Raw genomic sequence first — 72,089 nt, 5'->3', positions numbered from 1 at the left:
AATATAAATATAAATAATAATATGAATTATTAGGACTTAGGAACCTTTTAATTTCCAGGCTGACAAGTGCAGTCTGGGTCCAAAGGTAACCTAATGGAATTGTGTGTAAGGATTTTCCATTAGAGAAGTGAGGCCTGGTCAAACCTGGTATGATTCACTGGAAACAAAACTATGATTTGTTTGTATTCACATTCTGGTTGGAAAAAAATCCATTTTCTGTCACTGTGAGCTCTTCAACTAATCTAAAAGCTACGCAGAACTCAATATGCTTCATAACCTGGGATTTCTTTAGGAGCGCCTAAACAAAGTAGGATGCCATGAAATATCTTTTTTCATCTGTGCTGTTTGTAGGAAACTAAATCCATGTGGATATCAGTAGAATTCGGTGGCTGTCACTTCAGACACAGAATGGATTTTATCTTCTGGGCGTGTTTATTCTGTGTAGTAAAGAGGTTGATTCAGAAGGTCCAGGAACCTAGCTCCAGAGACTTGTTCTTGGCCATGCATTCTTTCTGAGGTCTCCTTGGAAGAAAAGCATATTTGATACCTTTCAAATATCAGTATCTTTATAGGAGAGCTCAAATACTGTAAATATCATAATAAAATTCAACTCTATTTATGGTAAAAAGCTGACCTCTCTAAGTTTCTATTTAGATTTTAATGTTCTCATGTATTTCATATCCCCTGAAATGTGTTTTCCCCACCTGCTGTTTCCAGACCAATAAATTCACAGTCAGAGACCCTCAGCTGCACCACAAGGCCTCTATTCTTTCACAGATTCCCAGTGAAATCCTTGGGCTCCTGATGGGGGAAGGACCCTGGTCTCTGATCCTGTGGCACCAACCAGCATTGCGTTGGAAGTCAGTGCCTTTGAGCTGCACAGGTGAAGAAAATGTCACAGCAGTTCCCACAGCCCTTTGCAAAATGGTTGGATGGAAATTATTCTGACAAAAGGTGTGTTGCCCGTACTTGGCAACATTTCCAAATGCTCACTGCATATTCAAGGAATCATCTGGATGGCTCCTGGCTCAGGCTGAAAACTGGTTTATGTGGCTCATGTGTGTTAGGCAAATCAGTTGCATGTAGACATGGAGACCCTGGTTAAAGACTGTGCAAGAAAGAATTCTTCCCAGAGAAGTCAAGGTTGACGACAGTTGTAGCAACTCTTCCTGAACAGCCAGCTGGTCCATGGAATATCAAAACATGCTGACAACAAATCTCCAAAAGCAGCATTTCTGTTTGAAGGCGGTGCATTGCACCAGAAGGGCACAAAATGCAGCAGGGATGACATCTCTTCTCACATCACCATCACCACTGCACATCAGCACAGCTCCATGTCACAGTATGGAGGGAGCTCCAGGGTGGCATTCAATTTAAGCTCCACATCTATTGGCTTTCTTCTCAGCCCCTTGTGAGCATCATTTGCTTCAGATACCAGATCTACTAATGATTTTTTTTTCCCTCCCCTTGCTCACACTTTAATTGCAGGGTATATGTAATACCCTTAGGAATAGCTATTGCCACCTGTATTATTATTTATGCTGTGAAAACGAAGCTTGTGGCAATATATTTATTAACACGGTGCCCTGGAATCACATGAGTTAACAGCTTAATCCTGTGATTGTAAACACTTTTCTCTACATGTTCAAGCACCATCCAGGTTTTTTAACTTAGCATTGGGAAACTGAGCATGAGCAGGTCATAATTTTTTGAGCAAATCTACTCTTTAGCAAAAGAAAAAATAAATCTCATAACAAAAAAGTGGTTTATCCATCTAATAGTGGCTGCCGTACTAAGCAATAATGCCTTTTGCAAAAGAAAGAGTTAAACAAAACATTTATGCAGTATAAACTTTGCTCCTTAGCATTAAAATGCACTTTATTCATACCGTAGATTTCTCTTCTAGCCACGGCTATTGTTTGTCACTAACAGCTAGCTTTTGTGAAGTTAATAAATGTGCATAATAAGGACATAAAGGTATGGAGAAGTAATACTGTAATCCTTTTGTTTGGATAATCAGTCTAATGTATGCAAATTAAACCTTATTAGTACTAGGGTTTTGTGTCTGCTTATCAAAATGTGCCATTTTCATGAAAATTGGAAGTCCATTATATAAAGTTATTATTAACAATCATTTAGGAATTATATACGGTATGCAAATTAAAGTTGATTACAACTAATTAAGGGCTTTCTTTGTTATTTGACCTTGTCTGCTTTTTATGTAAATATGTTTCTTTTGGTCTGGCATATTTTTAGACTCAGAAAAGTATATTAAGACAAGTTACATTATGTATTTTTAATATATTTTTGTATTGCATAGAAACCCCCTTGCTATTGTTTAAGAGCCTGGTTTCACTCTGGGCTGTTCTGAGTGATGATATGTAGACATGTGTGCCTTGCAGTTTTAGGATGGCTCTGTGAGATGGACCAGGAGTGGAATTGTAGGAACACACTTACAAGACCCTCCAATGGTTTAAAGAAAAAAAAAAAAACAACCCTGTGAAATATAAACAGCCTTCATGCCAGAGTAGCCTTTGTTCCACCAGTTATTGAACTGGATAAGCCTTACTTAGTTTAGTGGCTCCAGACACAGTAAGTAATAAATGATCAGTCCCTACTTGCAAGGTATATTGCAGAACTTAATCGCTTGCTTGCTTCCCCATGACCACTGATCTCAGGATAAAAGACTTTTAACACAGCCAACACAGAGAGCTGAGCAAGGGCAACCTCTGGGAACTTTTGTGTACCTGTCAAAATCCAAGAAGGTTCAACATTAAGTGAAATGAAAAAAATCTCCTGAAGAAAACTTGGGTGAGTTGAATGATATTTCTATTAAAAACAACAGCAGCATGTAATGCAATTTTGATGTGTTTTCTACCTAGACAAGAAACCTGCCATTCACCAGTGTGGAGACAGGAGATGGCATATTTTGTGGTGTGTCAGAAAGAGATGTGTAATCAATATCTTCACACCTTCCAGTGTCAGTAAAACATGCAAGAGCAAAAAAAGTCTGGGAAAGAAAAGAGATATAAGAGATGTAAGGTAGGAATATCTTAGAAGTATGTATAAAACTTGTCATCACATGTTCTCTGAGTCTAAAATATTGGGATCTGAGAAAAGATGTAAATCTCCTCCTTGGTACAAAAGGGTCAGCACAAGGGGACATTGATGCTGGAAAAAACTACTCTGCACAGGCAAGGTTATGTTTTTAAGCATAAAAGTGGGGATATGCTTCCAAACGCAGGTTTTATTCTTTCCTTTCCACATTTTTGGTATCTTGCAGTTCATGTTCACATCCAACTGGGAAAGGCAGGCATGCTGGGGCCAGACTGGGAGATGGAGTATGCACTGCATCATGGAAAGGGATGCAGGTCTATCTGCTCTCCCTTCTCCTTTCTCTTTGGATATGCTTGTGGCACAGAAAATGCTACCTTTTCACAGCTGAAGGCCGGTACTGAAAGCTCTTACTTTGTCCCTTGAAAAAGCAGAGCCTCCTGGCTAGGTGTCCAAATCCCTGGGAACCCAGTCAGCTTTAAAGGCCAGGTCTTGAATATGTGCTGCAAACGGCTGGATGGGAAGTTACAAGGTGCCGATTATTGGCATGACTTATTCAGCAACTCCTTGAGAAGATACTTGAACAATTGGAGAAGCTGGTGATTTTTTCGCTCACAGTGGGACCATGAGGTGCAATTCAGCCAGAGACTTATTACAATGAATTGTCTAGGGCTGGAGTGGGGACATTTTGCTCAGTGCTTCATTGCTGGCAGGAGCTGAAAAATGGAAAATCAGAACAGGCAAAACCCATCTCTGCTGCGTAGGGCAACGTCCAACCTCAGTCACCATCCCCTGCACTTAGCAAAGTCATGCTGGAATTGGGAATGGAGCAGCTGTCGAAGCAGCAAAGTGTGACCTGGGTAGGGAGGGAGCCCGTTCCCCTGGGAGGGAGCTGACCATGGTTTCAGAAACACTCCTGCTTAATTGGTGGCGCCAGGTGGATGTGCAAAAAGGAAGTTTTTATTTTCAACATTTTCCAGTGAAGAAAAAAAAGAAATCAAACGTAATTTTTCCTCTTCCACCTAATAAATGGTGAGTGTTTTCACCTCAGTGTTGGGAACTCAAAACTCTCTAAATAGGTGGAAATCAAAGCTAAGAAGGGGTCTCAAATTATTTTCTCTAACAGAATAAGGATGAAACCCTGATGCCATCAAAGGTAATAATTCAGGATTTCCCTCAGGGAGGTGAAAGTCATTGTCGTGTTTTTAAAATAGTTGCAATTTTCTGTCTCTAAATAGCACAGACTACAAAATGTATTGCAAGGGGAATATAAAAATAGTCAAAGTCTTCAAATCTTTTAATTCAATGAGAATGTAATATGCAATTAAAATTAATTATCTCATAATTGAACTGTAGACACTGATTATTGCATCATTTTCGTAAGAGACATGCATCTTAACTTGCATAATTTCTGGTATCATTGTGGAGTTGGCTCAGGAAAGAATCTGGGCCCAGATGTTTTCATGCCTTAGCACTCAGGGTGGATCAGTTGTGGCTGGATGTGCCTTTTCCTCCACAGAGTACTTTGAGCACCTGTGCATGGCAGAGCCCCTACCCTTGCCCTTGGTGTGCAACTGGTTAACTCCTCCCCAGCACCTCCCAGACAGTTCTGCTACCTCATTTTTTCACTCCCATTTGCCATCATAGGACCATAAAGTCATTTAGGTTGGAAAAGACGCTTAAGATCATCGAATCCAACCTTTAAGCTAACACTTCCAGGTTCACCACTAACCCTTGTCCCCATCACCACATCTACAGATCTTGTAAATGCATCCAAGGATGGTGACTCATCCACTTACCTGGGCAGTGTATTTCAGTGCTTCACAACCCTTCCCATGAGATGTTTTCCCCAATATCTAATTCAAACCTACCCTGGTGCAATGTTTAGTAATTTCCTCTTGTCACTTGTTACTTGGGAGAAGACACCAACCCTGACCTCGCCATGGCCTCCTTTCAAGGATTTGTAGACAGCAGTAAGGTCATCCCAGAGCCTCCTTTTCTCCAGGCTAAACACTCCCAGCTCCCTCAGCTGCTCCTCATCAGACCTGTGCTCCAGACCCTTCTCCAGCTCTGTTGCCCTTCTCTGGACTCGCTCCAGCACCTCAGTATTCTTCTTGTAGGGAGCTGCTCAAAAGTGAGCACAGGATTTGAGGTGCAGCTTCACCTGTGCTGACAGGGGACAATCACTGCCATCTCCAGCTTCCACTGCTCCCCATAAGTGTCCCCAGGTTACTTATCCTAACCTGGTGAGATCTGCAGAATGACACTAATTTTTCTTTTATTTTAGTTCTGTCTTCTATATATCATCTTTTGTTCTTCTGACACAAGACCCTAATGCAAGAAGCATTCCTGTTTTCTGCCTTTATGTTAAATATAATGTAAGGTGGTACCTACGTGTATTCATTTGGTGTCATAATTTAATAGTGCTAAATGTTGAGCAGGGCTTGGCTCTACTGCTGGTTATCACTATGGACTTGTGAAACCCTGAGAGGTTCAGGGCATTGAGGTAGATTTGGCTGTACCTTCACCTGATTGTGAATTCTTTAAAGAGGAGCAAAAGAATTTTAAAATCCAGACTCCATTATAATATTCAAGTATAGTAAATAACATAAAGAAATAGAGAAACATAAAGTGAATGAGAAAACAAGAATAGAGATAAAATAGATTTGTAAACCAATCTCCAATTTTTCACAATATTCTTTCAGGTGAGACCTTGTCTTCAGGCCTAGTTTCAGCCACCTCTGCGGTTTCATGGGTTGCAGCAACCTTTTCAGAGCTCCCTTAGGGCTCTGATTCCCATGACATTTTTTTTTTTCCCCTGCTGGGTCCTGACTGCTATACATGTATTTTTGTAAGATCTTTGAAAGCACCATTATACTGCCTTTAAACAGACCCACATCAGCCCCTGGGGAGCTGATAAGAGTTTGGGAATGCCTTTTCCTGGTTATGCCCTGCTAAAACCCTGTCTTCACAACACTGATTTTCATTTTGAACTGTTTGTCCTGTTCATGTGCCATGTGAATTCCCTGTCTTTTTTTTTTTTTGTAGGGAAGCATAGTTTTTTGTTAAGAAGCATAGTTCTCTTTCTGAACATTCCTGTCCCTTTTGCTGGAATTTCCTCCAGAGTGCTTGGGAAGGACACTCTTAAGCAGATTAATTAATTTTCTCAGCTATTTAAATTTTAATTTCCTTTCAAAATAATTAATATGTGATTTAGAAGAAAATAATGTTTGGATTCTCAGAATGGCATTTGAGTAAGCCGAGCATGTTTGGTCATAAGCATGTAGCTTCTACTTTGTTTTCAGCAAAGACTGATTTCTATAAACACTGCGTGTATGAGCTGTAGGTAAGACACTCTTATCTGTTTGCATGTACAGTACAAAAGATTTCATTTTCTACTGTAATGCATGATGTGATTTTGATGGCATCATTTTAATAGCCCTGATTTAATTTCCATAAAGGTACCTGAAGATAACCATAAGAGCTGAATTTTGCTCTTAACATACAGATGCCATGAGGTGAAGAATTTGTGATTTCTTCAGTTGCTCCAACTCTTAATGACTGCATTCTGCACTGGCTGGAGGCTCAGTATGGCTGTCAGCATGGAAGGCTGCTCATCTGCTGTTTCCAAACATCCTTCTTTTGTCTCACTCACTCTCAGAATTTGTCTACTGAAAATGTCCTTTTATTTTCTTGGCCTCTATATCTTGCTCTGTGCTTTTTTTTTTTTAAAAAAATTACGTTCACTTGCTGGCACTTCCTTGGCCTCTGTTTACCACTGGGAGTTGTGTGGACAGGTGCTCTGCCTTGTTCCCCGCTTAGGGGCTGGCAGGAACCTCCTCCTTCCTATTGCTGCAGGTCCTGTGTATCTCTTTCCTGTGTGTGGGCTCTGCATTTGCCATTCATTGCAGCACTGGATCAACATCTGGGGAAGCCTTGCTAGGTGCAGCAGGAATCTTTTAATAATGACATATCAAGGAAAAAAAAAAACCCTAGAGAAGTGGCTTTGCACATTTTTCATCCTGATAAATATAACTATGAAATTGCTTTACAACTTTGGACACAGTTGGAGCTTTATAATAGGTTGACAGTGAAGTAGCACCTGTAATCCTAACGTGTGCATCTATTTTCCTGATTTTACCTATGAATTCCATTTTACAATGCTAGTGGCGATAGCTCTGGGTCTGCAATAGGGGTGAGGGTTTGATTCCTTCAGCCTTTTCCCCATCCACCACATCCTTAGGTTTCTCCACACCATCTCAGCTGTACAAAACATCCTAATTTTTTCTTTCATACGGATGAGGGTGTCTTGGTTTGAAAGACAGGTGTCTGCTAATGAAGGCTTGGAATGGAAAATGCAAACCCCTTTCCTCCGAATTATTATAATTTTGAAATTAAGGGGCTCTCAGGCAAAGATACGAGGCTAGGGATACCAGTTCTTTACGAGTATGTATGAAACAAACAAACAACAACATTAACCAGAACCACAACAGGGCCCGGCACCGCTCCCGCCCGCCGCTGCTCTCCCCTCGCTGCAGTTCCCGGCACGGCCGCCAGGGGGCGCTGCTGCTCCCGGCGGGGCGGGGCGGGGCGGGGGTTCCTCCGCACCGCCAGGGGGCGCTGTGGCGCGGGCTGAGGGAGCACGCGGTGATGGCGGGTCGGCCCTGACGGAAAGGGATGGCAGAGAGGCTTTGCTGTACAAACCCCTTGGGACAGCTGGGCCCGGTATCCCGGCAGGACTTAGCGAAACAGCAAGCTGGGCAGGCAGGGGGTGTGGGACTACAGTGTAGAGAAAACCCAGAGCAGTGCCGGAGGAGCAGCAGGGACGGTACAGCAGTGGTGGCCCTGCTCTGAGCAGGGCAGGGACAGGCGAACTCAGCATCTCGGGCACACGAGCAGATGGGAATAGGTCCCTCTTTTAGTGAGGTGGGTGTTAGTAAGGTCCCAGTTCAGTGGCTGCTCTCTTGAGCAGAGGCTCACCCCACGGCAGAAGAAGCAGCTCTGGGCTGGGCTCCAGTGACAGCAGTGAATTCCCTTCCCCAAGCAGCAGCTCCGATCATCGTGCTCCGAATCTGAGAGAGATAGAGAGAGTGAGAGAGCCAGCAGCTGCCCCAGCCCTGTGCTTTACCTGCCCAATCCTCGTGTATCTCTGCCCCTTGGAGAGAAACCCTCAGATAAGAGTAGCGCAACCAGAACGTCCTTACCCCTGCGCTTGGCTAATTCTGTTTGTCTGAAATACCCAGTTCTTAGTGTTTCCTAGCAATATATGGGAAAAAATTCTATAAGTAACAAGGAACAAAAGGAAAGAAATCTAACCCCCAACAGAGGGTTTCAGATTTGTCCACATTTCATAACTGTACTTGAGGTAGCATACTTGTGTCCTTGTTAGACATAGAAATAATTTTGTAGTTCAACTTTCTCAAAGAATGCAACTGTCAAATAATTCTTCAGAGGAAAGGAAGGAAGGAAAGAAGGCTGAAGTGGGTGGAGTGTAAGTAACAATTACTGTAGGCTGATAATATTTAAAGATTCATAGGGATGTATTTCATGGACTGTACATATATATAACAAATTCGCCTACTCTGTAATCCTTCTCATTATTGACAACACAACAATCATATCTTTCCAGAATGGTAAACTGCAGAATGTTTTTCTTCTGCAAATGCTTCATCTGAGCTCAAATAACTAATGTGGAGTGTTATTACTGGGAAAAGCTGGCACGCAAATTGAGCATGTTACTGATTCAGGCATAAAACCTTCACTGAAGGAACCTTCAGCATGGGCTTTCTTTTTGAGTCTTAAGTTTTGATTTTCAGATTAAAGGAGGATGCAGACCCAAGGGGCTGCAACTCAGGGCTCAGAATGTATAGGAATTGGTCATTTACTTGTGTACTGAAATATGGCAAAGGGAAATGTAATTTGGGAACCCCTTCTACAGCTCCTGAGTTCATCTGACAAGAAGATATGGAAAGCAAGTAATATGTGCAGGATGCATGGCTGTCATTATATAAAAAAACACTACTGAAACACGTTTTAAAGTAAGGATCGCCCTACAGCAAAATTTACTTCTATTTCTACAAACTCAGGGGTAAATACACATAACTTGCTTTTACATTTAAATTAAAAATTTTTCTTGTGAAGGGAAGGAAGGAGGATAATCTAGCCATGAGAAAGAAGAATACATTTCCCCTTTCCTTCATTTGAAGTGATTCTTTAATTCAGGAGTATAGTGATGGGCTAGCAATAGAAAGCAGTTGTGAAATGCACCAATTTTTCCCAGCTTATTCTGGTGGCACAGGGTAATCTAACTTCTGAAGATGTGTCTGCTCTTCTGATCCTGGACTCCGGTTGCTTATCCAGCAAAATCAGTGTCAAATAATGTAATAAATACTTTGGTCAAAATCCAAAGGAAAGTGAGTGTCCTTTTCCTTCCCTGGGGCCTGAGGCAGCTCCCAGTCCTATTAACTGTGAAAAATTCTCACCTAGCCTTGTATTAAAACTTGTGGCTTTGGAGCAGCTCAGATATTGTCCCATACTCTTCTGCCTCTGTGCTTTTGGGATAGCACAGATTCTGTGTTGCTATCTACACCAGTATCTTGGCATCCAAGCTCTTGGCTGAGAAGGATGCAGAAGGGGGACATAGGGCTGCAGGTACAGGGTTGATGTGGCTGGTTTGTACCAGCATCATCTCCTTGGGATGCAAACCACACAGGACACACTGGTGTACTCCAGTGCCTCTCAGCTGGGCACTCTGCATGCTGGTTGGGGCTACGCAGACCCTGAGGCAGCTGTAATTTAAATTGGAGCTGCTCAGGACAGATGGTGAGAGCTCTGTGAGTGGTGTCCTGCTGGAATCCTTTCAGCCTCTTGTACTGAGCATATCCATGCAAGGGAGTGGCTCAGTAGCTTTTCATCTTTTAAAAGAAAAAACAAAGAGAAAAGTACTTCTTTTATTTTCTTTTTTCCTTTTTTGTGCCTGCTTTTTCCCCCACTTTTTTCTTTTTCTCATTTCCTGCATATGCTAGGCTTTGTATTTTCCTTTTTCCCTGTATTTCGAAGACCCTTAATAAATAAAAGATGTGAACACAAAATTGCCATTCAAATTTGATTGTCTCAAATTATGTCTAGAATGAAACAAAAAATCTACTGATCTGTGATTTTGTATGGCAAAGGCAGCTCAACGCTATTCAATCCAGTAGGGGAGATATAAAGAAAGAATATAAAAAAACCCAACCAACTAGCAAAGAAAAGAAGAGGCAGTGAAAGTGTGATAGAGAACAGCATAATACTTTAATGGTCTGAAGAGATTTTTCAACAAAACCATTACTAATACTGGGTATTCTTCTAGGTCAGTTCTTACCATCACAAAACCATTAGCTCTTTGGTAGTCACAATCTCCCCTATATCTATATCATGTCTATTCACTGCTTTTTATTTGTCTTTGTCTTCTTCTGCTTGACTGGTAACATGCAGCACCCTTGTGCTGTATACTTATTTCAAGACTGCAACAGTTATAAATATCTCCTCAGCACTGAGGGAGGCAAAGAAAAAGTGATGAGCTTTAGTAGCCAGAGTTCTGAATTGCTGCAGACAAGAGAGTCTGTCAATGAAGACTGGTGAAATAAATTTTTTGCAGGCTGTTTTTCATAGCTTTAAAGAAGAAACCTTTGGTTATTTTCATAATATCAGAGATAAAATTGTGATTAGAATTTCTGGGGCACTTGCACATGATACTTGAATAGCCATAATGTTTTCCTATGGCAACAGGGCTGTGCTTGTTACTTCCTGAATATTTAGTCTGCAGGTATGAATTTGGGTGAATATTGAGCAATAGCATTTTAGTTCTGGGTGGGGATTGGAGCATTTTGTGTTGTGCCTCCTCTTTGAAAAGGCAGAAGAGCCACTGTGGCTTTGTTGTTTTACAATGTACACTAGTGTGTAAAGAATCAGTGTGACCTGAATCAGACACTTTTTCATGCATAAATAACCATGGAATGCTCCATAAATACCCATGGAATGCTCCATAAATACCCAAGGCAAAACAATTGTTACTGGAGGTATATTTTCAGGCTTACCCACTAAGAGTTGTTCACTGTCAATAAAATGGAAGTAAATAAAAGGAAACTGCTTAAATTTGACCTAGAGTTTATTGCTTATATTTGACTTAAATCAGACACTTTTTCTGTCAGGTGCTGTGGAAGTCCCGCACATCTCATCCTTTGTCTCCAACAGCAGCAACACATTTGGTTTTTTTCTCTGTGCTTTTAAGAAATAAACACTATGTGAATTTGGTCTCCATGCACAATAAACACAATTTAAGTAAAAAGCTTAAGAAAACCTTTTTTCTCCTTTTAAACCTTGCTTCTTGCCAGTTATTCACACCGTTGTATATGTGTTTTAAAATAAAAAAAAAGTAAGATAAAATTAAAGCTTCCCACTATTATGTGGGAGTCTGAGCACTCATTCCTTTAGCACTGATGTTTTTTGAGACCTGTGCACTGGCTCATCCAGGGACATTACCAGTCCCATGGTCCTCAGTAGAGAAAGATAGATGATGGAGAATGGACCAGAAGACAGAGTTGGGTTCTAGATGTTTATGTCTTTTGCAGTAGCATTTCCAGGAGTTCACTGAGGATTTATATTTCAGAGGATAGTGGCTGACGGCCGAGGAGTTTGTCAAAGTACAAGAACACGATTGTCTGAAACAGATACATGATCACAGAAAAAAGAGTTGCATGGCCCTCATCACTCAGCTTGTGGTGTGCTGAATCCTTGTCTTAGGCCTGTGCTTTGTGGGCCCTTCTGGCAAAGCTTTTGTGGGGAATATAGAGACAACACAGTGACTCTGCAGGAGCCAATGAAAAAGCCCCTTCCAAGCAAGGAGTAAAATTTGGACTTGTTTTGGAGGTGAGAAAGTGGTCTGGTAGCACTGCTGGCAGACTGAAGGTAGGAATTAATCATGAAGTAAGAGACCCTGTGTGGCACAGAAGGATGAGCAACATGCTGAAGAACCATAAAGGCAAGAACTAACAACTTGCGGTTGATGAGTGAAGACAGATGACAACAGACGTCACAAATTCACCACTGTAATGAGAAACCAAGGAAGTTTTGTTGCCACCAGTGTCTCAAATGGTGCTAAAGCCCCGCACCTCTGTGAAGGAAGGTTTTACTTGTGTGATGGCTGAGCTCCAGGACAGGTCAGAGCAACAAGAGAAATCTGGGCTCTGCATGATGTTGCCCTGAACTGGCTTTAGAAGCTGCAGGTGTTTTCATCTGCGCAACAAGGAGAGTAAAGGCTGGAGGAAGTTTAAGAGAGTAATGATTTGCCCCACATGGGAAGCTGACAATTAAATTCCACATCACCTGTGATGTCTGATTGTGTTAAGGAGAATCCTTCCAACTCTGTCAATACAAGGAGGATCTGGATATTGATCATTTACATGGTGCATGATGGATAATCTCATTTTTGTACAGTACTCCTTATCCAAGATGCTTTGCTCAATTAAACTCTGCTCAGCAGAGACTATTCAAATCTGCTGTAAAGTTCATGCCATGACCACATTTCCTATCAATTTCTCCACCGGAATATATATTAATGGAAACATGGGGATATATTAATTGTACAATTTTGAATAAATGCAACCTTAGCAGAGTACATTTTTTATTATTATTTAATAATTATGAGTTCAGGTTTTTCTTAATTTCCTGCTGTGAGCTTTTAAAAGTCACTGCAATGCTGAAACATAAATAGAATATGTGATGCAACACTTTGCCTAGGCAAATATCAGACATTTTTACCTCAGGAAAAATATAATGAAATTTAAAAAATTCATCTGGCTCATTTGAAATTTTGCACTGTTGAAACTAAATAAGGGAAAACTCAAATCAAGATAGAACAACATTAATTAAAAAAAAATTAAACTAATATTTTCTAATACTTGAGTAGGCAAAAATTGTAAAAATCCATAGAGAGCGTGAAAATGGTAAAATTTCTTGAAAAAGGTCTTCTAAAACATGGATGAGAAAATATCCAACTTGCTCAAGTTTTTCTCAGCCATTACATTCCATAGGTAATAAAACTTGGGTGGAATGATGTTTAGACTCAGACAGTGGAAAAGCAGCAATGGAGTCCAGCGTGAGACACTAGGACAGGGTGACCTGGAACCATCCAGAACAGAGGGATCATCATTGCTTACTCTCTCATTGCTTGGCCATCAAACTCACACATTCCCTCCCTTCCCCCTCTCCTCTTTGGTTCTTTCCTATTTCCTTGTATTTCTATTTTCTATTTTCGTCTTTGTCTTCCTTTCTTAGCCACTTGCCTTGTTCTGACAATATGATTACTTAATACTTACCTGCCAAATTAACTGACTTATTTTACCAACGAGTGGATATACCATTCCCTGACACTCAGTATTTGACAGTCCCACAATCTTTTCTGTGTCCATGAGGTGCACACTGTAACAGGAAAATTCTGCTAAGTATGGTGGGCTTTCTCTACAACACGCTACAGTTATGTACCAGCATGAACCAGGACGTGTGTTGGTTTGCCCTCTCGCTTTGGCTTTTAAAGGCAATAAAATATGAACAATTAAAAAAATCGTTTACAACCCACTCATCCTCTCTCCTTTATTCCAAAAATCACACCCAACTGACCTCTTACCGAGAATGCTGTTCCATTCGGTAAGACTCTGTCTTTACACAATGAAAAGAAAAAACCCTATTCAGCTAATTGAGCAATTTGCTTAACTGGATACACTGCAAAAATGTATAGTGGAAATGCTAATGTATTAAGTATGAGTGTGTATTTGTATGCGTGGGGAAAAAGAAATGCTATATAGATGCTGTAGTTGGAATGCTGCATAAATACCCAAGGCAAAACAATTGTTACTGGAGGTATATTTTTAGGTTTACCCACTAAGAGTTGTTCATTGTCAATAAAATGGAAGCAAATAAACTGCTTAAATTTGACCTGGAGTTTATTGCTTATATTTGACCTGAATTTTGTTGTTGTTGTTGTTGAATGATACATGCAGAGCTCGGGAAATCATCTTTTTTTGCTTTTTATTAGCACAGTTTACTTGGAACCTAGCCATGGATCTGAATACTTTTGTACAGAACCCACTGAGAAACAAGGCAGGGTGGTCTGCTATGTATAATCCTTAAAATGTTTTGCAAGATAACACCCAGAGCAGGGAACACCTGTAGCACTCTGATGATGTCAGTGCAGTAGGTTGTAGCACAACAGTCACCCCAAATCTGGAAATATTTTGCAGGAGAGTGGAAAAAATGGATTTGAAATGGAATGATGAAATCACTTTGTGGGTGATTATCAGGGGCCCTTCTAAATGTGAAAGACAGTATTAAAAATCATGGAGTGGCAGCAGGCAGATGACAGAGGTTGGAGCTGCTGGCCCCTAAGGCACAATCCCTCTTGCCCTTCCCTACCTTTTGGAAACAGTCCTGAAGAAGTGCCTTCCACATTAGGTACCAAGCATGCTCATGAGCCCGGAAATGCTCAGAGGTACAGAAAACTGGGACAAGAAACAGTTTACTTACCACATCTTTGATTTCCCCTTTCCTCTAAGTGGAAGGGGGCTGAGGAACTTCCTCTGTTGTACAGGGATGTGAAGAGGACAGCTGTGGTGGTCCAAAAGTTGCTTTTTAAGAATAAGTTACTGATTCTTTTCTTAGCTTGCTTTTAGTTCCCAAATATTTCAGCAATGCAGTACCTATGTAATGTGTGTACACTGAAGAATATCCTGCCAGGGGATGAGGTATTTGAGACTCTCTTTGTGGAACCTGTAAGCCACCCACCTAAAACCATGGTTGTTTTCTAGGCAGCAAAGACGGTAACATCAGGACAATCTCACAGAAGAGTGCACTGAGAGGGTGAGCAGGTGAGTGGAATACCGAAGTGGAATTAGGAAGCAACTGAGAGACTGGGATGACATAATTGCCATTTCTTCTTCACTGCTTTTTCTTATGTCTTTGACTATTTTATTTCACATTATAAAAATGAGGTGATGGAAGCAGGTCAGCAGTGTCTGACATTTAGGTTCTCCTAAAATACAAGGCTGTACTGAGCTGCCAGTGGCACACACTATGTCTATAAGACTTGCAAGACTTTTTAAGCCTATACCTTTCTATTGCTTTTTCCTGACACAGTCCAAGACCTCCAAATGGGGTCCATCGTCTTGCACCAAGACTCTCCCATGATTCTCATAAGAGAGATGTCATCAGATAACTTTTGAGGTGCAGCCTGAGGTGGGTTCTATGAAATATAAGCCAGTGTTAAAAAGAGAAAATTCACCCAATGAGAAGCTAGCAACAATTGCATACCTCAAAGGAAGGACTGAATCTAAGAGTGAGGGAGTTTTCCTGTCCAGAATCCATTTAAAACCTAGGCAGTTCAAACCCTCTTTTATACGAAGTGGACAGTTTTTGTGCATTGTGTGGGAACTAAGAAAATAGGTTTATTTTTCTTCTTTTGCATTCTCTCTACATATACTGGCAAGTTTATGGGCAGGTATTTGAGGATAAATGGATTGCCTCTCACACAAAGGTTTTAAATAAAACCTCTCTTTTCTGACTAAAAAATAGGTTAGTCAATTTTTAATGGCTTTCTCCTTCCACTGAAGATCATCAGCTTGTATTTGATGTAAAAATGACACTATCATCATAAAAGCTCCTTCTGTTGGGATTCACTTCACCATTTAGACCAGATAGCAGTGTAAAGTCCTAATGGAGAAATAAACATTTGAGCATCTTTCCTGATACTGTAATTGCCACACTTAGGTGCTGCTGTATGTGAAAACAGAAGTACATAGAAAATTTCCTTGTTCATTCCATATGCTAGAAATTTTGCCGTCCTGCCTGCATATGTTGTTTGTTATATATATATGAGTTTGTGATGTACACCAAAGCAGAAGTTTCTTTTCTCTTTCTGTGGTGATGGAGACGCTTTGTGACACAAAGTGTAACTCCATTCCTGATGCCTCTTGGAGAGAAAAACTCACATAACCCTCTACACCCCCAAAACTCTACTGAGAGAAAAACCAAGGATAAATTGCATCAAGAAACTCTGAAGCTGTAAGTGTAGTAGAATGATGGAAGCAGAGATGAAGTCTCAGAGCTGGTGAGGTATGACAAAATTGGTATGCTGTACTCAGAACTCCTGACATCATTTCATAGGAATCACAGTCATGCCATGATCCGACATTTTTCTTCTGGCCAGCCCTGTTGAGCCTCTGCAGTCCCTTCTTGGGAAATGCTCCTGGAATGCGCTGAGACGGCTGGGAAGCTCTGACACTGACACAGGTTGCTATAATAACTGAGTCCCCAACCTCTCTGTTACCACTGTCCACCCTGCAGCGAGCAGGGAAGCTGGGGAAGTGGTTTTAGCTTGCCAGACGAGGCCCTAAAAACGAGGCTCTTTCCCTTTGCTGAGATGGCAGTTGTAGTTTTATTCCTTAGGATCCTTCAGCGTGAGATGGCAGGAGGGAAAGAGGAAGAGGTATGAGAGGCATCCCCTTTTTCAGGACAGGGGAAGGGGGTGTGGGAGATTTACACAACCAATAAGGGAACCTGGGGAAAACAAGATAAGGGAAAGAACTTACAAGTCTACATTTTTGGGGGTACATTCTTTGGACCATTTTTCCTAACTGCATTACAACAACAGGTCACTCAGGGATGGGGCCATCTCATTTTCCAGCACCCTGAATCAGAGAGCTACTTGGAGCAGCAGCTGTCATGTTGTAGCACCTCTCTGGCTGAATGTTTGGCAGTGAAAGAGTGGAAGTTTGGCTTTTGGAAGGTGGGGGTTCAAATGCTTTCTCTGTACCAGGCACATATTTATGCTAAGGAAAGAACTTGATACATCAAAGTAGGGAAAAGGGGGCTTGCTGGAAAGAAAACCCCACTGAATTACCCTGACTAAGGGCACTCACATTAGAAAGACTGGGTTTAGGAATGGACAAATTGGGGAACATATTTTGTTGACCTTTCTTCCCAGAGTAATTGAAAATTATTCAGCTCTGCTGAGTGTAACTGCCAGTAGCTTCTGCTTGATATAATTGAGTTCTCTACCCTCAATTTGTTTGCTTGTGTTTCAAGCTTTGAAAAAAGAGCACTTAACCTTTTATTGTTTATTCAGATTTATTTAGAGAAAACAAAATCTCTGTGGCTGGCTCTAACAGCTACCCACATTTTTGCTGATCTCTGGAATGAGGTGAGTGTCAATAAAAAGAAGCTCTTTTTTCCAGGATTATTACTGACAGTGTAAACAGTTTTCAATTATATTGGATGTCACTGATTATGTTAGCATGTGGAATAGATACAGCCCTGTTCCTCTCAAAGGACTCAACATGTATTTGTGCCTGTAATTATTGTGTCATCTATGTTTGGGATTTCACCCAAAACACAAAAAACTCTAAAAACATAAAAAAGTGGACATTTTAAGTGTCTTGATCTCAGAGAAAATTTCACTGCAATTGGAATCCACTGCTCAGGCATGAAACTTCCCAATACAAAGCTCAGTGCTGCTGCTGATGTGGGTGGGATTTTATTAGATCACAGATATCTAGCCTAGATTTTGCCTTTGTTGTCTTCTTTTCCACCACATATAAGAGGAGGCTTTGTACCTCTCTGCAGCTTCTTTAGAGCTCAGAGTGCTTCCTATGCAACCTGACTTCTACCCACAGAATCACAGGATCCCAGAATGGGTCAGGTTGGAAGGGAGAACAGTGAATCATCTGGTCCAACCTCCCTGCTCAAGCAGGGTCATCCCAGAGCACATGGCACAGGATTGTGACCAGTCAGTTCTGGAATATCTCCAGTGAAGGAGACTCCACAGCCTCTTCGGGCAATCTGTTCCAGCGTATGGTCACCCACACAGTATGACAAACCTATGAATGGCATAGCATGTGTGAGAGAGGCATTTTTAATGTAGGTCCATGGTGATCTGGTATTTTTTTATTTTTGAGTCTTGCTCCTTCAAGTGGGTATGGGGCAGTGCACTCCTTGCTTTAGGCTGTCAGAGAAGGCAGGGGGTAAGTCTGCAGTGCCTGGCAGGAGATTAAAGAAGGCTTACAGTATGCTGTGGGCAGGGGGCTGGGGAAGATCAGGGTAGATGTAGATGTCATGAGAAGTGTACATCGTGTCACCTGGAGAGTGAGCTGGGGTAAGAAACCAAGAGCTTTTGTTCTGCCTTAAGTGGCTCTCTCTAATTCCTCAAGGTGAGAACCTACCTAGGGAGGTGCTTGCTCTCAGGTCTCTGACACCTTGGAGTGCAGCTGGTGATTTGGGTCCACATCCCTCTGGCTGGTAATTCCCAGAAGGGGAAAACAAAGTCTTCATCACTGGATGTTGAGGTGCTGTGGAGCCATCATTGCTGGGGAAAAATCAGTGATAACCAGTGTGTGATGCCCCACCCCCAGGCGTGTTCCCTCCCTACAGACCTTCACAGAGGGTTCTGCAGCCCAGAAGCACAATCACTGCCCAGGACATAGAACACATGTCTGCTTTGGAATCCTCTGTGGCTGCAATGCAGCATCAAGTGCTTTTGCTAGCTTGTAAGTCCAATGATTCCAGGATTCATTTTTCAGTCTGTGGAAAAGGAAACATGGCAAAGGAAACAATCCATGAGAGTGTGTGGAGTGGGGTGTACAGAAGGGAAAGCTTGTGCTTTCACTTTCAGTTTCTGATTTTTCTGCCTTTAGCTTTTCTGGTTGATATGCCCTGTGGCAACCTTCATGGTCAGGCACAGCAGCTTTTGGGGCCCTGAAAAGAAAATTATGACTATCCTCAATGTCTACTTTTCAGAATAAATCTTGTCCAGAATAGTTCTATTGTTCCTCACACAGTAGAAAACAGTTTGCTTTCCATGGCTTTGGCAGAGTTGTAATAACTCTGAGGGTGTGATTTTGCCTGAAACTGTGTCTGTGAATAACCTTTCACAGGCAGTGATCCTGCGAACATTCTGGCATGTCAGTATTCTTATAGGTTTTTCCATGCATGAACGTACAGGACTGTTGGAACTGAAGGCTTAGGCATGGAGATGTTAATGTTTGCAAAGGTAGTCATTTCCCAAGTGTAATGTCAAAAACTTGTGTTCAGTCTGGATTGTTTTCTAGTGTTCTGGAAGTTTATCAAAATCTATAACTTCCTAAACAGGACTGTAAATAGTTGTTTCAGAGAGACTCACCTGTCTGAACAAAGGAAAATTTATTATGTTTAAAAATTAAAAGACTTTGGACCTGTTTTTGCAAAGATGCTGATAAGTCTCTTTGGGATTTCTTTTTGCAAAAGGATCCATACAATGTTCATACAAAATGTATTTCCTGGTAGGAAAAAATTATCCAAACCCATAGCTGTTCAGTTCTTGACTGCCACTTTATAGAGAACAGAACCTTAAACACATATGTGCTAATAAACAGCATATATGGACATGCTGGTTTCATGTTGCTCTGACTCTGGAGTGTTCATCATTGACTGGTATGAGTCTTTCATTTCTTTGCCCTGTCCTGTTTCTGGCCAGGACAGGGTTAATTTTTACAGCACCCAGGAGGGGCACTGTTCCTTGAGCAATCAGAGGTGAGTCCTTGCACAATCAAATGTGAATCGTTCACCTATCTTGAACATTCTTGTTACTATTGTTGTTATCACTGTTAGTTTTCTTATTTCGTTGTTGTTTCTAGTAAATTGTTCTTACCTCAACCTGTGATCTTCACCTTTTTGTGCCTCCAGTTCTCCTCTCCATCCCTGTGAAGAGGTGATGTGTGGTGCACAGTGGGAACACTGAATTGGGAATACTATTCCTAAACTATGACATGCCCATAATTTCCTGTAGTCACGGGAAACACCCATAGGAAATAGACCAGCCATATAATGAAAAGATCAGTCACCTCAGCCATTCATTACTGACGGTCACATTAGAAGAACTGAGGTTGTGACAGTGTTTCCTCCTTAATCAGCTCAAAGTGAAGGGTCCTCCCAGGCAGGTGAAATACTGTTTACTTTCCTCTAACAAAATGGAATGGTTTTGGGCAGCGCCAAACCATTAAAGATTTTGCAGTGTTGCAGAAAGGTTGTGAGAGGTCACCTGACACAGGCTGGGTGAGTTTAATGGCAAAATCCTCAGCAGGTGCAAAGCAGCACCCTTCAATTGACAGAGAGGATGTCACGGTGGAGCTACTGATAAGACTGCAAGAGGCCTTAGAGAATTAGTCTCAGCCAGAGAGCCTGCAGTGTTGCAGGCTGTTCTACTTTCTGTTCTACTTTCTCAAATATTGTTCTAGTAAGTATTTGACTATTTTTTTTCTTGTTTTGTTAGTGTGTGTAATCCATCAGAATCTGTTTTTTCCACTGCAGTACAACATCTTGTCAAACCTATGTCTTTTTGTCCAGCCTCCTTACTAAGCTAGGTACAGTGAAGCCATGAATGCCTCTCAGTTCACATTTAAGACATGTCTGACAATCCACAAAATCTACAATGGTTTGCTTTTTTATTTTCTTCTTTTTTTTATTTTTTTATTTTTTTTCGTAAATCCCAAGTGATAAGAGCTTTCCATGGCAATACTGTGAAGCTGCTGATCAGGATACAGTTTGGGTTGAGCCCGGTTGGTAGGGGCAGGGTGAAAGAAGGAATCTAAATAAAAGTGCATGGCCTCTTGGACCCAAAATTGGTTGCCTTGCCAGACCCATTTCATTTATCTCACAAAAAAAAAAACTAAACAGAAATAAATCCTCAGGAAATTCCTATCAGTTTCACAGCGATCATTTGCTTTTCTGGCTTCCACTAAGGATATCATTGTGCTCTTTATTCCTAACCCAGTCCTAACCTGCTCAGCTTTCTAAATAGTTTAATTAATCCCCTGCCTTTCTGATTGTGAGTGCTATGTATTGCAAGTGAGATTTTGATGCAAAGCATCACTAAATTAATTAGTTTTGGCCCTGATCCACCAGATTTAATGGGGGTATTTGCACGTTCAAAGGTAGACCACTGTTGAAATGCCTCATTGAATGGAGCACTTCTCCCTTAATGAGAGGGGGCTAGGCAGCTTGGCCTCTGGCTACTGGATGAAGTTATCAGGGGTACTTACTGCCTCAGCAGACAACCTCTGCTCCTGGCAAGCCATGATGATATTTTAGTTACATCTTGTACACAAGTGGAACATCTTGAATCATCATCGTATTTTATGCCTTCTTCTGCATCCCATTGTTACCTCATAATGAAGGTGTTCTTTCTGAATTGTGGTATTCTCTATGCACATCTCAGGAAACACTTTGGTTAAGTCCATGAGAGAGGCCTACCTTGAACAGTTTGATTAACAACACCTAGGATGTTAGATTTTTAATAGAATTGTTTCTGTGTGTGCACGGACTGATATTATTAGTTTGATTCTTAGCCAGCAGTTTATTGTTACCTTGTAGACTGGGATTAAAATTGATGCTATCTTTGTGTTGCAGGATAATAGTATGTTCCACATCAACAGACACCACTTGTTAACTTCTCATTGGGGTGTACATAAGGAAGAGGGGGGGCAAACGTTGCCAGCCTGGCTTTGGTTCCTGTGTCTGTTTGGATCAACTCAATGAGTGGCTGGAAATCTGTCTTTCTTCAGTAAAACTCTGTTTCTGCTGAAGTTCTGGGTGTTTCCCATCCATCTCACTAAAGATGGACTTTCATTCTGTGAATTTTCATGGGCTTTTATCAGCATAGGCTAACTGTGCACAGCAGCACATGCCAAGATTCAACAGTGTTGCAGTGTTTTTTAAACAGCTACTTTTGCAATAGTGTCCTGACAGTTCGGCCTGGCTGGATGAGGCTGGAGTTTCATAACCATATGGAATAGGTATTATAAGACACTGAACTCAACAGACAAACCACAGACCTTGAGTTTCACCCTTGAACTTGAATGATGAGAAGTAAAATTACTCAGGCAGAAACACAAACTGGTTTGTGAATCTAGAGTCTTAAAACATTATCTGAACTGGTGTTGGGAAACTACTGTTTTACTGGTTTTTGTATTTGCCAGTTCCCTGGGCTCCTGGGCAGCTGAGGTGGATAAATCAAAACTTCAGGATGACCTTTCTGTTCAAGGCAACAGTGATGCAGTGGTTCATCTCATGAAGTTAGCTCTGAAAGACTAGGTTATTGAGGTCCTGACTGACTCATATGGCCATTCAGATTTCAATCAGCACCTCTGGGAGTGGAGAAGTTCATTTTGGCCAACTAAATAGTCCTGCTGAGAGAATTTTGCCTCCCCTCCTAAGACAAGCAAGTCTGGTGCTACTGTGGGTAAGGGGGTGGAGTTTGGGGTAGACAAATAAAGTCCTGGTTGTCATGGAATCATTCTCCAGCAGCAGTGATGTAGGCTGTGGGCTTTCCTAGAATTTCTTTCTTAGTTCCAGACTATTCTAGGAACCCTTTTTGACTGACATACAAATAAAACAAAAATCTGTGTACCCTTAATGACCCCTTGGTCAGATGCATACATAATATAAACTCAACTACCTTTTGCTTTAGCTTGTGGTCAAGCAATAAAGAAGCAAACAGTGGAGTCAAGGTGCAAAACAGCCTGGAGGAAGGAATTTCAAATAATCACAGCCAAATATGACAGGTTTTTGTCCCCCGTTTTTGGAAGGGAGGTGACTAGTGGTATAATATCTGTGCAAAAAAGTCAACATCCACCCTGAATGATAGTTCACAAAAATAAAATTTTGCTGACCCTGCACTACATCTATCCCTTTTCTAGGATAATGACGATTTTAATTGTTTGGCTGTGTTTTCCACAAGGCAGCCTAGCTCCCCGGGGAGGCAAGACAGAAGTCTCACCTTCCCCAGAGCCAGGAGCCGGCCCATGCCAAGGCGGTCATTTCCCAGGGCAGGGGCAGCCCAGGTGCCGGCGCGTTTGAGGGAGAACGGCGGTAATGAATACACGGCAGCCTTGCGGTGGGAGCCCTGCCACTGTTAAATTTGTAGCCAATTAGCCGTGTTGCACAATTCCAGCAGAGTAACACCAGTCTCTATAGACTTGGTATAGAGAGAGAAATTAGTTGAGACAAATGCCTCTTAATCCCTTGTTCTTGGCTGGGCTGGAGCGCCTACTGCTAAGTGCTAATGGCACGGGGAAATCCCAATTTCCAGTGTCAAGGGCTTCGAGGAATCAGGCTATTAAAGGGAGACATTTATTTTGCATTAGCTTTGATCAGCAGCTCCTGGGTGAAATCTCCTTAAATAAATACCCCGTGCGGCCTCTTGCTTGGGAACGCGGGCTTCGGGCCGGGCCGGCGGCTGAGGGAGAGGGCGCCGGGGCCGCTTGCTGCTGGGCCTTGCCCCGCGGGAGCAGATTAGGGAATCAATTAGGTTGGAAAAGAGCTCCAAGATCACTGAATCCAACCTGTGACCGAACACCACCCTGTCAACTGGACCACAGCACTGAGTGCCACGTCCAGTATTTCCCTAAACACCTCCAGGGACGGTGACTCCACCACATCCCTGGGAAGCCTGTTCCAGTATCTACTCAGTCTTTTCTGTGAAGAAGTTCTTCCTAATGTCCAACCTAACCTTCCCCAGGCGCAGTTTAAGACTGTCCCTCTCATTCTGTCGCAGGCTGCCTGCCCGGGGACGGGCGCGGGCAGGAGCCGGGCCCTGCAGTGCGGAGCCGGGCCCTGCAGTGCGGAGCCGGGCGGTGCGGGCAGGAGCCGGGCGGTGCGGGCAGGAACCGGGCCCTGCAGTGTGGGGCCGGGCGGTGCGGGCAGGAGCCGGGCCCTGCAGTGCGGAGCCGGGCGGTGCGGGCAGGAACCGGGCCCTGCAGTGCGGAGCCGGGCGGTGCGGGCAGGAGCCGGGCCCTGCAGTGCGGAGCCGGGCGGTGCGGGCCCAGCCGAGGCGGCGGCAGGGACGGCGGCGGCGCTTGGGCGATCTCGCGCTGCCCCCCGGCGGCCGTTCCCGGCCGTGCTGCCGCTGCCCCGCCGCCGGCTCCGGTCCCGGCGCTGCCCCCGCTCCCCGGCGTTTTGGCAAGGGCAGGGCTGAACCCCCCCGCCCCGTGCCGCTCGCAGCCACCCCACTGTATCCGGGCGTTGTGCATCCCCCAGGTCGGTCGGCCCTCGGGCAGGGGAAGCCACGGTGGCTTTGCAGGGCGAGCGATGCTGGGAGCCGGCGGTGTTTCTCCCTGAGCCTCAGCCCGAACCCCGGGCAGCCGAGCGAGGCAAAACCGCATGGCCTCGCCTTCCCCTCACCGTCCGTCGATACTCATTTTTAATACTAAAATGTCGCCGTTTGCAACGCAAACGCCTCAGTGTTGCAAACAAAGCTTAAGAGGGAAATTACTCAGTCAGCGTCGCTGCGCCCTGTCCTCGTGTCAGGTAGCTGGAGCCTTTCCACGGCATTAAAGGATAATACCTCACACCTGGGGCTGCCATGAGGGACAAGAGTGTGTTTTTACGCTTCAGTCTCCCCATGTTTTCTAGATGCAATTTTCCAAATGATACTGACGTCTACATAAGGTAAACATATAATAAAAGATGAAAATTGTATGGGGATCTCCCTGGACACAATTATTAGGCCCTCATGACATTATTTAGGTGCTCCAGAAGCATCTGGGACTGAGAGGAAATTGCACGGACACATGCAAACTAACTTAGGAACCGACCAGCATTTTCAGATCACAGAGTGGCATGCTGGGAAAAAAATATAATGTATTCCTCCTAAATACTAATTGCATGCACTGGGTCTTGGTCCATAATTGGAATGTGAGCAATGTGTTCATATAAAATGTAGCAATTTCTGTACTTATGTAAGTAGCTGTTATCTAAAAATTACATAGCTTACTACTGTGTTAAGTTTATGACTTCTTCCTGGCATTGCCTGGACACACAGTACCTGCAGAAGGAACCTGCTGGGTTTCTGAATGCATCAGGTACATCCCAGCATTTCTGTGACTTTGGAGGAATGTTAATGGCATGACAGCAGGCTCCGCAGCAGACTGGTGGGGAGGAAGGATGAGCAGTGCTGACTACATTAGGGTCACTTTGCAAACATCTAAAATAATTTTGCAGATGAAATACCCTTATATTAAGAAGGATATGAAGATGGAATGAGTGAAACTTGGTTTTCTGAGTGTTTGGCTTGTAAGTATTCAATTATTTTTCATCTGTAAATAATAAATGTGGCTGCAAGTCTGCGCTTTCCTCTGAGCCTTTTCTTCAAGCAGGACACTGGGTCTGTGCCATGGCCTTCTAATGCCCAAATTCATTATCTGGTCTGCTCTGATCACATTTACCATGCCCCTTGGTGTTTATCCTTGGGGTTAGCACCTGTTAATGCTGTGGTTGCATCTATTTGTCAGGAGCTAATAGTCATAAATGGCCTCTCCGGGGCAGCCAGGAGAGCTGGTTAGGGCTTTTCTGTGGGATGCTCAGATTGCAGGTGCAATTCCAAGGGATGAGCCCAATTTATGGACTTTAGCTGCCATCCTTTCTGCTGAGTGCCCCCACTGGGTGTACTTTCCATTATGGAGAATGGCAGGGGTCAGCTGTCAGGATGGGGTACTGCAGGGTTGGTACTTGGCCATGAATCATATCTAATTCTCTAGTGGATCAACACCTTTGAGCAAAAAACCTATTTAATAAGAAATTCTCAACTGCCAGGCTCTTAACTCCTTGGCACTGGGAAATGTGAGGATGACTGGAGACTTCTTCACTGTGGCAAAGATACCCAGTAACTAAGGTTAACACAAAATGAAATTCACATTGGAAATAAACTGTGGATTTTTAACATTTAATTAACTATTCAGACAGATTGCCAGGAGGTGTAGCAGAATTTTTTTTCATTGCTTTTAAGTTTTTAAATGAGGACTGGTTGTCTTTATAGAAGATATACTCTAATCCAAATGTAAATTGTTGGGATCAATGCAAGAATTACTGAATGAACTTCTCTGGCCCTTGCTATGCTGCATGTCAGACTAGATGATGCTAACAATCACTTCTGGCCATAAAAATGTATGAGCAGTAGAAAATTATAAGTTTGAGAAGAATAAAATGATATGAAATTAACTCCATAACAGAAATATTTTTGCAACATAAACTCTTCTTTAACATCCCTTGCATTATTTCACACCCTCACTGAAAGCAGCACAGATTTACAGTTGTTAATGTTCACATTAAACAGTTGAGAAACTTAAATAGGGAAAAATTAATGTAGCTCAACAGAAAGGGGGCCGACCCCCAAAGAAAGGTCTGTCTGACCTTCTAATTTGCTACTCAGTTTCCTTATGGAGGAACAACTTCCTGCAGCCATTGCTTGTACTTGTCTGACTCCATTTTTAGAAATACCCCCATTTAAGATACAGTATAATTGAATAAGTGATTGACTTTAGCTAATAGGTAATTGAATAGGCAATCTTTCTTGATAAATGAATGGTATTTGTATTTAACCCTCTCAGACAACAGTCTCTCAAGAGCTCAGAGTAGGTTTTCAACCTCTCTGTATCGTCCCAATGATCCTGTGAACAACCCCTAACTTCAACAGAAACACAGTTAGCTACTGGGACCTTACATTTAGTAGGCACATTCAAAAATCTCTGTAAGTGAGTGGGAGGTGGAGGATAGGATGAATGTAATTCCTGTGTGACTACCTAAACTGCCAGCTCCATGTAGACACACGTCCAGTGATGTGAGTAAAAACATAATTCATACTACGAACCAGCTTCTTCCTTATTTTTTTTTCTGAGAATATTCAAAGAGAGGAATGAAAATGAAAGCAAAAAGTCAAATCAGTTGGAGAAGCCTATTTTTTTTTTATATAAAAAGAAGGTGTGAAGGCCCCATATCACTAATATTTTTCTTGTCCTCTCTCCAACATAATTCTTGAGGAAGGACTTGATCTGCCTGGAGTTGAATCATGTTGTGTGGTTTTGCTTTATTTTGAAAGGTGGAAATTTTTGAGTTGCCTGTTTCTGTTTTGAATGTGATGAAACAATAAATTGTGGTTTTGACACATTTGAAATTTTCAATACTTTCTTCCTTAGCATAACAGAGACTTGGCTTAAGTTCCTTCCTCTCTGAGACATTTTCAGTGAGAAACTGTCTGGGCTGCTCACTCCTTAACAAGGAAAAAGACAGCCCTATTTTTCAAAACTTTCCCACAGTAAAAAAGACAGAAAAGAACTTCCTATCCTAGATCCTATCCTGTATGTGGTTCATCTGGCCATTATCAGCTGCTACCTCATTAGGATGAGGTAATTTGTAATTTGAAGAAATTTTTCTATAAGGGCTATAGATTATGAGCTTTTCTTTACATGTCTACATTGTATTTACCTGGTGTTGGCCATTGACCATTAATTAGGAATAAACATGAAAGAATAGAAGAGAGAACAGGAGGTAATATTTTCCAAAAATACTTAATAAGGAAAAACCCAAATGCTTGAAGAGCAGAAGTGGTCTGTGGATTCATAGAAAAGGTAGAATAGTAAAGAGAAGGCAGAAGGAACATACAGAGGGCAGAGAAGAGAAAAATGATCTCTTTCCCTTTATTGGGGCCCAGATGGGAAAACACAGGTGGCCATGTATTTTCTTGTAGCTGCAATAGTTGAAGTCTGATCAAATGAGGAAGGTGACCACTGGTTTTCAACAGAATTTAGCCCAGTGGTAGGGCTTGGAAAACTTATGAATGTTGAAATCTTCTTAATACATCGTTGCTCAGCTGAGTGCTTCTCTCTAATACTGCTCAAGCATCCTGTAATGTAACAAGCATTCATAGCATCCAGAATGTTACATAGTACTCTTTACTTTGCCCTGTTTTTCTCTGGGAAACAGCCTGTGTTTGTGTACAACATGGGAGAGTATGAGGAGAGATGGGTACCATCACAGCAAAATATCAGGAGGTAAACTACCTCTCTCCCTCTGCCTCCCCCAAATTCAGCCTGAAGCTGCAGCCTGGCCTATCTCTACTCAGCAACCCCAGAGTCAGAGTCAGGGTGGGTACATCTGCTCTAGTGGCTTGGGATAGCACTGGGAGCATTCCTGACACTGGAGCTTGATTGTGCTGTTAAATTTAGAATGTGGTCCCTGGCACAGTTCTGACCTAGGATAGCTAACATTCTCTTATACAGTTTTAGACACATTCATTGCTTTCAGATCCAAGTGCCCTTTAACCATCAATCAGCTGAGAATGGTTTCTCTCCAAGTTTTTCAGAGATTTGCATATCTAGGCTGTGTCTAGTGTCTCCTTGAAGGTTGCTGTAACAACTGTGCTTTCTTTTTTGTCTCACAGACTTTCAAATCTCCCCAGAATCAGAACAAATTCCTCAGCCTTGGAAGCACCCCTTTGTTTGGACTGTCGCACATATTGTCAGTGTGTGGCTATTGATTCAACAACTCAGTGGACAAAAGGACCATTCTGGATTCTTATACTTGCCTTTAAATGAAAGTTGTCAATTAGCCCCTTCAGTTTCAAAGGGGTTTAAGCTGACCAAACAATCTGACACTTATTTGTTCACACAAAGGGGAAGAAATCAGAAGAAGTAAATATTGCATATTAAGTCTCCTTGTCTATGAAATCCAAAGAGTTGCCAAAATCTCTGATACTGTCTAAACTCTTCATTCCAGGATCAAAAGTGTGTATTCATGCCACCATTGTCTCAGCTGCAATTGAACACTGCAATGACTTTTAATCTGCTTTCTTTCTTCCCTCTCTTGTTCCTTGACCCTGGACCTGCCAAAATCACTTACTTTACTGCTCTGATCGTATAGTTCAACTCTTTGAATCCCTCCTCTAATTCCACTTGGCTTATTTATTTCCTATTCTGTAGTTATTTCCCTTACTTTTTCAGCCAAAGGAACATCTTGGTCTTCTCTTATCATAACCTCTTAAACCTTATATTGCCCTGTTGGATCCTGTTCCAGCGTCATGTATGGCTATAGAAGGATTCTGTATTTAGCTGGGAACTGGAATTAGTCCTTTACCCACCTGCATTACATCTTCTAAATATCCATATGTGAGTTTTTTTTGTTACTTGCACCAACACATGGAATATAATTTTTACCCAGGCAAGGCATTTTTAGTACATTGGAGTTCCCTACATTTTATAAAACGGATTCAAACCTCCAGAGCCTGTCTGTGATACAAGGGATGATACTAGGAATGAACAAGAAGCATTTCTGAAAACTGCCAGATTGACTGGAAAACCAGGTAGACCAAGGTGGTCAAGAAAGCAGCCTGGCTTTAGGTCCTGTGTTTAATGGTGGTCAAGCCTGGAACCATCTCATAGGATCATAGAACCATTTAGATTGGATAAAAACTTCAGTATCATTGAGTCCAACTCCAAAGCTAACACTGACAGGCCCACCACTTAGCCATGCCCCAAAGCACCACCTCTCTGGTATATCCCTTAGTGCCACATCTATATGTCTTTTAAGCACCTCCAGAGATGGTGGCTGAAAAGACCCTCAATAAATCATTTCTCTTTATGGCTCTCTAGGGACCTCCTCTAAGACTGTGAAAGACCATTTTCCAAATCTACATTCTCCCTGATTTCTATATGAGATTTCAACCCACATCTACAGCTCAGGAAATGTCTAAACTCCCAAGTTATATCTGTTTTTGATGTGTGTTTCTCTTTCTGCTCTGCTGAAGACCTACAACAGCTGTACCATCAAATTCAACTGTATGGAAGGACAGACCAGCTTAGGTGAGATCAGGCTTTGAGGCAGAGGAACTCCTAGAACAGATCAGTGTTTTTTTAGCAAAACAGTTTTTGGCATGAAAACACACTGGTTTGTTAACTGTTTTCTTGTAAAAGCTGAATCTAGCTGAGTGTGGTTACTGGTTCAGACACTGGTGAACCTAATATGTTATTTTGTACCTAATGTATTATTTTGTGTACTGCTCCGTGTCCTAGCCACCTCTCTTTCTCTACAAGTTTTCTTAAATTCTTCCTTGTATTTTTCTTTTGATTACAAAATTATTAGCCAATACTGAGAGGCAGTGTGTGTATGTCTTGCATATTTTTCTTTGTTAAAAAAAAAATAATTTATTTTTGTATTACCGAGAATAGTGTAATAACTTTCCCCTTTGTTGTGGAATACGGGGCATGTTTTTAGCCAACTCTGTTTAATGTCTCTTCCAATAATCTGTCTCAGGTGCAGATTTTCTTGTAAAAATAAGTCCCTAGTCACTTTCTAGTTCTTTAAATATATAATGACATTCCCTAATCTGTTATGAAATATATGAACTTCTCAGGCACGTTTCCTATTACCCAGGAAGAAAAGATGGAAGGTTCCAGTCTACAGCTCTCGAGTCCTACTATGTCAGTTTCTGAAAGGGCTCCTGGTTTTGTGTGTCCTCCCAGGAGGTGTGGCTGAACAGACAAGGATCTCATCTAGTCTCATCTCCCAGTGACCTGTCACAAACCAGAGGCAGCCCTAAATACCTTAGAGGCAAGGTACAAGGAAACCTGTGTCAGATATGTCTAAATTATCTGGCTCTTGAAGAAAGACTCCTTCCACCCTGTCATTATTAAAAAAGGAAAGAAAACAAAACACAGAAAACTGAAAAGCCCAAACAAACAAAAATGGAAGCTTTCAAGAAGGAAGGTAAGGAGTTTTTCTCTGAAATTTCTGCCTTTTAAATGTTTTGAGCATTTCTCAGTTCAAAGAGGTGCCTCATCCTCTGCAGAGTCCTGTTGGATTCACTGTGTCATGTAGTTTGTTTTTCACATGTTAATTATGTGAAAGCGTGTCTCTTTTTGTATGAATTTTCAATCTTCTATGCTTAAATTTTTTGGAATATCTGTACTTGCATTATGATAAAAGAGGAGGGGTAAAAGTGCCACATGTATCTTTTCTATCACACTCCTTATCCTTTGCATTCGATCATTTCCTCTTTTATTCATTTCATCACATCTCTTAGGTAAACAGTCCAATTCTGTTCCATTTTGTTTCATTTCTGAGATTTTCCACATCCCTAATTATTCTCATCACCCATCTTTGAACTCTCTATGAACATCCTCTATGCTATATCCTTTTTTGACATTTTAGGTGCAAATTGTTGTAGGTGCAATTTAGATCACTTAAATGTCCAAGTCCCTGACTTATGGATGCAATCAGGGACTCAGACATCTAAGTAACTAGATTGCAGACTCAAATAATTACATTGCAAAATGTGCCTGCAAGTTTTGTGCCCGTGAGAAATGGCTAAAGCCAGACTAAAGATCAGAGCCTTAATCACAAGCAAAATATCCCCCTCACCCTTTAAAGGAGAAAAGACCCCTTCCATTTGAACGAGATACTAACACAGAAAAAAGTCAATTACATACAGAGCTATATGGTAAGTGTAATAATGAATGGAATAATAGATCAGAACAATGTGGAACAGCATAATACTAATACTAATATAATACTAATACTAATACTAATACTAATACTGAGAACCTTATTGGGGGAGAAGACCACAGTGTGCACTGAGCTTCCATGATATGACAGTGTTTGTCATTTGCATGTTTCTGCCTTTAAAAATGAGACTTAAGATGGTTTACTTTGTGGCATTGAAATATTTCTATTATTAATCTACAGGAAGAAGGTCTAAGACACTTTGCCCATGTCCATGATCCAGTATTCTAGAAAATTCAGAATAAGATTCATAGAATATTATTGAAAAATATTTTGAACAAGGTTTTGTCATTCCTTCTCTTTATGAATTAAATATTTTTCTATGATGAGGTTTCAGCAGACTGCAAAGTTGAGGTCATGCTGTTTAATGATGGAGCTGGTGGACAGATTGGAATGAGAGCTGTATTTTTTTGAAAGAAAAGAATTATTTGAACTTAATCTTTATTTCTTAGATTTTCTGTATTTACTGGATCAAAGTTTCATTTTCAGCTGAAAAAATACAACTCCTCTTTCAAAAAAAAAATGAAGTGTCTATGCTTTTCTGCTGTTTATTCTGAAATGAAAAAAACCTGTTTGTCTTCAAAAACCAAAGATTTGGATAACTCCAGGTAATAGAATACTCTGTTTTGGAAAATGTTCTGTTCCATTCCTTTTCATTAAACTTTTTGAAAAAGAAATTAAAAGATAAAAAATAAGAGTACATACATACTTAGAGTAGGGACTATGTTTAGAATTAGACTTAGTGATAAACTTTGATTTTAATCCATAAATATAGAAAAAATTCAAAATATTCTGGACCTATAATGCTATTTTCTTCGTGGACTATCAGCACTGGAAGAGGAGAGAAAAATTGGCAGGGTGAATTTATAATAGTGTCTGCACAATTTCAGCTAACTTTTTCCTCCTGTCTTCTCAAAGTCTGTTTTAATTTCTTATGTATTTCAGCCCTGTGTTTACTCCACTTCCATCCTGTGCCTCCTTTGTTCTGTGAGTCAGAATTCCCAACTAATGGATTTTGGTCATCTTATGAGGCTGAGATTGGGTAGATATTATTGACAAACCATATTATGGACAAGGCAAAAATAAGTTGATTTCCAGTATAAAAAAATTTGAAATCTCATTAAGCCTGCCTATAATACAAGAAATTTCTTTCCAAAAGGGAGATTATATCCTCAAGAATATTTTTCTTAAATCCTGTACTATTTACTAATGGGTCCACATTTCAGATAACTGTGAAGAATAATTTATCCTCAACTGTGTGTTCTTGTTACACACATAAGAGAATTTATGCATGAAGGAATCACTGATGTTTAATTAAATGGGCCATATTAAGTCCCTCAGAATAAGAATTATATCTAGAATAGCTTAAATAATTAATCAGCTCTCAACTAGAAATCCTATTTGGTTAGGCACCCATGATCCTATCTTCTTCTCACTGAAGACAGTGAGAAAACTCCAAGTAATTTTAAAGAAAGAAGAAATAAATTCAGTGCATATGTGTCAGATTTATGAAATTAAAGAAAATAAGCTTGAAAGAAAGAAAGAAAAACTGCACAGAAATTTTTGGGTGCACCTTCCGAGAACAATACATCTCTGGAATTAAGCTTAATTTCTTAGCTAGACTAACTGGTATATCTTTGAACTTAGGCAAAAGTAGAAGAAACTGTGAAACAGAAGTTGATGCAACAGCCTCCAATACTTGCACCTGGTGCTTGTTCTTCCTTGATCCAGCATTTCTCCCTACTCAGAGGTCTGGTGGTTTAAGCTAGACTGTGTGACTGTCTAATGGTGAGACAATGGATACAAAGACTTCTTCTTTTCCATGGGTGGAGCAAAACAGGGGAGAGGCATCGTTATTGTCACAAAATCAGGACCCAGCAACTTGGCAGTAGCAAGCAGTAGCCTTAGCAATCATGTGCAAATTGAAATGGGTGCAGCTGTGTGGGTGCTTCTCCTGTGCTCTGTTCCTCTTCAAACACATCTAATGTGGCCTGTGACTTCCATGACCTAGCATAGATTTTTCTGCATACACAGCCTAGAAACAAAGGTCTAGAATAGGCCAGAATAAGCTTTTCAGTGCATTCTTGCCTTTGACCATAAAGTAGCTAAGAAGGGAAATTTACATTGTAGCCTTCTAAAATTCTTCGTGGTTATTTCCCTCCTACCTCATTTTCCTCCCTGAGGAAGAAACCTCTCTCTATGCTTTCTGTTCTTCCAAATGATTTGAAAACTTGAATGTACTTTTCCTTGCATTTCATAGTTAACATTCTCAACAACCTTCTGAAAAATATGTGGCATTATGACGGACATGTGGCTAAGGTGTGGGCAGAGCTGTGTGGAAAGCAGAGTTAGAATTATTTCTCCAGAATATTAGTGCAATTTAACATGCAACTGCTTTTCTAACAAATCTCAAAAGATTTGTTATAAATATTATTATATTTATAACAATATATATATTACATTTATAACAATATATATTAACATACATATTTATTATATGTTATAAAAGAATTCATATTATATTGATTATTTTATACCTTAACTCTACCATTTAAAATTATTTTAAATATAATTTCTTTGTGTTCCTCATCCAGAAAAGCATCTTATAATTTCTTTGGGTTATGCTTTGTTTTGGTTTGTTTTATTTTGTTTTGTTTATATATTACAGAGGCAAGATGCCTAACAGCTTGAGGCTTTTACGAAGTCTAGGACTCCCCGAGTTGTTCTTTTCTCATCTCTTCTCTTTGAAGTGGAACATTTTTGTTCTTAGTCTTCCTCTTTTTTCCTTCCTCTCCTTCTTGCTGTTTAATATTTGCAGGCTTTTCAAGGTCAGCTTTTCCTCTCTCTGTTCACCTTGTCCTGCTCACCACTGCATGGTGTCAATTGGTGACCTGGCACCTCACCAGGCTCTTTGGTCCTTGCCCACCATTTGCTGTGAAAGGACAAGATCATATGAAATGTTTGCCTAGTTCTCGCTTTGCAAAGGTTTCATGGCCATTCAGATGGCAGTGAAAACTTCATAGTAATCTGTTTGGTTACAAAACCATCATAACCATTCATCGCTGCTCTAAGAAATAATTATATTAGGCAAATTCTTTAGAAGACTTTTAAGCTTCACTAATCCTCAAGGATGGAAGAACCTTGAATGTTCATAATATTTCAATTTGTCTTGTATTTATTAAGTTTTCTTGTGAAAACTCCCAGAACCCTTAACAGCAGAACACTGCAAAGTTGCAGTAATACCAGAAGATCTGGGTCCTGAGTTTTCATGAGTTTTAGTGTGAGCGTATGAGAGACTGCTGTGGTTGCTCACCTTTGTGCACTGACCAAGCTTTGAAAGCCTGGTCCTGTCCAGACAAGGTGTGAGCCTCTGCTTGATTCCTCTCCCTTCAGGTGACAATTGGCTCTAGACTCCCTTTGTATGCAGAGGCAGGAGGGAGGCAACATGAAGGGTGACAAATCATTTAAACCCCTCTCTTCACTGATGCCTTGCAGACAAGAGTAGCCATTGCCTAACTTGTACCGGTATGGTGGGATGGATATTTTGACCTCCAAAATAATTTGGTATTTTTTTTGCCTGGCTTTGCAAGGAAGTGGCAATGAGACAATTTCCTCCCTCCTGTGCTTTTTCTCAGCCCAAGGGGGCTCTGTTGCATGCGGGATATGTTATGACAGTCCTGTAACCATCCCAGCCTTCTGGGTCTGGCCCTTTGGGCTTAGACCTCTTTCATCGTAACGTGGTTTTCTGCTGCACCTGGGGCTGGCTGTCATTTTACAGAACAGCAGATTGCAAGGATTGTTGCTTCCTCCTCTCTGCTGCTGGCAGTAGTTTGATTTTCTCAGTTTTAGAGGGCTCCAGGCAAGTGCTGCAATCCTCTTCCTTCTCTAGGGACCTCCTTCAGTAATAACCCCGGTCTGACTGAACCTATTAGGGATTTTTCATGGAGAAATATTTAAACAGTAGGTCCTGTTTAAATATCAGGGGTAGGCATGAAGGAAGCCCTGATTGGATTGAGGCTGTTGTAGGTGTGCAGTTTCTTCTTTTGTTGCTATGAAAAGGAAAGTCAGTGATGGAATATAGGTGCTCTGAGATGCAGGCATTGGCAGAGTAGAATTTCACTAGACCAACTACCGAAATTCAGCTTCAGCTACTTGTCAGTCCTCTTTTGTAACTGGTTCTCTAGCTCTTTACTGCATTATGCCCTTATTAATGAATATATTTTATTTTTTAAAATACCAATTCAGTTTTGGGGTTTTTTTTGGTGCTGAAAAACGTAGGATTTATATTTTTTCCCCTTTGTGTTATGCAGAATTGTTGGCATTTTAAGCACCACAAGGTTGAATTAATTCTACAAAGGAAGGGTTTGGTCTGATTTGCTTACGGTGAACTCATTTCTGCTCCACAGAACCTATTTTGCCTGAAACATTCTTGTTTAAATAGAGTAATATTTTAATCTTGTGCTTTGGGTCCTTTTAAACCTGATTCTATTTTGTGCTCCTATTATCCCAATAACAGTTCAATTAGGAGTGGTTAAAAATCAAGATATTTATTTTAATTGCATGCTTATCTTTTGAGGGTATATTGCAGTAAATAAGGAACATTTGAACAAAAAAACCCTAACATTGCAACATGTCTTGTCACATTATACTTATCCTACACCTGATTTCAAATGTAAATTGCACAGCATTTAGCTCTAATGAAAATACTCTAGTGAAGGAAATTGTTAAGATTTTCTGGTGCTCCCCTAGGGGTAATATTAAAACCTCCATTACTAACATCTCACTCTGAGAAGACAAAATGTGCACTGAGAATACAAAAGCTCTGTTGGCATCTAAATGTGTGCCAATTAATTCGCAGTTACAGACCTGCAGATCTGTATGGAGATGTAAAAATAGGACCTGGGAAAGCTATTTAGATCCCTGTATAACAGGGCTCCTTGACCCTGGATTTCTAATGTTAGTTTAATCATGGCATTCTGCTTTCTATTTATTTATATAGTTGCCTCAATGAACAAATTAATAATTATACAGCACATTGACAAACATGCCGAGTAATATTTGCCAGATTTTAAATTAATTTAATTCAAGGGCCACTTCATTTACAGGATTCATAGGCACATCAAGGAGTAGCTTTTACTTCATTGCTATTCAGATTACACCAAGATTTTTCATAATTTTCCACTCTCCTTTTTATTTCTCTCCCCTCCTTTCACTGAGGAAGACAATTGACCTTGATTTTCCAATAGATAGTTACTTTCAGGCAGGTGGAAAACAGGTAAATGATGGACAAACAGAAATGTAGATAAATGCATGGGTGACATACATTTTAGAGAGATAATAATTTTTATTAGAGAAAAAACAGCTCTAACAACTCACCTTTATTTTTCCAATTTTCAATCTATCTCCTTTTGTTTTTTACCTACAATTTCCTTTGGGTATTATTTTAATTTTAAATAATATTTTAAAAATAATCTATCTTGTGATTCTGTGCAGGACTGTTTCTGTGTTGAACATAGACCCAATGACACAGAGTTGCTGTGCTTTATATTGTTTGTCAGCAGAAACATGATATTACAACCAGAAGCTGGCTTGAATGTCAGTATTTTAAATGTGAAATACATGTCCCATGGCAGGCAAGTCAAACTTTTAAATGAAGACTGTGTCCTTTGATCAGGGGTAAGGAGATGATCATCAACCTTTAAAAATACTCTCTCCCTTTCTCCAACATGGCCATGTAAAAGGAAGTCACAGAACAGTGCTGCTTTTCTTTAATAGTATTCTCTTTTTGTTTCCCATTTCATTATTATTTTGGAAGAAACAGGACAACTGGTATGTCAAAAAGACTTTATTTCTCAAAAGGTGGCACATTGCTATCTTAGCCAATGCATAGCAGGGTCTGTTCTGCTGGAATATAGAGAGTCTGAGACATATTTAATATTTTCTCCATATTTTAAGAAGAACTGCAATGTTGGGGAGATTAGTACCCTCTTTATTACACTTTTAATAACACATATGATCTGTGTTTTCATGTATTTAGTTATGGCAACACCCCCTCAGATGCTGGCGCTTACAGATGCATGTTCAGTTGTAGAACAAGACCCTTGAAAGCCCCTTTCATCCCTTTTTGATATCACCTGATTTTTACCCAAAAAATCCTTACCTTGGCAGAGGAAGTTACCAAGGATGTGCTACACTCAGCCACCTGAAGGACACAGCGAAGTCTCAGCTGCTACGTCCTCTCCCTGCATTGCTCTGTGCCTCTGCTCCCTGTGTCAGCAGTGCTTCCACAGAAATACTGCATCTGGTTTTGTACCCAAGCATTCCTTTCTGGGCTGAGCCCAACTTCACCTGATCCAGTTGAAAGATCACTATGAAATAGTCCTGTGGGCCCACAGAACCCAGCTTAGTTTGCTAAGCACAGATACCTTGTGCAGCTGTGTTTGCTCTCCTGCTCTTTTCTAAGTAAATCTGGTTGCAAAAATAGCAGAGTTTTAGGGGACAAGATCCTCAGAGACATGAAGTCCAACTAGCAATGGGAACTGTGTCTGAAAAGCTTTGGAGGAGAAGTGCTGTGTAATTTTACTGAACTTCCAAGATGTAGCCAGATAGCAAAACAGAGTTATCAGTGAGGATCATCTCAGCTGGCTTCTGAGGAGGGACCCATATGCACTTGGGTGTCTGGCAGTAACGGAGCTGCCTTGGCTTCTGCAATGGGTATCAGAGGTCTAGTGTCTAATTCATTTGCATAAATATGCTTTAAGAGTCTTCCATGCATCTTCTTTTGTTGAAGACCTTTGCATGCAGCTGATAAATGTGACAGAGGTCTTAGAGAATCCTATTTCCTTAAACAGCTGGAGCCAGGCAGCATATGCTAAGGTATCCCTATTACCTGCTTTGGAAAAAGTGCATCTGGGTTCCACAAACTAGATCTGTATGAACTGAATTGAGAGCTCAGATACCCCTCCAACCTACAGAGTCCTACATGTTGGTGCCTAAAATTAGGTATCCTATTTGGCAGTGAAGACCACCCTAAATATCTACTGGTAGGCAGAGGTAGGAAGATGAAACTCATCTAAGGATATTAACAATGAGAAAGCAAGATTTAAAGGAAGACAAGTGAATCAGCTCCTTGTACCCCTGGCTCAGATGAAGGCTAAATTTGGAAATGGAAATTGTTTAGGTGATACATGGGTCTCTCTGGAGAAATGTCTCAGAAACCACTTTAGAAGAGATCAGAGGGTCTGGGGGTGAATTGTAAAGCAACATTTGAACCAAATGCTTCTTTCTAATTTGTGTGATGTGACTTAAAAGATGGAAAACCAACAGCTGGTGGTGTGAAAGATAGATATGAGGGAGATAAAAGAAGACTGTGAAGAAAATTGAGAAATAATTTTTATGCCTTTAATGTACATCACATTTAGGAAATTTGTGAGTTATCAATGAATAGTTAGGTTCTCAGAAACAAATAGGAAATAGCTGTGCCTTGTGTAAGACATTAGCAGTCTCTCTTACGTCTGAACAACTTTTCATAGGTAAAATTGCTTTAGCTGGCACGATTATCACTGTTCACTGCTGTATTCAGCATGCTGCTCAATGTGATAATGAGTGATGTCTTTTTTCCATCACTTCAATACAGGTATGCAATTTATTCTGCCAGTAAACACTATTATAATGTAAAATTTATAATACAATATCTTTCAATGCCAGTCAGCGTGATAGTTTGAAGGAACTCGAATGTGTCTGTTATGTATCAGAGCAAACAAACCCCACATTAACAACAAAGTTGCTTACTTGGCAGAATGGTGCAGCTGCCTTGCTTTGCTTGCTGGGGTGCATATATTAACATCAGCACTGCTCCCTGGAGTGTCATGGTCCCAAACACCCTCACTCTTTCTGTGCAGTCCTATCAGTGTCATGGGGAAGGTACCAAATGGAATGGGCACAGTGATGTCATGTTAGGCGTTTGGAGCACTAGGTTTACCTCTTAATATCCCCACAGCTCAAGCACGAGGTCAGCACAGCTGATGATCCTTGATGTTCTTAGCCAGATAAACTCTCACGTTAATCCCCCACATTTTAGTTGACAATACAAATAAATACTTTCTACTCTGTGTGTATGTGGGGGTAGTGTTCTTTCTTTCAAGAGCTTTTAGAATATATTCCAAATAATTTCCAATAATTTAAAAGCCTTTTAAAGAACAGGCTCTTCTTCCAATAATTGACAGGCAAGACAATACCAGAGGGGGAGGCGAGGTGGAGAGGGGCGGAGGTGTAGATTGCTCTATATAAAAGCTGCTAAATTATGTTGTCAAAATTATAGCAACATTTTTTTTTGCTCAAAAGCCTTGAAAAATCACACTCCTCCAGTCCCAGACTTCTGGCTTTTGTTTATTTTGTGCAACCAACCTAAAACTTCATGTCATGAAATCTGTTATAATTGGAAGTACTTGTTGGATTCAAAATCAGCCTAGGACCAGGAACCCAAACATGTGACTGAAAACATTGTCTCTATTTTTATGCATAACTACAAGAATAAAAAAATTTGGTTGCTGCTTGTGGTATCAGTGATGTGTAGGCTGGATCTTTGCTTTTGTCTTGTTTATTTCCCATTTTTTGACAAATTTTCTTGTGAAAAGTAACCTTTCTGGAGATCTGAAGAGTGCACTCTAAGCTGATGTGATAAGACACTTTTGACAGTGGGAAAGCCACTGACTACAGGCTCTTCAGTTGGGAACGATCTCCATTGAGAACAACATTCAGTAACTTGCTGAAACAGGAGTCTCAATAACTCTCAGTTCAGAGATCTTGTTTACTGACTTCTCAGTATCTCTTCTAAGTTATAAAATCCTTCCTTCCTTCCTTCCTTCCTTCCTTCCTTCCTTCCTTCCTTCCTTCCTTCCTTCCTTCCTTCCTTCCTTCCTTCCTTCCTTCCTTCCTTCCTTCCTTCCTTCCTTCCTTCCTTCCTTCCTTCCTTCCTTCCTTCCTTCCTTCCTTCCTTCCTTCCTTCCTTCCTTCCTTCCTTCCTTCCTTCCTTCCTTCCTTCCTTCCTTCCTTCCTTCCTTCCTTCCTTCCTTCCTTCCTTCCTTCCTTCCTTCCTTCCTTCCTTCCTTCCTTCCTTCCTTCCTTCCTTCCTTCCTTCCTTCCTTCCTTCCTTCCTTCCTTCCTTCCTTCCTTCCTTCCTTCCTTCCTTCCTTCCTTCCTTCCTTCCTTCCTTCCTTCCTTCCTTCCTTCCTTCCTTCCTTCCTTCCTTCCTTCCTTCCTTCCTTCCTTCCTTCCTTCCTTCCTTCCTTCCTTCCTTCCTTCCTTCCTTCCTTCCTTCCTTCCTTCCTTCCTTCCTTCCTTCCTTCCTTCCTTCCTTCCTTCCTTCCTTCCTTCCTTCCTTCCTTCCTTCCTTCCTTCCTTCCTTCCTTCCTTCCTTCCTTCCTTCCTTCCTTCCTTCCTTCCTTCCTTCCTTCCTTCCTTCCTTCCTTCCTTCCTTCCTTCCTTCCTTCCTTCCTTCCTTCCTTCCTTCCTTCCTTCCTCCCTTCCTTCCCTCCCTTCCTTCCTCCCTTCCTTCCTCCCTCCCTTCTCCCCCTTCCTTCCTCCCTTCCTCCCTTCCTCCCTTCCTCCCTTCCCTTCCCTTCCCTTCCCTTCCCTTCCCTTCCCTTCCCTTCCCTTCCCTTCCCTTCCCTTCCCTTCCCTTCCCTTCCCTTCCTTCCCTTCCCTTCCCTTCCCTTCCCCTTCCCTTCCCTTCCCTTCCCTTCCCTTCCTTCCCTTCCCTTCCCTTCCCTTCCCTTCCCTTCCCTTCCCTTCCCTTCCCTTCCCTTCCCTTCCCTTCCCTTCCCTTCCCTTCCCTTCCCTTCCCTTCCCTTCCTTCCCTTCCCTTCCCTTCCCTTCCCTTCCCTTCCCTTCCCTTCCTCCCTTCCTCCTTCCCTTCCCCTTCCTCCCTCCCTTTTACAGTTAAATAATTCACTCAAATAATTCACTCTAGAAGTAAGAAAATGGAAATTTTAATTAATTTTCTACTTGAAACATTCTGATGTATTCTTCTTTTCAGGTTATTTACTCTTTACATGCAGCATGCCAAGCTGCAATTAATTTCTTGCTATAGTCTTCATGTCCCATGAAGCCTGTATAGCTCAAGCATTTCATAATTCAAGATGCATTTGGAACATGACATGAAATACAACCAGGGTTTCTGTTTGCTCTTCCACAAGTTGCACCATTTATTAGCACTCTCCCTTCATAACAAGTCTAAATGATGAAGCTTCTGCAAAATCTATCTGACCAGCCACCTGTCTGTCTCCTCCATATCAAACCCAAAGCAAAGCTCAGTAGCTTGTGTGCACTTTCAGCTTTGGTCCTTACAGTGTTTCTTATTAAAGTGGGAGAACAAGCAACCCTCCAAAAAGGGGCTGAGAAAACAAGAATATGCCTTGCATGAACAGGAGGGAGAGACTGAGGTGCTTTTTCAGCTTATGGTGTTCAACTGTGCAACAGGCATTGCATGCTGTTGTGCTTTATGGCATCTTTCTGCTGGAAAGGCTAATTAAAAAAGAAGAGTAAATTTGATGACATTTCAATAAAACTACAATATTTTTATTATTTTGAAGAAACATTTTTAAGAGTAAACTGTGCGCTTTCATAAATATACTTATGGATGATACTGCATGAGTTGAAAGTCTTGATATTTTTGACAGGTAGATGAATAGACTGCGGTCTCTTCAAGATGCAAGACAAAGAAGAAATTGGTCTGGAGACCTGCTGAAGGAAGGGACTGTTTGGCACTCTTTGGTGCAATATGAGCAGCTCACCCTCCTATATATATCTGGGGTAATGTTTGTAGAATAGAATCACAGAATTGTACAATGTCCTGAGTTAAAAGGAGCCCTCAAGGACTTTCAAAGTCCAGTTCCTGACCCTGCACAACACAACCCCTAGTCACACCACCTGCCAGAGGCTGAACAAGCCAAGTGACCTTAAATGCTTCTCATATGGTTTCCCTCTAGACCCTTCACCACCTTTGTAACCCTCCTTTGGATGTTCTCTAATAGCTTTATGTCTTTCTTGTATTTTGGTGCCCAAAACCACAAGCAGGGTTCAGGGCTGCAACAGCACAGAGTGGGGGCAGTCACCTCTCTCCACCCATCATTCCAGAATTCCTGGGAGATTTTGCACAAAAGTAGTAGTATCCATGCACACACACACACACATATACATGTACAGGCACCTTTCCTGGGACTACAAAGAAAGTTTTTATCCACACTTTTGAGCATTGTGCTTCAGATTGATTTCATAATGAACCAACTTGTAAGAGCAATCCCTTACCCACAGAGGTAAATAAATCTCATTGTTTTGGTCAAATATGTGGATGCTTTCCATGATTTTTTTAACAATGATCCCAATTACCTAGCTTTCAGCAATGATCCTAATCTAATAGTTTATGTGCTAATTTTGACCAGTCTTCTGCTGTCAAATCCAGCAGTCTTTTAAAGGCAGGCAGTAAACTGTGTTTCTTCATAGCTGCTGTCCCATCTACCTGCTTTATTTTATGTCCTGATGAGGGAGTACTGCAAAGATCAATGGGATTTAAATAACTGTATTTTTTTGTCTCTATATTTAAATGTACACAGTATTTCAAAGCTAAATAATGCCCTGACGAGTGAAAACAGTGTCTAGCATGTAACTGAGAAACTAGTCTTGAATGGTATTGAATTTCTGGCCAATTCTGAGTTCTGTTTTCAGGTGTGGCAGACCTGATGTTGATGTTCCTGACACATTGGGTACAGATATCATTTGTTTTCCTCTTAGTCTTGCACTTAACCTAGCTCTGCCTGGAAACTGTCTCCAGTGTAAATGAGAGCAACCTTTGTTTTTCGCCTCAGGTTTCTGCATCTTGTGTTGTAAGCCAAAGCAGTCCCCGGTTGCCACTTTTGGAAGAGAATTAAAATCACATTGTGACTGATCCAAGAATCAGACCTGGAATGTGTAAGCCCGTTTTTGTCTACTCAAGTGCCAAGGCAACAAAGTATGACCTTTCTGAAATATTGAAAAATACATTTCCATATGTTCATGTATCTTAAGAATCGCTTTGTTACCTGTAAAAAACAGTTTGCCATCAATCTGTGAAGAATACTAGCCTTATTCCACTAAGTGCTACACTTCTCTCAGCAAAGAGTGCGGAGTATCTGAAAAAGAAGGATTATGATCAAGGAAGCACTTCTTTTGTAATGAGATTACTTCTAACATGATGCTATAATCATATGTGCAGAGTTACCAAATAATTTGCCTTTGCAGTAACTCTTATGACAGTAAGTACCAAAGTAATAATTTGTGTCTGCTACATTTTTCAAGCTGTTGTCAAACAGATAACCTGTCTACATGCTCAGAACTGGCATCTCCTGCTGTTCAGCTCAATGGACAAGGGGGTTTTATTCATGGAGGCACTCTCAGTAGAATATAGGTTGAGATTGTGCATGGAGGTGCTCTAGTACTTGTAGAAAAGCAGTATATTCTCTCTGAATAGCACTTACATTATATTAGCTACTGGAGATGAGTGTTTGCTTCTTTGTTTTCTTTTGCAATAACATCATTTTCTGTGCATAAATTCTATTCATGATTTATACTTTGATACTTCATTCTGTTTTGTTTTGTTGGGTTTTTTTATGATTGATTTTTTGGTTAGTTTGATTTAAATGCATTTTTTAAATAAGCCATCACTTTTTGTTTTTTATCACTGTAGATGGAGAAGTTAATAAGTTATTTCTCACCCATTAGCTCTGAAATGAATAAGATCTTCCATCAGATAAAATAAAGTGAGTCAAACTCAGTGCCATGATAGGTCACTTGATTAACCAGCAGGGAGAGCTGTTTCTTTAGTAAGAATCACCTGCTGGTCAAGATGAGGACTTAAAAATTCCTCTTCTTTAGATTAGGAATTTATGTATGAGATAAATCCAAACAAATACTACATACTGGAATAAAGCTGTGAACACCTGGAGGCTCCACTTTAAAAAGCCTCTGTTTGTTGCCCAACAAAAGGCTTTCAATGCAACTGTATCTATGCCATTTACCAAGTAGGAGGTGAGCAGAGGATTCCAATAGTTAATAACTACTCTTGCCTCTATTATGTCCCCTTCACCCATTTCTGGCATTCATTAAGGCTCGAATTTTTCAGCCGTTGTTCATATTAATCAGGACCATCAGATTCCCCAGGTTTAGCTGTGCATTGAAGTCTCTTCCAGTCTAGTGGCATCTAGTCTAGGGCTCATGAGCTTTCCTAGTGCTCACTTATTGTATCTTTGTTTGCTGGCTATGTTCTGACTACATTTTTAAATTAGGGACAGTCTTTTCCATCTCCTGTAATTCCAGGATAAGAAGAATTAAATAGTATATAAGCCATAGAGACTAATGTTTCCTAGACAAATTTCTGGTGCAGGCAATATTTTACATTTTGGAAGTGAAGGACTACCAAATATTAAACATTATGAATCAAATTTTCACCTCTCATTGAAATTAAATCAAAAGGGGGAATATGTCTGGATATGTCTTCTCCCAAATAACAAATGACAGCATGAGATGAGATGGCCTCAAGTTGCACCAAGGATGGCTGAGTTCAGAAAAATTATTAAAAAAAGCTATATACTATTAAAAATTATTAAGAAATTTTTTTTCACTAGTGGGGTTGGCAAGCATTGAAAGAGGCTTCCCAGACAAGTGGTGGAGTTGACATTTCTGGAGGTATTTGAAAGATGTATAGAAGTGGCATTTGTGGCTATGGTTTATTGGTGGACTTGGTAGTGCTGGGTTAGCAGATGGACTCAATGATCTTAGAGGTTTTCTAACCTAAATGTTTCTATAATTCTGTGATTTAATAATTCTAAGTTAATAGTTCTCCTCTCCTGCTTTTTTTTTCTCTGATGCAGAATTTCATTAAATTAATTCAGGATTTTTTAAAAAAAATATTACCCTAAATAGCAATTATTTTTTGAGTTCTGTTTTCTAACATTTTACAAGATAGATTTCTTGGTTCCAAGTAAAGATTTCATGTTTATATTTTCTTTATGACAGTTTTATAAAGGATTTTGTTTTTAAGCATTAATTGTTTGGTTTTTGAGTAGTTTTTTATGATACACTCTCATCTCAGATGATCTACATTATAATTAGCACCTAAAATTTAGCCTCAGCAGTGGTACCAATATAGAACATTGCATTCTGAATGCTCACTTTAAATTATAACCATTTTTGACAGCTGTGCTGCTAAGCATTATCTAAGCAAAGTAAATGTATAGGGTATTCAAGTGTGTGTGTTGATGTTTTTAAGCCCAGTCACTCAGAATTGAAGCTTTTTCTCAAGCATGAACTGAACTGGTTTGCTGTATATTCTGTACAGCATCTCTATGCTCAGTTATATGACACAGGCTGGTTTCCTATAAAAGTGTCTACTACTAGTAGGAAGTGCTACTTCCTACTGCTCTCAGGTGTTATGGCAATTGAGGACTCACTTTTTGTTATGGCAGTGAAACCTCCATAGCACTGATGACTTCCAAAGAGAGCATATTAAAGGAAATACCACTTTCCATTAATCATAAAACAATCATGTTCTTTTGCTAGATGAGACCAAGCTGATGATGCTTCTATACACTGGTGTGCATTGTGCTTTTCTGGTTAAAAAAAATGACCTCAAATGTGTGTAGCATAAACACTGAGAGATTTCTGGCTATGTAGGTGAAGCTGGTGATATACCAAAACAGGTAATTTTATTGACTGTTTTGCTATCTTTGACAGGTGCCCTATAAACATGTACTGCTTATTGCTTATAGTTCAGCTTATTGGCTAGGAATCAAAATTTACAGGACCAAATCCCACACTTTGAGAGCTTTGCTCCTTTGAGGCCACTCAGGTGGCTGAGAGAAAAATGCACACCTTCTAGGACTGGCAGAGACGTGGGAAAGGGTAATTATTTCCAGCTGTGCCTCCCAAGAACCAACCCATAATGCTGACTTTTAGAAAGCAGTGAGTATGTGCTGCCAAGTATGTTTTAGTGGCACATGAATGTTTTTTAAAGTTGCTGCTTGCTGTTAGCCTTGGAGGCTTTTAAACTACTTCATATTTAACTATCATAGCATCTCTCCATCTCTGGAGACTCATCTTTGACCTTCTGTTTTTGGAAGATGAAAACTGGTTTGGGTTTCTTATTTGTCTGCTGAAATCAGGGGAATTGGTAAAGTGCTATAAAATTGGAAACTTGGACTTTATCTTCCATTTACAAAGAGGAACATTTCTATTTTTGTTCACCAGGGAAGGCAACATTTGCAGCTTACTGGAGGAAGAGGCCAGATCTACTCAAACATGTTGAGAGGCACAAATTCATGGAGTGACCAGTTTATGGAACAGGGTGAAGGATGGAAAACAAGATAATTGTGCCAAAGGAAATTATTTCAATCACTCTGTGTGCCTTGAAATGCTCTGTATAAACTTAAAGGTGGGAGAATGGAGAAAAGAGAGAAAGAGGCTTTCTGCTTTCTTAACTGCATTGTAAATACAACAGGGATAGCGATTTACAGTCTTGGTGCTTATGATCTGTAAGCCAAATGTTGAAGTCTTCTGTGTTTCAGACATTCCTACTTGCTTCATACAAGAGTTCACATGTGAGAGACAGAATAACACCACTTGCTAAACTTCAGGGACACGTAGTAATAAGTATTCAATTTTCCTTGTTTCCCAAACTACTGGTGTAGCAATAGGCATCCATTCTGGTCAGTAAAGCCTCTGAGTTTGTGCACCACTATTATTTTCCTCTGGAGTCATTCCACTGTAGAAAATTCCATGTTTTTGTCTCTTTGTATCATTACAGTTGTGAAATACGTGCCTGGATTGGTGAGCTCCAAGTCAGATTTTCTGCTCCTTTATACTGCTTTTCATGCCTTTCACCTTTACTGACTTCAGTAGTGCACAAACTCAGAGGCTTTACTTAAATGGACAAATTCTCTTTGTGTTGTGATGAAGGCCTTGGTGTGGCTTTGGGTGAAGATGAATGTCACTGAGGTCAAGATGTGCTCCATCATTATCTCTGATGTAACAGTGGGAAGGAAACAATCATAACTACTCAGTTTTTTGACAGTTGGTATGATGTCGGTGTTGCTTGGTGCGTTATGCCACTAGATGCAGACCTGAGGTAGGATGAACCAGGAGGGATGGTGAGCACCCTTGCTGGAGCTGACAGTTGTCAGAAGAAATGTTTGTTGGAAACAAATGATTGTCTCAACTTGCTGGTGACCTTAACTTGCTCTTTATAAAACACAGCTTGACTGATGCACAATTGTATCCTGAGAAATTTGTTTGCTCAAATTTTAAAAGAAAGAGTTCTTTTGTTTGTTTGTTTGGTTGGTTTTTTAAAAAAATCTGTTACTTTTGGTACAGTAAAGGCAACAAAACTGAGAAATTTGTTTACTGAAATTTTAAAAGAAAGAGTTATTTTGTTTGTTTGTTTGTTTGTTTGGTTTTTTAAAAAAATCTGTTACTTTTGGTACAGTAAAGGCAACAGAACATTGTTCAAATGGAGTACCTCTTGATACAAAAAAATGAATCAATTTCTTACAGCAATGTCTGTCTCTCTAATGGAAACTCCCAGAATGGATGGACTTCTGTTTCTTGTTGCAAGTGTTAGCTATCATGTAGAGGAGCTACGCTCTATCAGAAGTCATGCCTAAGCCTGTTATTCCAAGGAGACAATTTTTTATAAAGACGCGTTTTCTTATTTTAAAGTCTTGGTAAATAAACACATAAAGAAAAGGGTTCATGCAGAGACATGGCTGGCTGTAATTCTGGGTAGGAATGTATGATGCTAGTTTACTTCATTTTGTTTCAGAGAAGGGGACAGAATTAGTCATGAGCAACAAATCTATACAAAGTCATTTATCAAGCTTTGCTGGTGTCACTGTGATATCCTTGAAAGCAGACCGTTTCATTTCTTACTCTGATGTGGAGGAGAGTCTGCTGTTCTCAAACACTGAGAAAGGCAATGTGCAAACAGCTGGCACTAGCTTTTAGTAAAAATTCTGGAATGTGCTAACACAGGAATAGAGCGTCTACAAATTATTTTGACATTATCACACAGAGGTCAGCTTCCCTTTATTGATTGTGCTGCAAGATTTTACTGTCTTTTCATCATCTTACTGAAGATCTCAGACACTTAAAAGTGCATGGTCAATAGATGGCAGCAAGTCATTTAGCTTGACTCTTACCTCTTCTGGGCAATCCTCTGCACAATCAGTGCTCACCTTTTAAGAATACACCTCCTTCTTTGCAATTCTAAAGGCTGCAATGAGATGTGTAAACCAATGACAGTTAATCATATATTTCATCAAAGAAATACCCTGTTGCAGATATCTGGTGTGCCTGTTTTTTCAACCCCATTCACATTATAGTTTAACCTTCATGGTTCTTCAGTCCAACAATTATAAACTCCTTTAATTGGGATCCAGAGTGATAAGAATTAATGATTGCCTGTGGAAATGCTTTATCAAGGCACAGCAGAGGAGATGGTGCTAGAAGGGAACCTCTACACCTTACATAGTTACCCTGATGAAGACCTTACATGTTGTCATAGCAGTGAGCGAAACTGGTAGGAAGAGAAAGTTGATGTCAGGAATTTATTGAATAAAGAAAAAAGAAGCACTTAAAAGGAGCTGAAAATAATGCTGTTCACAGAAATTCTCCTTCCAGGAACTGCAATAAAATTCATTATATCTCCCAAACTGACCGCAGTTCCCAAAAGGAGTTTTCATCTTTTAGTTTAGTTTAGGAGCTTTGACACCAGGATTCTCCAGTCATAGTGCTGCCTCTGACACCAATCTTTTGTGCAGCTTTGAAAATGGATGAGAAAGTCTTTTCATGAAATCACTAGGAATCTAGCAAGCAAACCAGTATATGACCCTACACAGTCTTTCTCCTCTGTAATCTTTACTGTTCCCTGATATTCCAATATAACTGTCTTAGAGCAAGAAATTAATGTGAAGGAAGATGTGGGAGGGGCATGCTGGTTTTACTATTAATCTCTTGCAAAGCTAATTGTGATTACAGTATAAAATAATTATTTCCTTGGTGATATTGCAAAATCAAGCAACTGGAAAATCATTGCCAAACTTTAAAATATTCTAGGACTACCTTTTTGCTGAATGATTGCTGGTGTTTTGCTTTGAGTAGATATGTGCCTGATAATTATACTGACAATATTGATGCCTTTGAATGTTTTCATAGAAAGTTAAAATCCATTTGAGAAAGGGTAGGTAATACCACATTCTAAAATTAAAGATGTGAAGATAAAACCTTGAGTTTCACTGTTTAGTTATTAAAAATGCATTTATTTAAGAGAAGTCTGAGAAGTATGTTTTACATCCTCATTTTATTTTATATATGTATCTTACTTTTACAGCTGTTCTAAGGATTTGATACTTTAAAGATTTATAAAGCCAAGCTATATAAAGAATATCTGAAAACAGAATCAATAATTTCTTACATAACTAAAGTAGCAGCATTACTCTGGAGATCTTAAGGCATATATTCAAATGTTGATTAATATAGGACCTTTGTGAGGAGAATAATTATTAATGTGTTCATATTATCAGTGAGTAAACTAGTCACAGAGCATATTCTAACACTGCTGGGAATGCACTAATAACTCCTACTTGAGCAAAAAACTTCTGGTTTGGTAGATGAGGGGAAGGCAGTGGAAGTTGCTGACCTTAATTTAAGTAAGGTCTCCCATAAGATCCTCACAGACAAGCTGATGAAGTATGGGCTGGATGAGCAGACAGTGATTATAAACTGGCTGAGTGGATGGGCCCAGAGGGTGATGATCAGTGGCATGAAATTGGAGGCCAGTAACCATCAGTGTAATCCAGGAGTCAATAGTGGGTCCAGTCCTATTTAAAATCTTTGTTAATTATGGGGAAGATTGTGCCCTCAGCAAGTTTGAAGATGACACAAAGCTGGGGGGAGTGGCTGGTAGGTGCTGCCATCCAGAGAGGCCTCATCAGGCTGGAGAAATTGGATGACAGGAACCTCATGAAATTCAACAAGGAGAAATGCAGGCCTGCTCCTGGGGAAGAACAATCCAAGGTACCAGTGTATGCTGGGGGCTGCTCTGCTGGAAATAAGTTTGACAGAAAAGAACTTGCAGGGTCCTGGTGAGCACCAAGTTGAACATCAGCCCCCAGTGTGTCCTTGCTGCGAGGAGGGTGAGAGGAGTCCTTGTCTGCTGTAGGCAGAGCACTGACAGCAGGTTGAGGGAGGTGATCCTCCTCTTCTGTCAGCGCTGGTGGGCCACACCTGGAGTGCTGTGTCCAGCTCAGGGCTCCACATAGGAGAGACAGGGATATATGGGGGGAGACTGAGATAGCTGGGAGAGTTCAGCTTAGAGAACAAAATCTTGGGTGGAGAATGTCAATGTGTAGAAATACCTGAAGGGAGGGTGCAAAGAGAATGGGCCAGGCACTATTCAGTGGGGCCCAGTGACAGGATCAGAGGCGGTGGCCAACACTGAAACACAGGAGGCTCCCTCTGAACATCAGGAAACACTTTTTTTCCTGTGAAGGATGCTGAGCAGATGTTGCCCAGAGAGGTTGTGAAATCTTTCTCCCTGGAGATATGTAAAAGCTGTCTGTACATGCTCCTGGGCAGGTGTCTCTAGGTGGGTGTGCTTGAGCAGGTGGTTGAGTCACGTCACCTCCTGAGGTCACGCCCAACCTCAAACATTTTGTGGTTCTAACTAGGATTCCTTACTCAGTCTTTCTCTAACATCACATGCTCTATAAAATCCATATGAACCTGGATATTTTTCTTGCTGTGTTTCCATGTCTCTTACTCTATTCATGATCTGAAGTAATATATAGATTTTTAGGATAAGTTATTTCTCTTTCCTGCTCAGAGTTGTACTGTTTCTTCTTTGCATTTCCTGCTTCCACAGTGGTTTTCTGCCTTCCCTGTCTTCTTCCTTCATCTGTGTGGATTAATTTTCCCTATCATGATATTTTTGGCTGCTCAAGGTGCCCACCCTGCCTTTCTTTTTCACTCCTCTCTTGCCTGAAAGCTCAAATCTCATATCTACCATCACAACTGTTTTCTTCCTTCAACAGCAGAGATCATATCTCCAGTCTGTCCCTCCCTCTATCCCACTCCACTTTCCCCATCCCTGCTATTAAGTCTCCTTCACATTTTTTCCTAAGCTTTTGCTCATCTCTCCTCCTGCCCCCTATATGGAATATCTTGTAAACCCATCATCCCAGCTTTGCCACTAAACAAGATTTCAGAAATAATTAAAAAATGGATAAACACAAATATTTCCCACAGTAGCATAAGCACTGAGTGTAGGAAAGGTTGTGCTATTATGATTATATTGAAAAATAAAACCTGTCTCTGGTAGTGTCAGTATGTCTGGTAGCTTCAATTTCTCTCAAATCACACTGATATCTGCTTCTTTTTTTGTGTGTTGCGGAGTGCCTCTGGCTTCTGCTGGTCTCCTGGGAGAAGGAGGAGGGCTTAACATGAGCAGTATGGTTTGATATGAGCAGTCTGGCTTTGCCAGCTGAAGATTAAATAAATGCCCCTTCACTTGTCCCCTAGGACATCTTTGTTGTGACTTCTGACATGGCACTGTGGAGGTTATTATTATCACCAATTTTATCACATCTTTGACAAATAGAGCCCCCTCTCACCTGCAGGTTACTTTTACCTGTTTGTCTCTTCTGAAGATGCAGTGGTAAAGTCCCAGAGTGTGGTGTAAACTGAAGCCTTTACTACCCCTGTATGTGATTGTTTTAAGAGAATTCCTTTGTGGGATTCTGTCCCCCACTGTTTGGAGTTTTTTGATATGATTCTCTCTCTCCCACACACACAATGACTCCTAGTCTTGCAGTTGATATTGATGGATTGGTTTTCATGTTGTATTTCTTTTCTTTTTTGACCTGTGAGTGACCTGAGTCCTTGTTTTTGTCTGTCAGGATAGACCTTCAGGCAGCTGCTATACTACAGACATCAGATTAATTGCTCTTTTTATCAGCATTTAGAGATGTAAATTTGGGGGCAACCTTAAACAATTTGCAGCTCATCAGGAATCCTGGAAATAGGGAACTATGGAAGGAGACTGTTCCATTATAAAGAAATATGGGGAACCTTTCTTTTGCCTCTGACAATCCTTCTGACTTTCAAATGCTGGGTCAGTGTTTAATCAAGCACCAGTTCTGTGAAAACTCACATGAAGCACATGAATCAGTTTACAGTATACACCGGCAAGGGCACCCTGGAATTTTGGTAGGGTCGGAGCCCAATTTAAGAGTAATCCTACTGACCACTGGATGTCACTGCGACACTGCAGGAATGAAAATTAAGGCTAGGATTTTCGAAAGTATCCAAAGAGTTTTGAGAGCAAGAGTCCTTATGACTCTTTCAACTTTGGGAATTTTCCTAAAATTAGCTGTTAGCCTACATGGCGCTGTTGAATAGTGAGCTTTAATTTTGAGAGTTAGACACTCTAATCTATCAAAAAAGTGTATGAATTAGTGTCACTAAAAAGCATGTGTGTATCTCAGAAAGGGGATTCCCAAAAGGGATTCTAGTTATACTATTTTCTGTCATTGATACAGTGAGGATTTTGATGATAAATGAAATTAAATTATATTGTTCAAATTTTAAAAAAGCAGGACTGATGGAGATTTCAAGAATTTAGTTAATCTACTCCACTTTAGAGCTGGAATCAGATAATGTCAATGCTAGTTTAATTTACTCTTACTATCTGCAGTTATTTCATAAGCTCATCAGAAAAGAATACTGATTTCTTTATTGTTATTTCAGATCATGATTTACAAACTTTCTATTCTTGTTCTTCCCTTTTTCAAAGATGCAAAGAAAGCAAATAAATAGTTGTAAGGACATACACTGCCATAAAAAACAGTACACATAAAATATACATATACACATAAAACAGCTATATTATGTAATAATAGTAAAAAAAATTGGATTCCACTAAGTAAGGAAAAGAGGAACATGGGACATTGGACTACTTAGCAAATGGCAGAAAATGGAAAAATGAAAAATGAAGATATACATTGAACAGGTCACTTGAATTTGAGACGATTCTTTCACCTTTCACCTTTAGGTGAAAGGAAACCTTACTTGGAGAGTTGTAGAAAAGGCTGATGATAGTAACAGAGCACTTACTGTGGAGAGACCTATGGGACTTAAATTATGAGTGATTCATAAATATGAAAGTCAAGTTTGGTCTTTAGTTAAGATTGTGGTGCAGGTGGGTGTCAGGTCTGTGCCCACCCAGCACACACAATCCATGAATTCCTCTCATGCTGCAGGAACATCCCAGCCAGCCTCCAGATATGTCAGGGCTTGCTTGAGGCAGTGGCCAGCTTGAAACCAGAAAACCTTCACACCTGAGTATTTGAATATTATGTGTGCCCAAACAAAACAATCTTGGACAGTTTTTGACCTTTCCTAAAGCAGCTCCTGTTTTTATCCTTAAAGTTTGAAATTCCTGTATTTTCAATGAAGATGATTTTTGCTTGTTTTATGTTGGCTCAGGTGTTTGCTTTCTGCCTTGATTCTTCCACTGCAATATAGGTAGCAGAAGTAATTTTCTAACCATAGAAACAATGGCAGATTTTTAAGGCTAAGTAATGACTTTCATACTCTCTCTTCATTACTTTTTATTCACCTTCAGAAAACGGTGAATACTGCCATGACTTAATTATTATATGACTGCCAAGATTCTGAAGTTTCTCTCTAATTTCTCCTTGGTAAAATTAGAGCAATTTATGCAAGTATAAATTGATGTACCTCCACTAGAGTTTTTGGCCTATGTACTCCACTAGAGTATGTTGCTGTGTGCTTTAAAATGTTTTAAGAGTAGCTGCCACAACAGAATCTCCTAGATTAGCTAGTCTAAAGGATAATTACTTGACATGATGCTTATTAGCAGAATTTCACAGATGGTCAAGCCTGAATTTTATTAATTGCTCAAGTTAAGCCAGAGTTTGTTCATAATTAATGATACAGTAGTAAAAATTTTTCTCAGCTCAGAAGTTGAATAAACATGACCCTCTAGAAGGGAAGCCAAAACTGAGATGCTGAATATTTATTGCTGGATTACTGAACATAGATTCAATACTAAATTGTTTGATGAAAACTAGACCCTTGTGGGTCACACGCCACAAACAGCCTGAGCTAGAAAGTAGATTAAGGGTTAAAGTTAGGGTTCAGTAAAAGAGAGAGCCTAGAGATGTGGCTGGGAATGGGGTTGCAAATGGACATCCTAAGGAAGGTCAGGGGAGCCAAGAGATTTGTGCTCAGAGAACATTTGTGTTGTGGGTCAGAGGTGGGGTCTTAGTCCAGACCCAAGATGGGGAGTAGGATTCAGTTTGGATTTGGACTGAATGGAAGGGAGAGCCTAGAGGTGTGGTAGGAGTGGTGCTTAAAATGGCAGAAAAAAATGTTTCATCTGAATGAAAGAGATTAATGGAAGATAAAGAGGTCTCAGGACCTTTTATTCAAATGGAGGAATGGGCAGTATTTATATTTATAAAAGAAAACAATAGGAATATTGGACAGAAACTATTTTAGAAAAGGTTCTATTAAATGTCAGTGCCATTAAAGCACATAACCAGATTATACTGTGTTTTGACTGTTTTTATACTGTGAAAATGATGGAGGACTTGCCTTGTAAAAATAATAAGAGAAATTATTATGGGGAGTTTGTAGAAAAGAAGAAATATATACAGTTTCTTTCATGAGATGGTAGAAGTAGTAAATCTGCTATAGGCAATGCTTTTCCATCATATGTATTTGGTCTTCTTTCGTATTTGTTCTAACTTCCTATATTCTGATCAGGTTTTAAAGGGCTGCCAGTTCAACAGAAAATATAAATTTTGTTTCTATAAGTTATGCTGCACCTGAAAGCACAAATTTCTCATGCAGAAATTCTTCAGATTGAATGCTATATATCTAAAGAAAGGCTGGGAGGGAAGGAGTGGAAAGATTTTTGAAAAGCTTTTAGAACCATTACTTTAGTACAGAGTTCCCTTCTTTCTTGGAAGAGAATAACAGCATTTTGCCAGAAAAGATTCCCCCATAAATGAGCACCTGTAAATTTTCAAGCTGACACTTCCCAGCCTTTAAAATACACTATTTAGAGACAGTTGTAATTATCTCCCAAACAAGCATTGCAGTTCTCAGCTATCCCAATAAGCCAGGGTGTGACTATGGGCAATGGAATTCCCTAAAAGCCATGGAAGATTTATAGTAGCAGTCAAATAGCAGCATTTCCTTTGCAGGTTTGGTAGGTGCAGCATAAACACAACTATCCTTTGCCCATGCAAGTGCTTTTCTTAAGCTTTTTGTCTTTTTCCAGTCCTGGCTGATGCCAAGACAGAGTAGCAGCTATCACATGTTTTGATGGAGGGTTTGGCAGCTTCCTTACAGACCTGTAGGGCAGCTTAGCTTTAGAGTCCTTGGAGTGATATGGAGGCAGTGAGTCCTCGGGTGGTCCTTGGGGCTGTAGTCTGGCACTGAGTAGAGCAGGAGCTGTTTCATTATACTGTGCACTACAGGGACTTAGGTAACTCTTTCCCTGTGTAAGGAATGAGTGAATGAACTAATTAATCATTAATTTCATGCCTCTCAAGTGTGAAGTTGTCTGACACTCGCAAAGCCAAGGAATTGACTCTGCTCTCCTTTACACCTTGTTTAACCTAATGAAACAGCAATGCTTTTTTTCTTTTAATATAGGAGAGAGCTCAGAATGGGCCTTAATAGCTTTCAAATCACCTTAAAGGGAAAGCAACCTTCCCCCAGAATTTATTCAGGAGACATTACAGAGAAACAAGCTCTGTGTTCTGCTTCAGATCCTGAAGCACGTTGATCCCCAGAGCTGCCATCATGATGTGATTTAAGTACTTATTTGCTCAAATAAGGTGTCCCTTCTGTCAGCCAAAGGAAATTTGACATTTGGTTGCCACAATCAAGTTAGGAACAGAATTCTTGTTTGGAGTATATGGAAGAGTGGTGACTGATGGCTCAGAACCATATTATGACTTACATTATAGAAGTCTGCAGATGGCCTCAACCAAGATTTTCTACTTGCTGTTTTTGGGTTTTGGTCACATGTGATTATTTCTGAGGTTCTGCCCAGTGTGCAAGGGTCAGTTCTGCAGCTGGTGGCTGTTACAGCCTGCAAAAGCAGGTGGGTGAGGGCTGGTGGTGCCATACCATGTAGGGTATGTCTCACCTGTCTTGGGTTCCTGTCTGCTGCTCTGGTCTGTTGGATGTGTCGCCTGAGCACCTTTCAGCCAAGAAGAATTCATAAGCCAAGTGCTGACTAGACACCAGACTCATGCAAAGGAGGAACATGGGCTAATACTGGGTTTATCACAGATTCATAGAATCACAGAATGGTTAGGGTTGGAAGGGATCTTAAAGTTCATCTATTTCAACCTCCCCATCATGCGCAGGGATGCCATTCACTAGATCGCATTGCTCAGGGCCCCATCCAGCTGTCCTTGAACACTTCCAGGGTTGAGGCATCCACAGCCTCTCTGAGCAACCTGTGCCAGTGCCTCACCATCCTCTGAGTAAGGAATTTATTCTTAACATCTAGACTAAACCTGTCCTTTTTCCAGTTTAAAACCAGTGCCCATTGTCCTGTCACTATCTGACCATAAAAAAACAAACAGACAAATCCCTCTCTCTCCTTTTTATAAGCAACCTTTAGGTACTGGAAGGTTGCAGGTTTCCCTGAAGTCTTCTCTTTTCCAGGCTGAGCAACCCCCAGCTCTCTCCGCCTGTCTTTGGATGGAGGGATTTTCTGTCCCTCTGATGATGTTCATTGCCCTTCTTTTGACCCATTCCAGCAGGTTTGGGTGATGTGTAGCTAGATTAAATATTTCAAAAGCAAAGAACAAAAAAATCTTGTCTCAGGTTTTCTCACTGCTTCAATGGAAGAGAGTATGATGATATACTTTAAAGCATGATCAAATCACCCCTTGGTGAAGCCTGGACCCCTGGCTGGTGCTACTTTGTTCCAGGCACTTTTCCAGTATCCCTCCTGAAGATGGGAAGGCAAGGGATGCAGAGGGTGCAGTGGCTCTCCTTGTGCTCTGGCCATGCTCTAGTCTGATTGCAGTCGAGATTTATGGGGATTTAGGCAAGCTTTATGTCCTTTGCACTCAGTGTCTCAGATGGAAATGAGATTTCATCCTCACAACTTCCTATGTTTTCATTTCCTCATCAAATATTTGTTTGTTTGTTTGTTTAGTCCCCTCCCTTGAAAATCTGCTTATGTTTTGTATATTTATTCTTCCTGGCAGGTGCTTAAGAGACTGGTTGAGTAAATGACAAGACATAACTGAGCTTTTCTCTGACTGTCACAATCCTCAGGACATACAAGGTCAGGTCTTCGCTGTAGAAGCAGCTGACTTAACAAGGTACTAATTTACTTCAAGGAAAGAGATTACTGATCACAGTAGATTTCTACAGCAGATGAATATGTAATTAAGAATGAATAATTGATTAAAAGTATTCAGCCTTACTATCTGCTTACAGTAAGTCTGTGAGTATTTCAGAATGTTCTTATGTTTGTCATTAGATAGCTTCTGCTATCTCCTTGTCTTAGATTTATTTCTCTGACCTTCTTCCTGAACTAAAATTTGGCTGTATCACTCCAAGAGTGGACAGGTGTGAAAACTCTTATTTTGCATGTATAGGCTAAAAATAAGATTTATAAAGCTTTTCAAAACATAATTTTAAATATTTTTTCCATAGTTGCTTAGCATTAGTCCATGAAAAGGGAATGTAAGTACAAAATGAACCCTTTAAGAAGAGTGGCAGATAATAAACAGAGCATCTGTACTATGCTTTCTGGCCAGAATTTCTGAAAAATGGTATTTTATATGTGTGTTGTTTTCTTTTTTTTACTTTTAAATTAGACATCTAAAAATTGATGTAGGAATATCCAGTGAGAACTGTCAAACTTTCTGCTGTGGCTTAACATCCAGACAGTTAAATCCTACACAGTTGCTTGCTCACTTGTCTCCTCAGTAGAACAGGGGAGAGAATTAGGGGAAAATAAATCCTGGGGAGAGATAAAGGAAGTTAAATAACAGAAAAATGTAAAGAAAAAGACTACTATTACTCCTCCTTCTATTGATAAAATAACTATATTACAAAGCAAGTGATGCACAATGAAATTGCTTACCACCTGCTCAGTGATCCCCATCCATTTCCTAGGTGAGCAGCCACCCTCAGCCACCTTTCACACTAACCTATACACCAGGCATGGCATTTTATGGTGTGGAATATCCCTTTTTGCAGCTGAGGTCAGCTGTCCTGGCTGTGCCCTCTCCCAGCTCCTTGTGCCCTGCAGCCTTCTTGCTGGCAGCGTGGGGTGAGAGGCTGAAAAGCCCTTGACTTAGTGTAAACACTCCCCAGCAACAACCAAAACATCAGTGTGTTATCTGCATTGTTCTCATCCCAAATCCTAAACACAGCACTGGACCAGCTACTAGGAAGAAAAGTAATTTTATCCCAGCTGAAACCAGGACACTTTGTGATTTGTAAAACTCATGACATTTATTTAAATGCATATATTGGGATATATCAGCCTAATAGCAGATTCCTGTTTTCAAAATAACATGAAAATATTGCTTAATCAGCCCTCAAAATGATCATGCTAGATAAGATGGTTCCACTGCATTTTTCTTTTGGCACCGGCTTGACCAAAAATATCTGGTTGGATTGCATTAGGATCTCTTCTTTCATTTTTTCACTGGAGATAAATTGTATTTTTGGAAAGGAAGACTTTCAAAAAGCACTTTGGTCAGTGGTAAGGTGTGTTTTTGGGAGGAGAGATGAACTACTAGAAGACAAACTACTACTAGAAAAATTTTCTCATTTTTATGTATCTTTCTTTTACCTGGAAAATGTAGGACACTAAAATATGGAAGAAAACTAGCATTTTTTTTCTTTGTGAGCTTCTTCTTCTTTTTATTATATCTTCCCCATGATGTCATTTTTCTTGCTCACTTTCTACCAAGGATTCGTCTGTCCTACTCTGCTCACATAATTTTTCTAAGTGCATGAGTGCTATTTCTCTATTTCCTAAAGAAGCAACAAGTCTCCTTCAACAGCAACCTTCATTTTCACTGCTGCTTTCTGCTTGCTGAATCTGTCCTTACCCAGATCTCAAACCCCTTGAGCTCTAGCTCAGGCCAGCCCAAACACTCAGAGGTGTCCTTGCCCTGCACGCCCCAGCTGCGGCTGTGTTTTCATCCCACTGTGTGGCAGTTCCTCATCGCCACTCCCCTTTGGCAACACCAAGTTTTTCAAAATCTGCATATGCACAGCACACCTAAAACCCCCCACTGATGTGTATTCTAGCTTTGAAGCTTAGGAATACGATCAAAAGCTCTGAAAATTTCTCTTGTTTCATCTCACCTGTAGTCACTGGTTTCAGGAAACCATGCCTGCCGTACCCTGCTGTATCCTGGGACATGCCAAGCCCCCTCTTCTGTGATTGCTCCCTTTTGTTGACAGCTGATCTGCTACCAGGACTCTGGAGAAATGGGGGCTGAAAACATCCTGTGTATGTGTCAGTACCACCATAATGGACCTCGTGGGGATAATCCAGCCAAGGCTGCATTCCTGGTACAGTGTCTCTATCTGTTGCCACATGTAGTCTACTAATTTACTACAAGGCAGGGTTCCCTGTCGCCACATCTGTGGTGGGGGCCTCTGGGTATGTAGAGAGGATTGAAATGAAGGCACCATGTGGTGATACTGGATGCTGCTGCTCCTCTGCCATAGCATGTAACAAATTGACCTAATTGGAAAGTTGCAAACTTTTTTTTTCCAGCAGAACCCCCTCTCCTAATTTTCTATGTGAGGGACAGGGTTTCCATTCCCTAACCAGCTACTCCTTTGACTTTTCCATTTTAAATATGTAGCTTCTGAGGCAAAAAGCTGGCTGTGAATCAGTATTTGATGGGAGGATCACAAAGAGAGCCTTCTGATTCTGTCCTCTGCCCACTGAAGCCTGACACAGCAGGAAAGACTTGCTGGGTGCTATGTGCTGAGAGTAGAGGAACATCTCTGTGATTCTTCAGGCTTCTTTTCACATTTTAAAAATTTTTTATTAATTTTTAAAATTTTTTATTTTTTTCCCTTTTTGTTGCTTAATTTAACTTTATTATGAATTGATGTTTGAGTATTAATGTTACTTATGGTACAACATGTTCATAGCAAATTGAGGAAAACTGTTTGCAGGGGTGGGGTAGAACAATGATTTGGTGACTAATACGTGTTTTTTTAACCTGTTTTTTTAAAGAGAGACTTTAATGAAATGTGTGTGAGAATGTGTACATGTGAGAAAGGGATGAAACACAGCACAGCTTAAATGCTGTCACGTTTTACAGCTAGGATACCGTTTTTTCTCCTACAAAAGCTGATAAAATACAAGTTCCATTTAGGCATAGGATTTATAGTTACTTTAACATATGCCCTGAAAAAATGTGTATCTACAGGGGATAGTAGTTCATGGAGAAAACAAGTTGGTGCTGAGAAGTTCAATTACTCTCCTGAAATATCAATAATGTAGCTGGAAGAAAGAAGAAACAACAGGCCACTTCCTATATTGGATGTATTCTCAAAACGTCTATAAAGGCTTGCTGCCAGCAGCAAGAAAGTAATAACTATAAATGTTGCTCAGTGGGAAGACGTAGTGATAGAGCCCCTCTGCTTGAAATTTTACCGAAGCCTTGCCAACACAGTGTAACTTTCATGTTTTTGCATTTTTATTTTTATTATAGTTTCTATTATTCTTGGCAGGTGCATGTGTTGGCAGGTGAACTCAGGGTCTCCCTCCTGGCAAGGCTCTCTATCTTTTCAAGTCACTCAGTGTAAGCCTGCAGTTTCTCAACTCTGAGATCTGCTGAAATACATTTTAAACATATAGTTCTAGATGGTCACTGTAGCACTTCCTAAAGTCCCACTCTATTCTCCTACAGAAAACTAAAGCAGCAGAGTGAGCAATGTAATTTTATTCCTTAAAGACTTACCAAAATCTTTCTGCAATTCCTTTTATTTGACAGCAATGGCTGAATTTAATGATGACAATAACTACAGCAACAATGATGATGATGATGATGATGATGATGATGATGATGATGATGATGATGATGATGATGATGATGATGATGAAACAACCCCAACATGTTCTAGGCTGCTTGAGGCAAAGTGTTATGTGTTTTTTTCCTCTTCTTGAGGTAATGGCACTTAGGCCTGGTCTCAGCAGCACAAGATCTTATGTCCATGAAGAAAATAGAGAACATAGTGTGTTAGAACCTATCACATATGGGAGCTGACAGAGCTTTGCCATTGCACAGGGCAGCCCTTTACCAAAAGAGCTCCTGAGGAATCTTCTGAGCTTACTTCTGATGGAGAGAGATTGCTGACCTGAACGGCTGAAACAAATAGGCTGAAAACAGATTCAGGTGAATGAATTGATGTTTTCCTTTTCTAAGGAGCTTGAAATGAACAAGAGAGCCCTCCCTCTCTTATTTTTCTTTAATTTTTATAACCACTCTCAGCTGAAGGTTTTAAAAATGTTTTTACAGTTATTTTACATATTTCAAAATAACATTTATTAGCCTAATACCTCTAATTATGCACGATGGGTGAGTCACATGTAGCGTGTGCTCCCACATTTCTTAATTTGAATTAATATACATACTTACCTAATGTGGCAGCAATGTCATGGCTACATGTTAAATGAAATGATCCTGCTAAAATTAACTCTCAGAGACAGACCTACAGTGCAACAAGGACTTTAAGATTCAGGTCCTTCTAGGTTTTCCCAGTTTTTTCATTGCAGGGATCATTACTTAACTCAAGCTCAGAAGAAAAACGTGAAGGTGGATTGGTGTGAATCTGCTTTTGGATCAGACAGTGAAATTTGGTGCTCCTATTGAATAAATTTATTCAGTAAGAGCAGTTCAGTTACTTTGGGGATGAGCACTTTTGGGCAGAGAGGAAAGAGCTTTAGGGTGGGCTTACCTCAGTATTTGATTTTGGAGAGCCAGAGTGTTTCCAAAGCAAATGTCCCAATTTCTGCCTTGCTGTGATGCAACTTTGGACCTGGGAGAAGTTCCAGGATATGGATTCCTGATTTCCACTGTCATAGGGATGGTCTCTGCTTGCTCAGGTGTGCCCAGTCCATACAACCATGATGCTTGTCCAGATGAACACCTGTAGTGTGGCTATCAGGCCCCCAGTACCACCAGTTTGCTACCCTCACCCTGCAAGGTGAAGCAGACAGAGCTTCAGTGGTCAGCCAGTGTGACCCTTTATTTGGGTGATGAGACACATGAACAATATTCTGGAGCACTTGCTCTCGCATTTAATTACAGTCAGTAAATCATGGTGATACCTGATCCTGTAGTTTATGGTTGTTAAACATCTATGAAGTGGAGATGCTCCCTGCCCACAGTTTGCTTTTTTGTGTGGCATCTCTGTGTGATGGTAGATACGTTAATACACTCAAATAATCTCTTAGGGAAAAAAATAAATCTAATTTTCAGTCTGAAAAGTAATGTATTGAAAGTAATTAATTCAAAGGTAGGTTTAGCTCCTGTGGCACCTGTGGCTGGGAAGGTGCTGGAGGCCCTGCATTTTGGTCTTCTGCATCTCAAGTATGTATTTCTTGCTCCCCAGATAGTTTAAGTAAGTGGCAAGCTTTCTGGCAAAGGAAAAGGTGCAGCTGCCTCAGTTGTATTTTTTATTGTGAATCCTTATTGCATTTTTGTGTTACAATACACACACACACACACACACACACACACACACATAAAGCCCTCTTTGACTGTATTACAGTAGGAACTAGAAAAAGATCTATTAAAGTTCTAATCATTCCCCCAAAACAGAAAAGGAACAACAACAGTTTCCAGCAATGTCTGATGGGTTATCTTTAAAGACTAAGGAACTTTATGGAGTTCCTTATATTTTCTGTAAGAGAAATATATATTCAGTGATCAGTAACCTTATTATTTTTTGTAATCTCTGGGAATACCTGGTTTCCTGGTTAGATATTTGAAACATCTTACCTGATGTGTTTACTAAAAAATGTAAATAGTAAGACTTTGGCAAAAAGAAACTTCAAATTCAGAAAAGGCACTTGAGACATACATTTATGTAAGAAAAAATTACACTTTGGACAATGGTCTGGTTAGGTTATGTAGAGGGTTGCTTTAAGCAGTCACACAGGTTATCAGCTGAAATAACTTGCTTTATACACGTTATTCTTTCATTAAAAGGTCAAATAAAATTGTGCTGGAAGCCTAGTGGGTACTTTAAATGGCTGGTTACTCAAAATGGCCTTTTGGGATGATATTAGAGAGAGTCTCAAATGCAGGTTCTGTTGTATTTTGTCACATATGGCCACTTTTAGGGTAAAAAAAAAGACATGACCAAAACCCAGATGCTGTTTTTTAATGGTGCTGTCATGCTGAGCTTTTCCCGTTTTTTGGCAGTCCTTGTAGAAGATGGATACTAATCCTCAGTAAAAATTCAGAGATGTGAGGCTGTATCCCTGTGTGTGATGCTTCACTGTTACAAATAACTCTATCTTATAACAGCTTTCAGAAATTGTTCAAGCCCTTTTTTCATGAAAAAAACAAAAGTCATTTTCATCCCACTGGAGAGCTTTGATCTGTGCTTTGACGCTCATATTTTCCTGGGTGTTCAGCTTTAATTAATTCCTTATTAATTTTATAATAATTTATTAATCACTGTGAGCATCATCCTAGAAGCTGTACTCCCTTGGAATATATGCCCAAGAGGTATTTGGAGAGAGGCATATTCTCACGCAGCCTTCATTTTGTCTGACTAGACAAGATAGATTCTTGTAGTTCCTCAATTGAGTAACCTCCTTCTTGCTCACATACGATTAAGAGCTTCACCAGACCTACTTTCTCACCCACCAGTGGCTGGAGGTGTCTGGACTGCGTTAGATGAGGTATTCTCTGTACTCCGTACAATGTCATTAGAGTCCAGAGAATTCACCAATACTGATACATCTCAGAACTGTCTTTGACTTTGTCCTGAAAGATAAACTGCTTTAGTGCCTTGCAGGCACTTGGTCAGGAGATTAACAAATTTACCTTCTTCTTTTCAGATATTTTGAATTAATGAGAACTTACTAAAATAACTCTAGCTGCTAAGTTAAAGCATATTTCAAGCTATTGTTATATTAATGCATGCGACATACTAAAATGTGCTGGATTTGAAATTTCCTGAATGTTTTCTTTTCACTCTGTTTTCAGCCTGTTCCAGTGGGTGGCACAAGAAGCACAAAAACCAGGTGAATTTCCATCCCAGCATGTCCCATAAGATTTCTATTTAACTATTGTAGTTCTCAGTTAAAAATAATAAAAGAGATGCAAGAGGGTAAGGAAGTGCATTCCTCAGTCTGAGTGTTTGGTGTCGGACATTGTGAATGTTTAATATTTCAATATCATTTTATATTCATCAGTGTCTGCAAACACAAGCTCAAGGGGGTCAGCCTGAGAGCTTCCCTTACTTAGAGCACTATGTCTGAGAGCTGATGCACTGGGCATTGTGTGGGAGCCTCAGATCTAACCTGAATTGTACCCACTGAGTGCCTTCGTGTTCCAAGTGCTGTGGCTGTGGGCTCTGCATTGCAGCATGTTCAGAACTGTGCATGAATAAGGAGTACTTAGCTCTTTCAGTGACATTGAAATGATCTTCATTATACTCAGTTCCAATTTCACAGCTGGGATTGAAAAAAGAAAATGGCAGATCTGAAATAAATACTGCAGCTAAGATATTGCCCTGGAGAACATCCTACTGTAATGTTTTGTGTGGGGGTAACTGAGGTGTTACAGGAAAGCCTATAATGGTCATGCAGGTGTCCCATCCATGACACATCCGTGTGGTTGCTGTCTCAATGAAAAATCGAAGGGAACAACTTTCATTTGCTTTGCAGAAGTACAGGCAGAATCAGCCCTTGCTGTGATGACTTGCTGTGATTTTGCAGGGCAGAATCACTGGGGATTTGAAGATTGATTGAAGATCGATTGTTTACAGTGATAAGAGAGTTTGGAAATATCATGACAGATTTCAGAAGGCCTTTAGGAATCAGCTAGGTCTGAGAGGGCTGCAGGTGGGAGGAGTCCCTGTAGTACTCTTGCCAGCCAATGGACTCTGATCCTCCTCTAAAGCAGGAGGGCTGTGGATGCAGAACAAATGCAAAGCAGAAGTTGTCTCTGTGGACCATATGCCTGATGAGATGTCCAGCAATCTGCTGGATCATTGAAAGCCTATTTTGTCTACTGTTAGAGGGGACCCTGGATGCATGAAAGAGTCAGAGGAGGAAGAAGACAGAGAAGAACACAAGAGTTACTGGTTAGAAGAAGGTCTAGTAACAAATTTTCCAGTGTAGCATTTTTTCAAATGACCAAAGATAACACTTTGGGGAATATGTGTTCCATCAGAAATTCTCATTTTGTTCATGGCAGCTTCTAGTAGAAGTCTCTTGGATTCTGGTGCTTGGAAATGCCTGAGTTTCTGGGCCACTGATGCTTAGTGCCCTAGTGAAACTGAGGATTGGGAACTCTTATGTGCCCTGGGGTTTCTCTGGTCTTCTGTGCTTCACTGAGGAGGCTTGTGGGAACCTGAAGATGCATAATTTCTGAGATCTGAAATGTTGGTTTGAGGGGGATATGCGTGTGTATGTAAGACCCAGATGGGCTGGCCAGAGGCCTGAATGATTCACATCTGAAGTGCCCTGGCTCTAGACTGAGGTGGGCAGGTTTTGCAGGCTCTAGAGAACTTGACGTTAAGGTACAGCAGTGTGTGACTCTGGTGGTGCTTGCTCTTCACACTATGCAAGGCTCCAATACTGACTGATACAGGTTACTCATGGATTTGGGAGACTGATGAGTTCCTGAAATTGGGAAGGAAACAAAAGAAGAAAACAGTGAAGAGGAAAAAATGGTGAAGAAAAGAAGTTGAAAGCTTCTAGAAATAAAGAGAAGATTTAAGACTAGGGAAGATTCAACCACTGGCCTTTTCTGTGTCAAAGTCTTAAGTGAAATAGTGAGGAAATAGTTTTATTTATGGCTGTCACTTATTTTGAAGAACAGGGCAATTAATAGTGTCCAGCTAAATGATGGGGAAGAATTATTCATCTGCTTAATGGGAATATAAATAAAACTTTGCAAGAAAAAAATAAATGCAGAAAAATAAGAACAGAGGAAAAAGGGGGAAATTCAGACTTTGAATCTGCAGTCTCATACTGGTCACAAGCATGCATTTCTTGTAGACTGAAGCACTAATAGGAGATCAGAATCTGACTGGGAGCTAAGCCAAGGAAAGGCCAGAGAAAGACTCAGAGTTTCATCTTGCAATGCAATTACAATTTGCCAGCAGAGCAAGCCAACTCTCCTGCAGGAGTTTTGTGAGCTGTGCTCTGCTGGGGCCCAGGCTGGCACAGCATCCACAACAGCTCTAAGCCCCAGCAGAAGCAGGTGCAGTTCAAGGTGGGTGTCCATTAGAAGTAGCAGCGGTGTCTCATCATTGCAGGTCCTTGTTACTCTGGCAAGAAATGTCTAATTCTTGGGACCTCCCTGCTCTCTGCAGAGCAGTGCTACAGCTCTGTTCCCTGGGTCCTGGGGACTTTTTCTGGTCAGGGGAAGATTTAACTGAAGGAAGGTGGTGTGGTTTTACCCACTTCTCTGTTCCCCTGGCTGCGTCCAAATCTTTCCTACTTGTTCCCAGCCCCACTCTTTCTCTTGGCCTTAATTCTCCAGGGAGAGGCTGAATTTTCCCTGAGAATGGGGAAATCCCCCATTTTTTTGTTTTGAGTTATCTTTCCCAAGGTAGTCAGCATGCTAAGCTTCAAATTCTTTCATGCTCTTTTGCCCTGGTAGGAGCAGGGTGGAGAGGGGTGATGCTGATGGCGAGGAGACATAGCTGGTGTAAAGGGAGAGGTATCTCTTATGGCCCCTGCATCCCCATGGACTCTTGGCAGCAGCTCCTTTTCCCTGGATGGCTGGGACCCATCTTCCTCTGCTTTTCTCTTCCTGGGGAAGAATTGCCCCAGGAGTTGGTGGAAAGCAAGGGGTTTGAGCCCTGCTCCCTCTGAGGATCTGGATGTGTCCAGGAGACACTAAGAAGCTGGCAGGAGAGACAAAAAAAAAAAAAAAAAAGTTGGTAGAAGAGCCCAGATGAAGGAGATGTCCAGATGTCCAGGGCTGATTTGGCATGTGGTCCTTCCCACAGCACCGTCATTTTACTTTTGAGTTACCTTTCCACAGGAAAAAGCCTCAAAGCAGAAAACCATGGCCTCTCTGGGAGACCCCAGAAACAGGGGGCTGAGTGTTCAGGGAATACAAGTCTGCAGGAATATGAGCATCTTTTCCCTGTTTTCCTTTTGTCCAGTCCCTGGGATGGCTTGACCTTGTGCAGGCTCAGAGCACAGAGCGCTCCCGTGAGCGGAGCCTCACGCTCTGTGCCGCTGCCGGGCGGCCGTGTTAGAGCTGCTTTGATGGCTGCGCTTCACAGAGGCAGAAGGCAAGCAGAGGTGAAGTTGCTTTAGGCTGTGCTTTGCCTCTCTCAGCTTTGGATTCTGACACCGAGCCACTCAGTTGCTTTTATACCCACTGCAACAGGGGAGAATTGCAGAGATGAAAGTGCTCTGGGTGGCCCAGAGAAGAGATGTCACTGGGTGGTTTGTAAAAGCTGTCTGAGCAAAGCAGGTTGCATACCCCTGCAGTATCCTCAGGGAACGAGGTGTGCTTTTCCCCTTGCTGTTCAGTAAATGACCCAGTTTGTGGTGGTTTTTAATATCACATTGTAACTATTTTTTTACACAAGTGGATGGAAAGAATCAGCATCTGGGTTGCAATGGTCCATAAGAGAAGGCAGGATAACCCAAAGCAAGGCTGATATTTGTTTGCATTTTTGAATAGATGTAGAGGTTAATTCTCCTATTAAATTTTTTTCTTTGTCACTCAGTATGTGCTGCTGCTGAGGATCAGAAGGAAACCATGACACTGCAACTTTTTCTTATTTTTTGTGAGCACTACCCACTTCAAGACCTTTCATACATATTTTTGTAGATGCAAGTTGTTTATTAAACTAGACCAGAAGCATGCTATAATAAAATTTGCAACAATCCTGCAGAGACAACAAGAGAATAAGGTTCACCATATCCTGCTTGGTAGATACTATATTCATGACAACCAGACAGGGACCTCAGAAGATTACCCAGTCAGCTTTTTAAGTTTAGGGTATCTCATTAAAAGACATAACATTCATGGGTTCAGTAAAATGCACATTATCTGTGGATCTTTTTCCCAAAGCTTCTCTTCTGAAGCCTTCCATAACTCTGTTATTGCTTGCACTATCTGTTTCTGAGTATTATGCTGCCAGAGAGCATTGGCTCAGTAGCAAACTTGCATGTGTGAGTCAAAACAAGGCTGGTGGGAAATACATTTTAGGGCAGAATTTTCTGATATAGACCACAGGTGAGCTGTCGTTGGGCATTAGTGTACCTGAGGAACTGTGCTGTTCTGAACAGCCAGGAGAGGCTTTTCTGGGCTTCACGGGTAGGCTGTGACAAGCATGACCAGCCTTGCCCAAGGTGAGAGCCAGAGATTTCTGGGTAATCTGCTCAACACCATGTTCTCATAAATGTGGATGAAACCGAAATGAAATTACCTCCACATAAAACAGGAGTGACTGATACATTGTCTCATGAGTGTACAGCTGAGATGAAATCCAAAATGGGAAAAAGTTTGCAAAAATGTGTGCAAGTGGGAATAAACAGAAAGATATAAATACAGAAAAGTGAGCTATAGCACGTCCTCTGGAAGACTTTTTGCTGGGTGCAACATACTTTATTACAGGCTGTGCCATAATTAATCTCAAGGGTGAACAAAAGAACTGAAGTGAGTCTTCAGGTGCATAACAGAAATTAAAAATGTTTGTATTTTTTGACAGATTGCTTAAAATCATTGTTAATGCACTGCTACATGTATTTCATTAGCAGCAAACCAATGGTAAGTAATGGTTCTCAGGTATTTTGCAGGAGAAATGTCCTTCTACTGAAACAGTTCTCCTGGTAAAATTGTTTAAAGACATGTTGAACCTTCTTCCTTCTTCCCCTTCAAATGGTTTCCTCTGAAGTCTGAATTAATTCTTCCCCACAGTGGAATGAACACTGCATTGAATGAGCAGAACAGTGGCTTCAGTTCTGGTTAAATTAGTTCAAAATGGTGTAGTCCCAAAACTGTCCATTCCTGGATAAATCCCCATCCCCTCTCAGAGTTTCTTGCTTCTCAGCAGCTCATTTCTCCTTCCGTCTCTGACAAGCAAAGCATTAAATATAAGTCTTTGCTATGACATCTATTTTTAAAGTAAGAATAGCACTGAAGGGACTAGAAAGCAAAACTGAACAGCATTTCTTGTTGTCTTTTGATTAAGCTCCTCCAGCTGTGAATAAGCAAATGTCCCCAGCATTGGCTTCCCTATATGTGTTCCTGAAAGGTGAGATGCAGCAGTTTGTTTGCAGTCACTGGTTACAGCCCTGGTTGATCCTCTCCTGCTGAGCAGGCCTGGGCTGGACATCCCCTGACTGCCTGTACCTGAGCTCCCAGAGCCCCCTTGCACCATCTGCTCTCACTTGCTCATGTCCAGCATGTCCCTGGGAGCAGGGCTGGCTGGAGTGGCTGCTGTCAGAGGTGAGACTGCAGGAAGGGACACTCCAGCTTGGCAGCAGCAAATGTGTGGTTGCTCCTTCCTTCCATATGTGATGTGGTTTCCTTTGACATGCTGGAAACTGAAATGTGCCTCTTCCCAGACTGTGTGCTTTGGGAGCTGGCATGTGCACAGCTTAGCCCCCTTTGGTGACCTGTGACAGATGAAACAAGGAATTCTCTTAGCTGTTTCTCAACTCAGACACCCTTTGCAGACACATGAGAGGCCCCCAGCTCTGCTGAGAAACACCTGTACAATGTTTTTGAGGCACAGAGTTCCCAGGGATGGATTGCATCTGTACTTGGCACTGTCTTACATAGTTTTCCTTCTCCCTGCAGCATTGATGGTGTGCACTTTAAAACCTCCTGTCTTATTCCCCTGGAAGAGGTTGAGGAGAGCTGCAATAAGAACATTGGCAGAGAACTGTCTGTGCTGCATCCCCCACATTCCATCATCCCTCTTCTTATTTCCTTTCTTCCAGGCTGCTGCACATTTATATGCAACCACATTTTATATGTGTTTGGTTAATCTTTGGTGTCTCAATCCCTGTCCTCTTTGTTAGAGAGCTGCTTCAGAAAGTCTTATCTCTGTTATGACTTCCCATGCTTTTATCAGTCCCCTAGAGAACTGAACTCTAGGAGGTGACAACATGATGGGTACTAAGAGGAATTGGAATAACTAGGACAAAAGCGTAGCCAACAGGAACAGAAGAGATGAGTCTCCAATGATGTTTCATTCTCAGCTCACTGCCAAAGCCCAGGGTTTGGCCAGGGTAGAGGTAAAGGACACAGATGAGTAACAAACCCCCTTGCATCCAGAAAAGGGTCTGTGGCTTGATATGAAACACATATAAGGAATCAGCCACAATTAACAAACTGTTAGCATATTGGCTCCCCAAACTGGCTCAAGTGACTGTTGCATGGGTTAAAGGAAGTTGCATGTTAAAGGGTTAAAGGAAGTGCAGTGTTGTTGAAAGGAGGTGTGATAAATGGGAACAGGACATCAGGAGGAGGTATGTTAATACCATTTAAACATTACTTGTCTGTTTTTGAAAGTGAACAGTGATTTTTTCTTTTAATGCTTTTCTACCCAGGGACAGATAAGGGTAGTCTGTAGGAATCTGTTAAAATCAAGCCCTAACCTTCTCTGTTTTCCATGTCTGCTGGTAGCAGTGTGGGTAACAGTGACAGAGGAGATGTGAATAATTGATTTTACTCTGTCTCTCAGAGACAGTAATTTCCAGCAGCCAGCAGGTGAATATGTACTTGCTGTTTCAAACTGGGTCCAGCTCAGAGTATGTGACAGCAGTGTCTGGAGGGCTCATACTGCACTGTCTCTTAATTGCAAACATTCACATGAGGCGTTTCTCTTCCAAGATTCACCTGAATCCTGCATGGCTGTGCAAGTTCAACTTGATTCCTACAGCAAAATTTTTCCTTCATTCTGGTTTCACAAAAAGCTTGTGTAAATCCCCACCTCTCCAGATGGCACAGACTCTGCAGCTACTAGTTTACTACACGTCACATATTGCAATTACTCATACCCTGTTAAGTACAAAGCTCCCTTTGTTCCAAAGGTCTTAAACCAAGAGACTTGGTACCTGTGAACAGTGGGATTCGGAAGTTCCTGGAGTGCTAGAATTGCTAAATTGCTGGTTGAAAAGTAGACCACTCCTTGCACTTCAGAGACTGGACATCCCAGCTACAGAGTATGTAATGAAGGACATTGTATAAATCTGAAGGTTAGGAAAAAAAAGTAAGGAAAATACTACACACTACATCCCTATCCTTGTATGTTCCCTCAAGTCTTCATAGCATCTGATGACTGTTTGAATG

General features: G+C 40.8%; 1 long non-coding RNA gene across 2 annotated transcripts; it reads left to right on the top strand.

Moving 5' to 3' along the window:
* The first annotated feature begins 20,206 nt into the window (after positions 1 to 20,206).
* Positions 20,207 to 49,751, top strand: LOC111922912 (uncharacterized). Of its 2 annotated transcripts, none has more exons than XR_015284125.1 (5): positions 20,207 to 20,350; positions 30,405 to 30,648; positions 42,123 to 42,255; positions 43,308 to 43,410; positions 46,723 to 49,751. It is a non-coding gene; the product is annotated as an uncharacterized LOC111922912 (long non-coding RNA). The 2 variants fall into 2 exon arrangements; XR_015284124.1 differs by lacking the exon at positions 20,207 to 20,350 and adding an exon at positions 29,535 to 29,744 and having other exon boundaries at positions 30,316 to 30,648.
* Positions 49,752 to 72,089: the final 22,338 nt, after the last annotated feature.

This window comes from Cyanistes caeruleus, chromosome 3, assembly GCF_971803275.1.
Source record: "Cyanistes caeruleus chromosome 3, bCyaCae1.hap1.1, whole genome shotgun sequence".
In the NCBI taxonomy this organism is placed as follows: Eukaryota; Metazoa; Chordata; class Aves; order Passeriformes; family Paridae; genus Cyanistes; species Cyanistes caeruleus.
This window is presented reverse-complemented; position numbering and strand designations above follow the sequence as displayed.